General features: G+C 44.8%; 1 long non-coding RNA gene across 1 annotated transcript in view; it reads left to right on the top strand.

Moving 5' to 3' along the window:
• The first annotated feature begins 70,709 nt into the window (after nucleotides 1-70,709).
• LOC144820002 (uncharacterized) overlaps nucleotides 70,710-72,089 on the top strand; it is a 19,911-nt gene continuing 18,531 nt past the window's right edge. Inside the window, exon 1 of the long non-coding RNA XR_013607664.1 lies at nucleotides 70,710-70,865. This is a non-coding gene — a long non-coding RNA (uncharacterized LOC144820002). The remainder of the gene's footprint in view (nucleotides 70,866-72,089) is intronic.

Genomic DNA, 72,089 nt, shown 5'->3' with positions numbered 1-72,089 from the left:
TTTTTGATTTCTGATCTTGTATGGGTTTTTTAAACACAATCATTTTGATTGTGTTTTTTTTTCCCCGCTGTTACATGATGAATACCTTCAAGTCACTGTTTTTAGTGAATTTTGATACATTCTGAGAACAGCAAAAATAAACCATTTAACATGTATAATTAATTCTGTAATGTTTCCATTTATGATGTATATGTAGAACTGTGTAGAAGGCATGGAGAAGGTGAGGCTTCTGTAAGTGTCAAAGTTGTTGCATGCAGTGCTGCACTTCTGCGTATTCTTTGATATGCTAGACTACATCTGCACAATGAGATACCTAAGCAAAGGAAACAGAAGTGATGTGATTGTGAAATGAGCAAAATAAATTGCATGTATTTCAATTACATCACCTGTGTTTCCTATCATTACGAATCACATTGTGCAGATCAAGTTTAGGTCTGTCCAGGGAAACATAGGAGGTTTGGACTTTGTTGAAGATTGCAGTGGACATGACTCACTTCATTGGTAGACCTTCACATGTATTATGTCTTCTATTCTCTTCAACAACTCGAAATTTCATCTGCAACCCTGAGTAGGCCTCACCTGAAACAAAACTCTGGATAGTAGACATCTTATTGGCATCCTGAAGCAATTATTTTAAATTTTAGTGTCTTGCGACACTTTTCTGAGACAACAGCAATGCAAAAGATGCACCATGTTTTAAGATAGGCCTCACTTCATCTGCATCAAGATAGTGTTAGTTTAAAATGTATATCTTTAGGACTGTGTAGCTTCTGTAAGTGTCAAAGTTATTGAAAAACTGTTTGTCCTTCAATCTTTGCCCTTGTCTTTTGTAATTTTTCTATACATGTTTTTATATTTTTCAAATGTTTGTTCTCTCTTTCACAGATTGAAAGTATAAAAATAAAAAGTGAGGAATTTAACGACAATTATAAGGTAAGTATTTTGTACTCTTTTCGTTACATTTCTATCACATTGAACTACTATTACTTCCACTGCTTCATTTCTTTAATCCTCAGTTTCCTGCCTTTGCTACTTCCCTCATTCCTTTCTCTATTACCTACTTACTCAACTCCTTCCACTTTTTTTCTCAGTCCCTCTCTTCTCATAGTTCCTCACTCTTGTTCACTCACTCCGTCTCTATTACTCTTAGTGTCTTTGACTGATCACTGTATCACTATTTGTTCATAATGCTTTCTCTGTGTAGTTGAAGCACACTAAGGGGCATATTATGAATGCAGCCAATAAAATTATTGCTCTTTTTATTGGCAGAAAACTGGTGCAAAAGCGGCTTTAGCGGCAGTTTTCTGCCGCAAAAGCAGCTTTAGCGACACATTTCTGCCTATAAAAGCTGCAAAACTTTTATTGCCTATGTTGATAATATGCCCCTATGTTATTTACATTAGGGCTATATTGTCCAGTATAACAATCAAAATTGCTCTCCAAAGACACCAGGCAAAGCAGACGCTCCCTCAAACAGATCACCAAGCGCAATTTACCCTACTTACAATCTAGCCTGTTCTCTGTCGAGACTTTAGCAATCTTTAGAGCACAAGATAAGATTTTTTTACATGGAAGAGCCATACGTATTGCAATTCTACTTAAGAAACAAGCATTGGCATAGTCAATAGGTCTCGCCTTTGGGACCTTATACGTGTTTAGCCATGCAACAGTTGATGTTGCTGCACCAAGGATATTATGCTGCATAACTAAAGACTTAGAAGGTCCAAAAGTCGATACCTATTGGCTATGCCAATGCTTGTTTTTCTTTCACTTCGTTATCTATTTTGTTTTTCACAATTATACCATCTTCTGTCTGTTCTTTGGTAAATAGATCTATTAAATAGTATCTCTTCTTTACTCCCTATAGCTGTCTTTCTTGAAACATCACTCTCTGTTTACTTTCCTTATACTTACTCTTTTTTTTTAAAAAGTTTTTTTTTTGGTTAGCTCCCGGTACGCGTACCGGGAAGCTAAACCGGAAGCGAACCAAAAGAAATAGAGCTTGCCAGAGTGCTAAACATTCTAGCAATTTTTTTGGAAAGGGAAGGTAGTTCTGAAAAGAACTTTTTTTTTATATTTTTGTTGTTTTATATTTTTTTTGTATTTTTTGAACATTTTTTGTTTTTTTTGTATTTTTTGAACGATTTTATATTTTTTTTGGTTTTTTTGGGGGGGGGGGGACAACAAAAAACAGGCGTTGAAAAGGGCTCAACAGGAGCAAAAAAAAATTACTGGGGGCGGTTAGGGCAATTATGATTGTCATAAGCCAGGTTGATGGCATTAATACTCATGTTACCACATGATATCAACGCACCACAGTGCATACAAGTATGTTTCATGTGCCCAAAATTCTCTTGGATGTTTGGCACAGTTTCCCGTGCCTCTGCTGGTGTCAATGATATTGACGATGTTGACCTGGCCACAGGAGTTGCTGTTGGGTTTTGTTCCATATCCCGTATTTCCGCCCGGCTGTAATTAAGTGGATGCTTCCTGGTCATGTGCCGATGCATGGTATAGTTCCCATAGCTATACTTTTTATCAGTCCCTCTTGATAATTTCTCTTTGCAGATGAGGCAGGTGACATACCTCGCATTCACTTTCTTTTGCCCTGGAGGGATTGAATAAAACTGCCAGATGAAACTGGCTTTCCTATGGGAAACCCGGGGCACCTCTTCCAAGAACTGTGGTTCTTCTCTCTCCTCTTCCTCTAGTTCTTCCTCTTCCTCCTCTGTGTTGGTGATCACCTGGGGAGGTGGTCCTCTCTTCCCATGAGGAGGTGGAGGTGGTGGTGGGGGTGCACCAGCTGAAGCAAGTACTGAAGTCATTTCTCAAGTATTAATAAAGGTCTTCCTCTCACAATGATGAAAGTCAGAGTGAGGAAAGAAGGAGGGGTTTTCATCATTTGGAAAAAACAATACTTCTCAACCAATGAAAAGTGTTATTTTTAGGTCACCTGACCTAGCCTTCCATAATTATGAAACTAAAAGTGAAATGAACCAATGAAAAGCTTTATTAACAAGTCACATGACTCTAACTTTCATGTTACGCGCTGCGGAACGCTCCCCGGTTAGCTTCCGGTTCGCTGCGCTTCGCGCCTCGGTCCGCGCCCGGGGACACTTCCGGGTGCGCTAACGCAGTACGTCACAAGACGCATTTCGCGGCAACGCGATACGTCGCGCTTTCGCGCCGCGGATCGCTTCCGGGGAGTTGCGTTTCGCGCCTCGGTCCGCGCCCCGGGGCACTTCCGGGTGCGCTAACGCAGTACGTCATAAGACGCATTACGCGGCAACGCGATACCGTCACTATGTTGATTTGTTACCGGTTCGCGGACCGGATCGCGGAATCGAATTGAGCTAACGGGAAGCTTCCCGGTTCGCGGACCGGGAGCGAAACAAAAAAAAATTAAAAAAAAATTATTAAGAAACATATAAAATATATTTTTGGATTTAAAGAAGAATACATTTTACTTCTGTAGATATTAGCTTTTAAAAAACCAATGAAATTCACTGAAAAAACCATAGGTTATAGACCATATATAGTTAGGAATTAGCATTTACAAAACCTTGAAAATTCACTGAAAAAACCATAGGTTATAGACCATATATAGTTAGGAATTAGCATTTAAAAAACCTTATTTTACTCACACAAAACCATTGAAATTCCATATATAGTTAGTTGCACTAACTATATATCGCGCACCCGCAATCCACTGCTGATCATGTCACATATTACATCATTCATGACATGGTCAGTGACATCACTGATGACATCACTGATGACATCTCAAATGACATCACTGATGACATCACTGATGACATCTCAAATGACATCACTGATGACTACATCCAGTGACTGTATAATTCTGTAAAGTTAAAATATGTCTTACATATTGAAGAATGAGTGGATGTATAAGTGTCTTGATGAAGGATTTAGTAGGGGCATGGCTGACTGTATGAGTGACTGATTAAATGTGTCTCACTGAGTGCATGGGTTAGTGACTAAACTGTCTTAATTTGTGCATCATTATGTCTGTTGGTGTGTAAGCTGCTGCATGTGTTGATCATTAGCTATATGATTAACTGTATGGGTTATTGATTGGTTGCCAAAGCATTTGTATGGGAGACTGAGTGTGTGTGTGGGTGGCTGGGAGGTGTATGACTCTCTGCATAGATGTGTGAGCAGTTGATTGACTAGATGTATGGGTTCAAAAGTGCATGTGGAAACAGCTGTATGGGCGGTTGACTGTGTGCATGAGTGTATTGGTGAGTGAATGGATATCTCAGTGCTACATGTCAAAGTAAGTACATATGTAAAACACAGTACATGTGAAAGTTGACATATATAAATAACTGTGCATAAGAGCCAGTGAATGTGTGAGTGGCTGTATGGATCATTGTGAACTTGTATACAGGATTGTATAAGTGAGTAAATATGTTTTAGTATATGTTTGAATAAGTAAGGTGTGTATAACTGTATAGTTGAGGAAATGGAGGTGTGATTGATTCTTTGCATGACTGACTAAGTGTCTGAGTAACTCCATGGATGAGTGACAGTCTATGAGTGTCTGTTTACACTGAGTGTATCTAAGGTTATATTAGAGTCTGAAGAGGTTCATCGTATTATCACATGAATGATGTCATCAGTGATGTGATCAGTAATGTCAAATGAGATGTCATCAGTGATGTCATCAGTGATGTCATTTGAGATGTCATCAGTGATGTCATTTGAGATGTCATCAGTGATGTCATCAGTGATGTCATTTGAGATGTCATCAGTGATGTCATCAGTGATGTCACTGACCATGTCATGAATGATGTAATATGTGACATGATCAGCAGTGGATTGCGGGTGCGCGATATATAGTTAGTGCAACTAACTATATATGGAATTTCAATGGTTTTGTGTGAGTAAAATAAGGTTTTTTAAATGCTAATTCCTAACTATATATGGTCTATAACCTATGGTTTTTTCAGTGAATATATATATATATAACATTTCTATGGCAAAATGAAACCCCTTATTTTGTTCCTTTTCAAATTAAATGTATTAAGTGTTACCACTTTATTCCAATCAAGATGACTTCAGGTGTGCCATACTTTTGTTATAAGTAAGACTGTTAGCGTTCTAGTTGTTCTTTAAAACACTCTGGGACATTCTGTCACTGGGCTATAGTTGGGCTACATCTGGCTGATATTTGGGCTACATTTGTTTTTTTTTGTCTCTGGCGGCCATCTTTGGGCTACATTGGGCTTCATTGGGCTTCATTGGGCTACATTGGGCTACATTTGGGCTCCAACATATATATAGCCCAATGTAGCCCAATATATATTTTTCAAAGTTAATTTTTGTAAAAACCACTGGAGCATATATCTTGAGACATAGCAAAGGCACATCGGGCTACCAGTCCCTACAATTTTGCCAAGTTTCGTGGAAATCCATTCAGCCGTTCGAGCTAAAAGTGAGTCCAACCGCCCTATGGAAAACTCAATGTTAAAAACACGTTTTGGGACCCCCCTTTTTTCTCGGCCCCCGCTTGACGAAACACCCCCAAATTTTCAGGGGCTGCTCAGAAACAAAATGTTCCATTTTCCAGAAAATTTCAGCCAATTCCGTCCTCAAACGCCAAAGTTATTCAACATAGAATTTTCAAAAATCCCATAGGAAAAAAATCCTAACTATATATACCTACTGGCGACCGCCAGTAGGTAATATATACATATATATATATATATGTATTCATAAAAAGGCAGATTGGAAGGTGCGCACTTATGAAGTTAAGCAGATGCATTACCAAGGTAACTTCTAAGAGAAGGAAAAGGTTAGCAGTAATCCAAAAGAGAAGATCAAAGGCTGCTTCCTGGGTACAGTGACAGGGACATGAGTATGATCAGTTTATACACCTATTTTACGGGCAATCACACCACATAGGGGTCCCTGTCTATAAAAGGGGCATCATTCAAGGAACCGTTTTTACCAGCTGTAAGTAATATGTTCATTACCTGGGTGTATACTCATCACGTGAATAAACAGAATAAATAAATAAGGACCGGTGTGCGGGTGGCAAGTACAACAAAACTGTTCAATCCGGACCTTTATGGCTCACAAAAAATAGGCGGGTGAAGATGAAGGGCGGAGCCTGCCAGGAGCATGGGTGAAGTAGATGATGCTATTTAAGTAATATATGTTGTATTGCACCCCCACAAGCGGTATCTGACTATGTCCCAATTTTGTTTTTGATTTCATGTATGACCCATGGGGAGAGGTGACTGTGCTGTAAGACTCTGAAAAGGACACAAGCGTGCCATGACATAATAGCAAAGACAGAGCGGAGCACATCATGGCATTTGTAGGAAGATTACCGTCAGAGCTTACTAGACGTCAGACTCCCAGAGATACGGCTAGAGGTGGTTATCCTAGCGCTCGAGTGGAGCGATGGCATGGGCGGGTCCACAGAAAGAGCAGCAGGAGGGGCAAAGGGAAGACACAGGGTAGGGGGAGCCGCAGGAAGATGGAAGCCTCCCTGGCGGTGAGGCGGAAACAAAAGGTGTATTGGTTTGGTTACGGAAACCCACCGACAGTGCAGTGTGTAGAAGGAGGGCCACTCACTCTGGGATGCCAAACGGCTGGGTGAGAGCGCCTGACAGAAAATCGGGGTAGCAAACGGAGACGGCACTCGCAGCCTAGCCCCCGCCAGACAGCAGGGCACAGGAAAGACTAGCAAGGTAGCGAGTTGGGACCTTCCTCCGGGGAAAGGCTACCCCCCACATGTAAAAGGTTTGGAAAACAACAAAGAACAATCTATGAGCTTTCAGGGTGATTTACGAATCCGATTCTAGGATATGCAAATGAGCAAAAGACTAACCAGTGATTTATGATCAGCTGATGATTTATGGCTGATGATGTATGATGCCCATGCAGAATGATTTATGACAGCAAAATGATGACAGATTTGTGACAGAATGATTTATGACATCCCGATGATTTACGACCACAATTTATGGCTGCTGATTTATGATGATCAGGCAGTGGGATTTATGACAACAAATAATAGCCGATTGGCGGATGATTTATGATGCTCATGCAGAATGATTTATGACAACAAAATGATAACAGATTTGTGACAGAATGATTTATGATACCCGATGATTTATGACGCCTGATTTTTGATGTCCAAATGACACTGAGAGATACCCAATTGTCATAATGTATGATCATGATTTATGACCCTGGCTCCAAGAAGGTGTCAAGTGGAGTTGTACAAATATGACGTATGCAATGAGTAATAAAACTGCGGCCAACAACCACCACAAAAACAATGAAGGTTGGCTGTGTGTAGTAATAAAGATACATAAGTATGGTACGGTTCTGGTAATGGGCGCAGTGCAGCTGGTATTGTTTTTATAGTCGAGGCTTCTTTTTTTTATCGTTAAAAAGTGAAATAGAAATTCTGAGATTGACCTTATTAGTTCTAGGTACGAATTAACAACATTCATTGTTGTAGTGTCCTCCTGGACACGTTCTAGTGTTTAGCCTTGTGCTGTAACCACACTTAACACCCACCCATCATAGGCGTCACCAGTCAGGTGACCGGTTCGCAGGGGGTGTCGAATTTAAAAATAAAATTAAAAAAACGTACCGGGTCCCATGCCGCCTCCGCTCCTGGCCGGGTCCTGCGTTTTCCTGCTGCTTTTCCTGCTCTCCTGCCTCCGGCAAGAACAGTAAGAAGGCCACCTCTCTCCCCTCCCCTAAGCCAATCACAACCCTGAATGGCAGCGTTGTGTTTGGTGAGGATGGCGCCCCGCCGGGCGCCTATGGGGAAACCATTTTTTCCATGTAGGCTGCATTCAGCCTACATAAGGAAAATCCAGAGTGCGCATGACTGGTTTGGCTGGCCCCAGAGGGCCGACCAAACAGTCAGGGCCCACAGCATTGGGCAAGTCACTCCTCCCTGACTCGCAACCAGACCCACCCCCAACCAGACATATCCTTCTGCTTTCTTACAATGCGAGAAGCAGAAACATAAAATGGTATTTTAAATATAATTTTATGTTTCTACTTCTGGCACTGCAAGAAAGCAGTGGGGTGACGCTCCTCTGCCCTAATGGAGGATACGCCCCTGCAGGTGACCTAGATAATAAAAGGGGCCGGGAACACGTAGCCTGGGCCAGTTCCAGTACCATAGTCACTGTGCATGTGTGCCTTATATGCAAGTATGTATGTGGTCCTTCTGCCCACTACTTTACAATGGCGACGAGTGGGCCTATCCCCGCATGTGTGCTGGCAGGTACTTTGCTGTTCTTCAAAATGGGACATGTAGCCCATATACAGGGCACCCCCTACAACTGCTGCCAGGACAACAGTGATCAAGGCTGGGTAGGACGAGGTAAAGGCCATCAAGTATGTCCACCAGTTAGGCCCCTGCCTCTACAGCAACTGCCTGCCATGAACCAAAATGCCGACTGGCATGGAAAGAAGTGAGTGCCAAGAAAAGGGGGTGGGAGTAAAGCAACACCACCTAAGCACATAGTAAGCGCTATACACATGCTGCTTTACTGCCAGAGCCCCTGGGACTTTGCTGTACACAGCGGCTCCCATGGAGGGTGAGAGGGGCCCTGCTGGGTCTGAACGTACTGTGCAGCAGCATGGAGCAGTTGCCATGGTCACTGTAGTTGGGGAGGAAGTACAAAGCATTTCCAGCAGGGGCGAGAACACTGCCACCCACTTTTGAGCCTAGCGCGGGACCGGTAAAGAAAGGTTGAGGCTTGAGAGAGCAGAGTATCGCTGAGTTAACTTGCTGCCGTCCGCCACATCACGAGTGTAAAACTCCCAGCACCCAGCAAACACATGGCAAAAAGGAGACTGCCCAGTAATACTTAAGGCTCATCTGGAAAGGAATCCCAGGGATGCGTCGGGAGGCTGCACTTGCCCTACATGACCCCCGCATCTGCAGAGTGTAGCTTGCACCACACCCGCAGCACCAGGAAAGCTGCTGTCACCTCTAGGCTGGCATGGTCCACATTGAAAGTGGCAAAACACAGTGGAATCGGCCAGGTGAACAGCAGATGACAGACAAGCCACCCTGCCACCCAGCATGTTTAAGAAGTAGCTTGCAGTGCCCCCACCTACCTCCACAGAATGCCCGCAGGTATCCTCTCCTCATTGCATGCCAGAGTTGCACAACCTGCAGTTCCAGGAAAGACTGCCTATACCTGTAAACAGAAACATTGCACTGCCACCTGATGGCCATTGGTGGTACTGCAACCAAACCAACTAATCACACTACAAAGAAACAATCTGCAGTGCCAGACAGACTGCCATGATTAGGCCGAGCCCTGCAGCAGCGCGCAAGCATTGCTCTGGGGTTGATCTGTGGTAGTAGAGTACGGGGTAGAAGCCACGCCCACTCCCCTGCCCATATTTTTCATTGGCCTATGCTTGTTCATTCCAAAATGCTGCCTTCCGATTGGTTTATATAATAGGCTTGTTAGTCCCTCCTTATGACGGCCATGTCGTCATTTGTATCCTTCCAAGGCTACTGGTCCCTTTACTTCGAGTGTTGCACAGCACTATTTTCTTCCCGTACCTTCTACCCCCTTCCGCAGTTCGTGCCTTCTCAACCCCTGCACTTCCGTTGTTCGTGCCTTCTTGCCCCCCGCCCGCACTCCTGTTTGCAATGTAAATGTAAATTGATACTTGTATAGCGCACTACTCACCCGCAAGGGTCTCAAGGCGCTTGTACGAATACCGCTGTGGAACCCATCCTGGCTTTCCCTGTGAGGTGTCCACTCCTGGGCACCCCCAAGGTGGAGGCCAGGCATCCTTAGCGTTGTGGGGGCCGTTGTGGAGATCAAGCAAGCTATTGCCCAAAGTTACAGAGTGGGACTCCATGATTGGAATAGGCACCAAGGCGAGAATTATCAGGTCCGTGCAATTTTTTAGCCCAAGACCCGCCGAGGCGGGAATTGAACCCTGGTCCCGGGCTAGACCTCTGCATCAGGGTCTGCCGCTCTAACCATTGAGCCACACGTCTCCACTGCAATGCAATAGGTCCCGCGTAAATGCATGTCCTATTGCATTGCAAATGCTTGTTCTCCTTTCCCCTTCCTGATCTCTTTTTCTGTTCTTTTTTTCCATATAGCTTCAACATAAAGAGTCAAGCATATTTCAGATGATCCCTAAAGCATGGGAAGGAGAACCCCAGGTCTGTTCAATTGTTCCCGGCTTGGCCGCTTACCTCTAGGGTGGCTGCTGTCATGCCAAAGATAGAGAAAGCTCACCTTGCCACTGGATTCATCTAGCCTGACTGATGATGGCAGATTAGTCAGAACCGGTACCAGGATGCTTGTTTCCGGCTTTGGAAAGACATGGCTTGGCAGTTCGGGCTGGACTGTTCCCATCAGGCACAGGGTGAGACTGATTTGCATATGGCCATGTCTGAACTGGGGTGGTGTAGTGAGCTAAAGAATGGTGATGGATTAAAACCAGATCAGTTGACTGGGGGTGAGTTTTTGATTTGCTCAAACGCTCCGTTCATCATCCCATTTGGTATCGCTTTGTTCGCCCTAAGTTGGCAGGGTATGCCCAGACGTGGGTCCCTTGCTCACTTTGCCACTGGATTCAAGCTAGCCTGGCTGATGCTGGCTGATTAGCCAGAAACTGGTCCCAGGATGCTTGTTTCCAGTCCAGGGAAGACACGGCTTGGCAGTTTGGGCTGAACTGTACCCATGAGGCACAGGATCAGACTGATTTGCACAAGGCCATGTCTCAACTGAGGTGGCGGATTTAGCTAAAGAATGATGATGAATTAAATCCAGATCAGTTAACTGGGGTTGTGTGTGCTTGCATTGTTCAACAATCCGTCCATCATCCCCTTTTGTTTTGCTTTGTTCGCCCTAAGTTGGCAGGCTATTCCCAGACGTGGGTCGCTTTCTCACTTTGCCACTGGATTCAAGCTAGCCTGGCTGATGACGGCTGATTAGCCAAAAAACGGTTCCAGGATGCTTGTTTCCGGTCCAGGGAAGACACAGCTTGGCAGTTCGGGCTGGAGTGTTCCCATGAGGCACAGGGTCAGACTGATTTGCATATGTCTGAACTGGGGTAGCGGAGTGAGCTAAAGAATGATGATGGATTAAACCCAGATCAGTTGACTGGGGTGGTTGCTTGCATTGTTCAACACTCCGTTCATCATCCCATTTGGTTTTCTTCGTTAAATTGGCTTGTGAAAATTATAATGTTCAAGAAAGTATTTCAACCCATAAAAAATTCTGTATTTATATTTCAATTTATGAAGCTGTTACAAACATAAAGCTGAAGGTTGCTGATACATTTGCATTAGGTCATTCTCTTGAAGATGCCGTTCATTTGATTGGGAGCCATAGCTGACCAGACTTACCACCCATTTCTGTCAGTGCGCAGTACCTCCAGTCTAGTCTAGGCGTCGCTGCCAGACACTTTCACTCCCTCCCTCTAACACTCACAATCTGTTTCTCTCAGGCGAGCAGCAGCCGCTGCTGCCTCGCAAATCCCGGGCTCTTTTTATGTGTGTGCAGAGCAGCCGGTGTGTGATCGAATGTGGTAAGTGCGCCCGTAGAGGTGGCTGCGGTGTCTTTGCAGTACATACACATATACACCTCCCTTGGATGTCTCCCAAAAGAACCCTTAAAAATCAAATAAACCAGCCAAAGTTGGTAAGAGGCATGGAGTGGGGCGCGGGGCAGCCGGGTCCTTGTTTCTGTTGGCCCTGCTGAAGATCCCAGACCACCCAGTTCAGCCCACCAATGACCCTGCTATCACCTCCCTCTTTAAATCCCAACATTTCTTTGCAAAGAGACCACTCTCCGGCCCCTTCTGTCCCAAAGACGACTATGGGGACTCGGGTTCCTGAACACGGAGAGAGGGGAGAAAAATTTTTAAAAAAGGGGGAAAAATCTATATATTTTTTTTAAAACCCAAAAAAACAAAAAGTATGTCAAACCCGAAAGGGAAACCTCAATAGGACCATCGGAGGAAAAGGCAAGCTTTCCTGGACGATGTGAGGCATTTCCAGCACAGCAGAGGGTGAGAAGACCCATTTAGCCTTAAACCTATTAAGCAGGGGGAGTGGTGGAGGGGTAGCTTTGCCAGGGGCCCAGTATCTCCGACCTTGTCTGCCGGCTCTCTCTAACGCCATCTCTTTGTGCACAGGTCCCAGTTTCAAAAGCTGCCGGCTGTGGTGGGCAGGTAGCTGGACCTGCATGCTCGCTACACCTGGGTCACTACCCTGGGAGGCTTCTCTAAGGTTAGTGGGTTGCCGTGCAGGCAAACTTCATTCTCCTTCTGTCAAACACTTTTTGGATTTTCCTCGCTGCTGCTCTGGACTGCGTCCAGGTAGAGTGGGGCGAATGAGGAATAAGGACCTTTGTGGAAAGAGGCCTGAGGTGTCGCAGGGCCTGCCAATATAGCTCCATGTACTATTCAAAATCAGTTTCATTTGAGTTTACTGGCTAGGCAATTGTCATTGTTTTCATACTGTTTCATAGGTAGCTAAATAGCTTGAGGAGTGTATAGCTGAGAAGGCCTTGATTCGGCTATGTCAGGTGAGAGGGGATTGGGTAGCTCAGAGATGGCCAGTGTGTTCATAAGTATACAAATGTACAATCTATTCTGTACTCACGGGTGCTATCATTACCTGCCTGTATGCGTAATGTGTGGAAGGGAATGCATTGATGTGGATATGGTTGAGTGAAGGGGTTGGGTGGAAAAAGAATTTAAGGTGACAAGCACCTGCCTGTATTTTGACAGATGGAGCTGTTGCCACTGGTTACATGTGTTGGTATTGGTAGCCTAAGAAGTATGTAGCATTTAAGACCTTCGTAAAAATTGTGGGTTGTAGAGAAAAGCATATTTGCATAAGCATGTTCCTCTTTGATACCACTATTTTAGTGCTTGGTTATATATTACTGACAGAATGTATTCTTGCTAGGCAGTGAATTGCAGTCCTAGCATGTGTTTTGGAATTGCTACCATTAGTACTGTGCTGTAAGGGAAGGCCTTCATTGGCATCAGGAGGGAGCTGCAAAAATCACTTGTTCAGCCGTACAACTCTTATAAATATCTTGGTTGTGTACTTCTAGAATGGTCTAGTCTGGGTGAGGAAGACTCTCACCAAATACTTGTGATCCAGCGCCCCTATAGAAAATATGTCATAACAACGCTACCCAACTCCACAATACTCACCATTAATCATAAAACACTCACAAGGCCCATAAACTAATGGGACATATTTTTGGGCAACTGAATCATGTGACCTAATTAATAAAACCTATTCACAAAATATATATACATTTATATACAACTGCAGTATAATGAATTCACCATGGTTTTTGTAAAACTTTGCATTTAATTAAGTCACTTAGGAAAATGGATCTGCTGATGGTAACAAGACCATGAAATAACAAGACCAGCTTGTCTTAGCGCGGGGATGCCTCCGGGTCACCAGGCGCTTTATAAATCGCTAAATAAATATAAATAAATAAATAAATTTTCAAAAAATCTTATTTATTAACTATTTATTCAAGGAAAGTGCATTTTATTAGAGGAATAGCAAAATAGACTGACGGTTTCAAGCAAAATCAATTAGCATGTTTAGTGAAGAATAAACAGTTTTCCATCACCTAAGCCCTATTTTCCCTGTCTAAAACTCACTTCACCTAAAAGAATATAAGGTAAAAAGTCATTTAACCCTATTGATCCTTACGTGCTCCAAAGAGTCCGACAGCACGTCAAGCGGGAAGACGAAGAGAGCAGGAGCCCCCTCCCTCCCATGGGGACAGTTTTTATACCCTTTTCCCTAACTAATCTCACTAAATGTATTCTTTCTTTCCTGCCATCCAAAGTTCTCATTGGTTGACAGACGTCAACCCATATGGTGTCATCATCTTTTCGAAGCCTGGTTCAAACTTTTCTCTTAGAATCTATTGTCTCTTATTCACAAGTCACGCAGCTTCCTCCAAAATGAAACATTTGTAAATGACAGTCCGTGACTTCCTTAGCTTGGCAATCTCTGCCGATTTCCAAGAGCACGAATAATACATTTTTCAATAGAACTTGCATTTTTAAAACGTGATAAAACTTTCCACGCAGGGCTCTTGCTCTTTTCTGGACAGGACTCGACAACACCATGTTTGAATCGTGCTAGGCCTCAAGCCTCTTTCTTCTTAACTAATGTTCAAACAAACACAAAAGAATAATTAATGCAAGAATTAGAAATCGTTCTGTTACCCACCCACCTTTGCTAATTATTAACCCATTAATAAATGTTACCTAGCCAAAGCATTTTAGCAACAAACATAATTGTGCCACACAAAGACGAAAAGACAAAACATGAGCACACAGAAATAAGCACATGCCATTAATGGAAGGGTATACTCAGATGTGAGTCCCTTGCTCATTGCACCATCAGGATTCAAGCAAGCCGGGCCGACGAGGCTGAAATGCCAGTCCCCGGTAGCTTGTTTCCTTCCCAGTATAAGAATTGGCTTGGTAGTTTGGTTTGCCCTGTTCCCATCATGCACTGGGACAGGAACAGACTAATTTGCATATAGCCAAGTTCTGAGCTGGGATGGTGCAGTGAGCTAAAAAACGGTGATGGATCAAGCCCTGATCTTTGGACTGGGTAAGAGTGGTCTGCTTAATTCAGGCACTCTGTTCATCACCACCCCCTTTTCTGAATCATTTTGTCCACCATAAGCGTGGAAGGGTATACTCAGATGTGAGTCCCTTGCTCATTGCACCATCAGGATTCAAGCAAGCCGGGCCGACGAGGCTGAAATGCCAGAAACCGGTCCCCGGTAGCTTGTTTCCTTCCCAGTATAAGTATTGGCTTGGTAGTTTGGTTTGCCCTGTTCCCATCATGCACTGGGACAGGAACAGACTAATTTGCATATAGCCAAGTTCTGAGCTGGGATGGTGCAGTGAGCTAAAAAACGGTGATGGATCAAGCCCTGATCTTTGGACTGGGTAAGAGTGGTCTGCTTAATTCAGGCACTCTGTTCATCACCACCCCCTTTTCTGAATCATTTTGTCCACCATAAGCGTGGAAGGGTATACTCAGATGTGAGTCCCTTGCTCATTGCACCATCAGGATTCAAGCAAGCCGGGCCGACGAGGCTGAAATGCCAGAAACCGGTCCCCGGTAGCTTGTTTCCTTCCCAGTATAAGAATTGGCTTGGTAGTTTGGTTTGCCCTGTTCCCATCATGCACTGGGACAGGAACAGACTAATTTGCATATAGCCAAGTTCTGAGCTGGGATGGTGCAGTGAGCTAAAAAACGGTGATGGATCAAGCCCTGATCTTTGGACTGGGTAAGAGTGGTCTGCTTAATTCAGGCACTCTGTTCATCACCACCCCCTTTTCTGAATCATTTTGTCCACCATAAGCGTGGAAGGGTATACTCAGATGTGAGTCCCTTGCTCATTGCACCATCAGGATTCAAGCAAGCCGGGCCGACGAGGCTGAAATGCCAGAAACCGGTCCCCGGTAGCTTGTTTCCTTCCCAGTATAAGAATTGGCTTGGTAGTTTGGTTTGCCCTGTTCCCATCATGCACTGGGACAGGAACAGACTAATTTGCATATAGCCAAGTTCTGAGCTGGGATGGTGCAGTGAGCTAAAAAACGGTGATGGATCAAGCCCTGATCTTTGGACTGGGTAAGAGTGGTCTGCTTAATTCAGGCACTCTGTTCATCACCACCCCCTTTTCTGGATCATTTTGTCCACCATAAGCGTGGAAGGGTATACTCAGATGTGAGTCCCTTGCTCATTGCACCATCAGGATTCAAGCAAGCCGGGCCGACGAGGCTGAAATGCCAGTCCCCGGTAGCTTGTTTCCTTCCCAGTATAAGAATTGGCTTGGTAGTTTGGTTTGCCCTGTTCCCATCATGCACTGGGACAGGAACAGACTAATTTGCATATAGCCAAGTTCTGAGCTGGGATGGTGCAGTGAGCTAAAAAACGGTGATGGATCAAGCCCTGATCTTTGGACTGGGTAAGAGTGGTCTGCTTAATTCAGGCACTCTGTTCATCACCACCCCCTTTTCTGAATCATTTTGTCCACCATAAGCGTGGAAGGGTATACTCAGATGTGAGTCCCTTGCTCATTGCACCATCAGGATTCAAGCAAGCCGGGCCGACGAGGCTGAAATGCCAGAAACCGGTCCCCGGTAGCTTGTTTCCTTCCCAGTATAAGAATTGGCTTGGTAGTTTGGTTTGCCCTGTTCCCATCATGCACTGGGACAGGAACAGACTAATTTGCATATAGCCAAGTTCTGAGCTGGGATGGTGCAGTGAGCTAAAAAACGGTGATGGATCAAGCCCTGATCTTTGGACTGGGTAAGAGTGGTCTGCTTAATTCAGGCACTCTGTTCATCACCACCCCCTTTTCTGAATCATTTTGTCCACCATAAGCGTGGAAGGGTATACTCAGATGTGAGTCCCTTGCTCATTGCACCATCAGGATTCAAGCAAGCCGGGCCGACGAGGCTGAAATGCCAGAAACCGGTCCCCGGTAGCTTGTTTCCTTCCCAGTATAAGAATTGGCTTGGTAGTTTGGTTTGCCCTATTCCCATCATGCACTGGGACAGGAACAGACTAATTTGCATATAGCCAAGTTCTGAGCTGGGATGGTGCAGTGAGCTAAAAAACGGTGATGGATCAAGCCCTGATCTTTGGACTGGGTAAGAGTGGTCTGCTTAATTCAGGCACTCTGTTCATCACCACCCCCTTTTCTGAATCATTTTGTCCACCATAAGCGTGGAAGGGTATACTCAGATGTGAGTCCCTTGCTCATTGCACCATCAGGATTCAAGCAAGCCGGGCCGACGAGGCTGAAATGCCAGAAACCGGTCCCCGGTAGCTTGTTTCCTTCCCAGTATAAGAATTGGCTTGGTAGTTTGGTTTGCCCTGTTCCCATCATGCACTGGGACAGGAACAGACTAATTTGCATATAGCCAAGTTCTGAGCTGGGATGGTGCAGTGAGCTAAAAAACGGTGATGGATCAAGCCCTGATCTTTGGACTGGGTAAGAGTGGTCTGCTTAATTCAGGCACTCTGTTCATCACCACCCCCTTTTCTGAATCATTTTGTCCACCATAAGCGTGGAAGGGTATACTCAGATGTGAGTCCCTTGCTCATTGCACCATCAGGATTCAAGCAAGCCGGGCCGACGAGGCTGAAATGCCAGAAACCGGTCCCCGGTAGCTTGTTTCCTTCCCAGTATAAGAATTGGCTTGGTAGTTTGGTTTGCCCTGTTCCCATCATGCACTGGGACAGGAACAGACTAATTTGCATATAGCCAAGTTCTGAGCTGGGATGGTGCAGTGAGCTAAAAAACGGTGATGGATCAAGCCCTGATCTTTGGACTGGGTAAGAGTGGTCTGCTTAATTCAGGCACTCTGTTCATCACCACCCCCTTTTCTGAATCATTAATAAAACAGCCGCATTTAATTCTGACATAACAAAAGACAAAATTAGTTTATTATTTTTCATGAACAAGCATTTGCAACATAAAGCACATATATGAGCACACATATTAATCCCTTATGTCATGTTTTTCAATTTAATCTAGGTTGATTAATAATATTCACTCCACGCATATTAATACAGTTATTTTTATTATGGAAGTTTAACTTTGCGAGTCAAAATAAATTTATTTTAAAATCTCTCTCCATCACTTGCTTGTGTAGTTGTCTTAATATGTGCCTTCTGTCAGTGTTTTATGTGTTCTAATTGCTAGCCTGAGTAACACGAATGGAAGGCTTTTTTCTGCTGAAGCAAAAGGCTTGAGGAGAAGAGTATATTTATGTGTTTCTTGTATTTATATTTGTTTCATATACACATTAACCAGTTCCTTGATGTCTCGATACACTTAATTCCTACTTTCTTTTTGATTTTATTGTACTACTGTCAGTCCTTACATGTTCTGGTATTGCTACCCTGAGTAATGCATAGTGGAGCGTCACAATGGGAATGGCTGGGAACCTGCTATAGAGATGGCCATGTTTATATCAGCATAGCCCTTATTTAAATGGTTTATCCATTAAATTGTTGACTGGATGCTCTTCCTATAAATTGTTCTAACTGCCCTTAACTATATTAATGATGCTACCAGTATAGATGTTGAGGCACGTGGTGCCAAGATTGGAACATGCACTGCTGTATTTAATTTTACTTGCTATCTACGGTTGGCAGTCAGAAGTGGGATTGCTGCTGGTATTTTCATGCCATTTGGACATAGCACGTAATGTTTAGCAAGAAAGTGCCTTGTAGGTGCGAAGTCGTTGTAAATAACTTAGCTTCATTGTTTCCTCTTTTAGGTTCATTTTTGTGACACATCCATATTTTAGGTTTATTCATTAAGTGCCCAGAGATCAGTTTATATGAATCCCACAAGTAAAGGTGGTGTTGGCCAAGGAGGGCGCAGGGGGGGCATACTTACTGTGTCCAGACTTACATTTCTTAAACCTTGTACGTCTTTTACTGTTGGTGGTGAACTGATGTTGTTGATACTTTGTTTTTGTTGTGATCATGGCTACTCTTAAGCAGACAAGGCCTTATAGCCATGGAGAGTGAATACAATAATACACTTCCCATGTATGTTTATTTTGCTACACTGCCTAATACCTTTCTGTCTGTTCACTTTATGCTTCATGCACTAATACACCAGTGTAGTGCTAATGCTTTCAAGAAACACAATAATAATATTGTTTGGAACAGAGAAAACAGCGTATCATGAGCACAGACGTCCTTAATCTATTTGCATCGTATTCCGTATTTGCCCGTCGGGGTGCTGCCAATATTTGATTCTAGGCTTTGCCGTCTTGTGTAATGAAGGCATTGGAAGGGGGTTGGTAAAGTTTTGGTAAAACCATATTTGTTAGTATTTTCCTATGCGTATGGTCTTTGTCTTCATATCCCTTCATGTGTGAAAATAGTTTTGTGACCTCCAGTAGTCGAAAAAGGCCCTCTAAGGGAACGGGACATGATGGGAATCACTAACTGCTTTTGTGTGTTTCTTGTTATACATCTACTACTGCGGTGGTGCCTTGGTACACTGCAACCTGCATCCACTTCTGTAGATACTCTTTTAAGAATGGAGGCTGGCTGTGAAGAAGATTGTATTTAGAGGTGCTATGCACCGCTGAGCTTTATTTTGATGTAGTACGATAAACTGGCGGTTAAACTGTGTGTAATTTGCAATAATCGATGGAGTTTCTTGCTTTGAAATGTGCCTGGGGGGCAGACGGGGCGATACATGAGAAGTCTGTTTAGAAACGAGTGCTGTGGATGTTTATTTTGACATTGACAAATGCATTTATGTATTTCTGTGAATTGCAGCATTTGCTCAAAATCTACCGGCACAGGTGGGAGTGGCAAAAATTAAGGAAATATTACACCAAATTTAAGTAGCATTTTCAGAAAATATAATTTGTGTATAAGGCTACATAGATGCAATGGGTAAATATTGTATGTTGCCATTTTGATGTAAGATAAGGGTGGAAGGAGACATGGAATGTGATGGGTTTATTGTTTTACATTTGCCTTACTAGTGTAGTGAGGGCTTGGCCTTGTTGTGCACATTGCTATGTAAGCATGGGCGTATTAGAAGTTTAAACACCATTTTACCTTTTTGCTGCTTTTGCACACAACCCTACATATAACTGTTGTTGTGAGTTAGGCTGCGAGAAATGCTTCACTTGAGAATAGCTTGTTTTCAGCATCCCTAGATTTACATCGCGACTCTAGTCTGCACACTGAGTGCTAAAGCCTCCAAGGTTATCATAACAAGGTAGCTGTTGTTCAGGCTGATCAGCTCACGTTTTAGCCATAACATACATGCAGCTGCAGCCAACGTGATTCTGGCGCCTTTAATATTGCGCTGTAAGCAGGATTTCAGGCACTTGGAAAAATCCTGTTTTTTCAGAGAGACAGAGAGCTCTTGCAGATCCTGATGTGATTCACACCTGCTGATTTTGGAGGTACGGGGTCCCTCAAACAAGCCTAAGAGACCTTCTATATTTTAGAAAACATAGTTCCTAGGTAGGGAGGGTGATATACTACGCGCTTTAAGACCTTTTTTCACCATCATTGAAATAAGATTTCTCCTTTTGTGTTTTATGGAATTGTAACAATGCTGATCATATTATTTCTAATCATATGTCTGCTTATGTTAGCAAAGATACTGCATCTTAGAGCACGTCGTTAAAATAAATATTTTAACCTTTCCCGTGTCTCTTTTTTACTCCTGTTGTGGACTGTTATGAGAGTTAATGAAAGAGTGTTCTTGCTTCCCACCATTCGTGAGTATAACCTAAGTCACATGTTCTGGGTTGTCTAATCATTGGTTCCTTTGCTATAGGACGAAGAGCTAATGTGACACTGATGCTAGCTGGTTAGGGTTTCTAGGCACTAAGGGGAGTTTTTGGTACACCACAATTCACTGAGGTCCTGGGTCTCTGTGCACAGTTCTGTGTAGGAGCAGGATCCCTGCGACACCAGATTGCGCATATTGATGTGAATGTTCATTTTAAAAATAATTGCTGAAGAAGTTATTTGCTTACCTCGTTGGGCAGGGTGGCGTGCTAAAAGCAACGTGGAATATCACTGTGAGGGTGATGTGTAATTATACTGTTTGTATCTGACTAACTATACCTTGGGTAATTGCCCGGTGTGGTGCTAAGTATTAACTGTGCACTATATACCTCTGTGTCAGCGAGTGCCAGCCAGTCAGGGAGGGCCCTGCTCCCCCCCACCTGCTCTAACAGCAACAATTGCTGCCTCCCTTTTCTTGGCTTGCAGTTTAAGTATAACTAAAAATTTAGCGGGCATGGTAAACTTCGATAACCGGGCCAAATAGGGGGTGACGGCACCGGACCTTATGAGCAGAGCTCCCTGTCATACTCATTGCTGGGAATCTTCTGCCTCATTTATCCGGTGACTGTTTTTGGAATATTGATGTACCTTTAATGTAAACACCACCCGTTTGTGTTCATGGTGGCTCTGGGTGTAGTAAATGAATGTAGCTGGCATTTTTAAACACCATCATAGGAATGTTTGTCTAGGAATAATCGGCTTCCTAGGCTCACTTGCACATGATCACGCTGCCAGCGCCTCCCACTCACCCTATGCCTTGAATGCGCACAGTTTGTTTACAGCGTATATACTATCTGATCTCAGTCCCCATAAGGCTGCGTGTGCTACTTGGAGAAGAATCAGTGGGTAGAGATAGTGGAAGAATTTCACTTTCCAAGAAGTTGTTCCAACAGACATATTCTAGAAAGTGGTGTAACATTACTCTCTTATTGTTCAATCGATCCATCATGGCCGCGTGCCACAAATGTGATATGAAGTGCCTCAGTTGAGTATGAACAATTTGATAAGTGTGTGTCATACACATGTATGCAAGTGCCTGGGCAGTGAATGGTAAAGAACGAATGGCGTTTCAGAACTTGGTGGAGTAATCTGCCGCAAAGCTGTAATATGATTTTAGTAATGTAACTTTTTAGCAGAATTCATTAACATACACTTTTTATTTGGAAATGTTCCAGAGAGCTGTGTGGGGGTAATACTTTATTGCTGATTTTGTAAAAGAATGATTCAACCGAACAGGGTATAACTTTGTAATGGCTCTTATACAGTATTCTGAAAATCTTTATCAAGTTGGTTTTACCTGAACTGCATGAATAGGCTGGTAATTGTAATATTATTCCAGCATCAAAATCAGGGTTCTGTAAAAACCATTGTATAGCCGATATTGTTGTGTTGCATTGTTTGTATAACATGCTCTCATATGCAAGGAATCCATTTATACATTTTTTTCATTATTTTGTTAGAGGAAATTCCCACAATTCTTTTGTGACCTTTTAAAAAGAAAGTCACACAAAGCTGTTAATGTGTTGTATTTGAATTTCTAGTTAAAGGTTAGGTTAGATGATGGTAATATCTAAGTTCATTTTATGGACTCTAGTGGACTGTACACAGTGGGCCCGATTCGCAGAACTAACTTAAGACAAAATCCTAAACTTACTACCATTTTGGTATTCACAGAAGGCACTTACTCATGTTGGTATTCCCAGAAGGCACTTACTCATTTCGGTATTCACAGAAGATAGGAGTCCTAACTTTAGGACTCCTAAATGCCTTCTGTGAATACCGAAAGTCTTAAAGTTAGGATGTTTCTCAATTTAGTAGTAGTAAAGTTAGGACTCCTAACTTTAGGACTCCTATATGCCTTCTGTGAATACCGAAAGTCTTAAAATTATGATTTTTCTCAATTTAGTAGTAGTAAAGTTAGGACTCCTAACTTTCGGACTCCTAAATGCCTTCTGTGAATACCGAAAGTCTTAAAATTAGGATTTTTCTCAACTTTACTACTATTAAACTGAGAAAAATCCTAACTTTAAGACTTTCGGTATTCACAGAAGGTATTTAGGAGTCCTAAAGTTAGGAGTCCTAACTTTACTACTACTAAATTGAGAAAAATCCTAATTTTAAGACTTTCGGTATTCACAGAAGGCATTTAGGACTCCTAAAGTTAGGAGTCCTAACTTTACTACTACTAAGCTGAGAAAAATCCTAACTTTAAGACTTTCGGTATTCACAGAAGGCATTTAGGAGTCCTAAAGTTAGGACTCCTAACTTCTGTGAATACCAAAATGAGTAAGTGCCTTCTGTGAATACCAAAATGAGTAAGTACCTTCTGTGAATACCAAAATGGTAGTAAGTTTAGGATTTTGTCTTAAGTTAGTTCTGTGAATCTGGCCCATTATTTCTAATACTTACTCTTCAGTATATGTACAAATGAGTTGCAGCATTATTTGATTTAGCAACATACTGCTGCCATTACATTTGGGAGTATTTATGTATAACTTTTGTTTGTCTGAGGCAGGCCTTGTCTTAATTTACATAAGGAAAGGGTGATGCAAATGCAGTTTGATAAGCACTATTAAAAAAATTTGAGGGTCTTTAAAAGTCATAAAAAGCGAGCATTTTAAAAGACAGATAATCCTATGACTGAATCAGTCAAGGATTTAACGTACCTGTATATCTTATTTAAAAGACCAATGTGGCAAACCCTTGATAAGATATGTATGTGGTTGTCCATCCTAGCATCAAAATAAAGGGAACTTACCCCCAGATGCATCAAGCATACATTTTGCGATTCCTTATTTACGAAAAATAAGGAATCGCAAATAAGGAATCACAAAATGCAATGCATCAAGAAATTGCTAAAAAAATTGCGATTTCTTAAAATTCCTTAATTGCGTGTCGCAATTAAGGAATACCTCCCCAATCATTCCTATGGGCCTATAGGCCCATAGGAATGAATGGGAAGACAATCTCAATTTGCGAATCGCAAATAGCGATTCGCAAATTGAGATTGTGATTTCACGGGTGCAGGGGTGTCCAAAGGACACCCTGTTGCACCCCTGCAATTGATCTGTGCACATATGTTGCGCACACACATGCCCTTAGGGCATGTGTGTGAGCACAACATGAAACTTTGAAAAATGCACTTTAGTGCATTTTTAAAAGTTTTTGCAAATTACCATGAAGTTGTACTTCATGGTAATTTGCGTGCCCTATTAGCAAAATCGCTATTTTTTAAACTTTAATGCATTGCATTTAAGGAAACTCTCAATTTGAGATTCCTTAAATGCAAGTAATGGCAATTTAGCGAATTCTCAATTTGTGATTTTTGCATTTGGGATGATGCATCCGAAATGCAAAAATACCGGTCGCAAAGGGGCAGATTCTGCGAATCTGCCCCTTTGCAAGCGGATTTTTGTTTGATGCATCTGGGCCCAAGCTCCCAAGTATTGGGGCAGGGTTGGTGGGGGATGTTTGCACCGCTATTAGTGATGCCAGCTGTTGAACTTGTGGATATCGAACGCTTTATAATATAGGCATGATGACTTAATTTGACAGTGGTTAACTGTTCAGTCACCTTATTATAAGCAGTACGAGTTACTTGAGAATGGTAAATATTTATATATAAACCAGGTTCTTGGTAACCGCAACATGATCTTGAGAGCATGGTCTCCTGGATAATCATTGGAAGTTGGTCGATAGTACAATATTAAACATATATTTTGTTTAATGCCAACATATTTGATTTGCTGTTCAGTTTTTAATTACTGTTCTGAATATACAAAGTGGTTAATCATAGTTTAACATTGTGATCAAAAATGTGTACAGTTCGATATGATTTAAGCTGTTTGTTTATTTCTGCCTAGATCCAGAGACACTGAGGGTTGGTTGTCAACCCTCTAAGTGTGTGCTGCAAGTGACTGGAAGGGTGATTGAGTATGGCTAATTTTGTTTTCTTATTGGAGCACAATGCCATCCTAGACTGAGAGGAGTGCTCTTGTCAGTACCATGTTTGAGTTGGAAGACCTGTTCCAAAGGCTCAATGATTTGTCTCCATCATTTGTGGCATTTGGAAGAGTGCCACTTTTTGCATAATCTGAGATCAAGGTGACTAGATAAAAATGGTTTTGTATTGTTGGCATAGATTGTTTGAAATTGCTGCTAACTTTTTATGTTGTAAAGGAGGTGTTTGTAGCATTTGCTACAGAAGCATTTAGAAGTCAATACTGTGCTTGGCTACTATTGATGTAGTATTGACATCTGGCTCCAGAGAAATACATTCATTTTGGAAACTCAGATTGTTTAGCGGTGGTACTCTGCAAGTGAAGAGAGGTAATGCTATTGGATTTTAAGAAACATATAGTTACCTCATGTCTATTGGAAGTAGGTATTGTGCAGGGATTTTATGGGAATTTTTAAGGGCTTCTTCAATTTTAGGTGAACTAGGTGTTTTGCTTCAGATAATTGGACCATATGAGTGTTACTTGAAGCCATTTAATTACTGCCTTGCAGTGGGACATTTCCAGTTGTCTTGGTGAGCAAATCATTGAGGGTCACATTGGCAAGGAAGCAGGTGGTGGTGCTGGGCATGCTCAAATTTGTTTTGTTGGTGATATTGCTGTTATCTTGGATCAGAATGGAGGCTTAAGATGTTGGTACCTTGTTTTGGGCCTAAGTTTATCTATGGTAAAAAGGACAAGAGGATGCTGGGCTCTAGTAATGGGACGGTGTAAAGATGTGGTCCAATATATGTCAATGTTGTACCAGTTTTAAGCAGTGATTTTGGAAAAAAGTATTTTCAAAGCTTCCTTACGTTCTAGTCGTTCTTGAACACATCCATCATTAGGTTGAGCCTAGCGGCAGTGTGCATGCGCTGCTCGCTCTGCAAGGCATGCGATAGTCGAGTATGCTGTGGAAGCCTCCGCTTCCCTCCGCCCATATTTTTGATTGGCTGGTGTCATTGTCCTTGGTAAATGCTGTCTTCCGATTGATAATGAGGCTTGTTAGTCCCTCCTTGCTGCAACCCTGTTGCCATTTGTTACCTCCCATGAGGACCAGATCTGTTACTTGTGGCGTTACACGGTCTCCTTCAAAAGTCGGTAAGCACAATTTTTTTTTTATTTGCAGCGTGGTCCGCTTTCACTTTAGCAGCCTTGCTTGTTTGTTTAATTAATTTGCCACGCGGGCCGAAAGGGAGATTTTCTACTCACTAATCTAACAAGCATTTGCAATGCACTAGGTCTCACATTTACACGAGTTAGAGCTATTGACATTGCAAATAACAATGCCTTTTATTTTAGTTTTTAAAACATAACTAAAAGGCAATGTCATTTACACTGCCAATGGTTTAAACTCACTCGCATAAAAGCAAGACCTATTGCATTTCAAATGCTTGTTTTTAACTGGTGAACAGAGGAGCATCCTGGCTGGGAGAGGAGCACAAAACTCGCGAGGCCAGCCCCATTTGAAGTCAAGTGGACTACAGATAAGCCCCAGCCAAAAAAAGTACAGCCAAGCTAGTGAAGTTGGAGGCAGTCAAAGCCCAAAATCGATGACGAGGAAAAGGCAGAGCAGCCAGAGCAAAAGATTGTTCGAAGTGAACACCACACGCCCCTTGTGGACTCCCTAGCGGGCTGGAGGGGAGGGACTGTAAACCCCTGCTGAAAGGGCACCAGGAAGCCCAGAGCAGCCCCAGTCAATAGAAACATCAAGTAGCCAAGCTAGGTCCAGTGAAGGCAACAGGAGAGGGAGCAGTCAAGCCCCATAAAGTCGCAAGGAGAATGTGTGCTGGGTGCACTGTCCCCCAGTGGCTGTTTGCACCACCGCAAGTGAGAAACTGTGCCACCAGCCCTCCATGGTGAATGGACATGCCAAGCATCATAAGAGGGTACCCACAAAGCGGACTGAGCACACAAGCTAAGAGGTGTGCAGAAGGCTGCACATGAGAGCCTGACAGCATGGGCATGAGCCAGAGAGTGAGAGATACAGGAATTTGTAAATGTAAATGTACAGGAATTTATATAGCGCAAATCACCGAGCGGTTTCTAAGCGCTTGCTTAGGGAACCCGTCCTGGTATTCCCCTGTGAGATAACCCCGGCAGGGTAACCGCAAGGTGAAAGCCAGGCATCCCGCTGAGAGGGGCCGTTGTGGAGATTAAGCAAGCTATTGCCCAGAGTCGCAGAGTGTGAACCCGTGAATCGAGTAGGCACCGGTTCGAGAATTGTCGAGTCCATGGACATTTTAGGACTCAAGACCCCGCCGAGCCGGGAATTGAACACTGGTCCCGGGCTGACCTCTGCTTCCAGGTCTGCCTCCTCTAACCAGTGAGCCACACTTCTCCACTCGAGGCGCAAGCACAATGCCCTCAAGCAAAGAAGGTTACCTGCCATCCTGGTAGAGGAGCACCATGAAAATCCCCAGTGAGGGGATGGGGCCTGCGAGAGGTCCACAAGGAGTAGAAGCAAGTCCTACTGACAGGACAGATCTGTGATTGGTATGCAGCAAAAAAAAGACACAGTCCTAAGAGCCACTCATGACCAGCGAGATGTCCATGTGGCATGAACATGAGACACGTTGAATGGCGCCACATCAGAGTGAAGAAACTGGTTGGAAGAAGAGAAGAGTGTGGCAGGATGCCACATCACGAAGGAGGAGAGAGAGAGAGAGATAGTGTCATATTAACAACATTGATATTCATAATAACAATATTATTTACCTGAAAAAACGATATATTGACAACTATATTTCTGCATCACAAAATATTGATATCTCAATATTGTTTATTCAATATTTCTGTCTCCCAATATTTAAAACTAGATATTTTATCCAAGTAATCAGTGAGGGGACATGAACTACTGGCAGTTTTAGCACTACCTCTTTAAACTATCAGATGCCATAAGGGCTTCTCCTGTTCATTCTCAGGACATTTCCAGACAAGCAGGCTCTAGTCACAGTAAGAGAGATGGACACATTCTGACCCTATCAGGTGGAAAGAAAGATTTCTGAATGGGGAACGAGGTAGGTGCTGAAAACAGGCTTGTCCACTGGCAGCTGGTAGGTGCAATCTTGAATTTGTGTAAGTGAGTTATTTTAAAGTAAGGCAAAGTGAAACAGTGCTAAAGCAGGTAGTGGAGCTGCAAGAATATAGAACTGGGTAGTAGAAGTTCCATAATCACTGGCTAGTACACAGGATAAATCTATCACTTCCACCACTCCCTACTCCGAGCATTAATGGTGCTGGAAGATTCAACATAAAGATGAAGGCCTGCTGGAAGAACGCTGGGTATATCATGTGAGTCCCTGTAGCATTGTAGAGTAACCTGTTTTTCTGATCCTACAGAACAGAGGCACATTTAGGAATACTGCTAGTTCTAATACGAATCAGGGCTGGAGACACTATGTAATTAAGTGTCCCCCAAGCATGCGGCACATTGGATACCGGATCACGAACAGAGGCACCTGTGTTGACTAAACAGACCACAGGTGCGGTGCATCTTGGTTCTCACGCGAAATGGAACACTGTTAAAAACTCCCCTGGCCTTCCATTCTGACTTCGGTGGGAGGAAGGAATGGACGCGCGTAGGTGTACGGCGAAGGATGCACCTTGAGGCAGTAAGAGTATGAATAAGAGAAGGGAGTGTCTCCCTGACTATCGCTGAACGTGAGTCAGTGTGTGATGGTCTAACTTATGCTTTATTTGAATTTTTTTTACTTTAAAATATTACTTTTCCCAGAGTGTGATTACAAGGGTCCCTAAAACCTTCTTCCATGGGGCATAGAAGACCCTACGTTGGGGTAAGGTTGTGAGCTGGTCTCACAATTCAGTAAAGAAATGCTTTTACAATTACCTCACGTTTGCAGTGTCACATCACACTAGCATGCAGTGCTGCATATGCATTATGTATAACGTTACTTTTATCCTCCTTTTAATTAAGTCACGTTAATTTTTATTTATTTTCAGGCAGCAGCGGCTCGTCGAGGGAGTGCCGTGGTGGGGCGGGTAGGGGCAGGGTGGGGGGTAGTAAACTACAGCATACGGCCGAATGAAGGTAAGTAAAGAAATAGAACGAATTACATGGCACACGCTGCATCAACATTTGGCATTGCAGCATGCGCAATGTAATTAATTGTATTTATTAATTTATTTACTTACCTCAGTTCAGCCGTATGCCATAGTTTACTACCCCCACCCTGCTCCTCCCTCGCCCCGCCCCACAGCCCCGCAGCACTTCCTCGTGGAGCCACTACTGTTTACAGGTATCTATGAACCAAGTTTTAGTTTAGAGGTAGACACAGGTCACCCTAACAACAAGGCAACTCTTAGTGAACCATTGCATCACCAGGAGCCCGTTAGTTCGTCCTGAAGAATGCTGCAGACTCTGTAGAGCCATGGGCAGAAACATGTTGACAACGGTAACAGTGGTGATGGGGTAAAGGTTCCCCTAATCCCCACATTCTCAATTTATAAAACTAAGTACTGGGTCAGATGAATAAATGTAATCTAGGATGCTACATTGGTTTTTAAACTTACTATTCACCTAGGCCCCACCCTGTCTTCAGGTGTAGGCCTGCTTTTCATTAAAGCAGGTTTTTGGAGAGTGAGGGCTGTACTATCATGAATCACCTAGTGGTGTGTGAGGTCAGCCTGTTACATTTTTTGATATACCCAGCACTCCTATTAAGTAGTGCTACGAGGGACACTGTAACGGAACTTTATATGATTCTCGAGTAGCTAAATGGTGTGTACACAGTAGTTTGGAGGCAAGCTCACCCTAGAGACCCCATAGCCTCTAGGTCTCTCCCCTGGATATATCTGGGGGCATGTGTTGAGACATCTTGGAAGTAGACCTCTGGTTCCTGCTGGAACAAGAGGAGTCATACGAGAACTAAAGGACTCTTAACTACAGTTGACAAGCAGGGTCTAGAACTACGATTTAAGTGTGCAGTGGTTGGCCTCTTGTTTTCCTACTTCAGGGTCACAAAAAGGAGAAGGCCTCCTGATCCCAAGATGATGTAGCTGATGACTGAGCTCTGGATCCTGCAGCATACCTTGCTGCAGAGAGAACTGGTGCCTCAACGTCAGCCCATGGAGTTATGGGTGGCTACAGGACTGACCAGGAGGAACATTCCCAAAACGCAAAGTTGTTACTTTCTTAGGACTTAGGGGGTGATTACGCCAGCTCTCCACTGGTGCGTCTGTGCCAAAGCCAGGCAAAGATCTCCCGTCTGAGTTTTTCTCATGCAGGCAGATGGTCTTTTTGCCGATCCCATGGTGGTACCAGAAAAGCAATCACTGCCATGGGAACAACAAAAATGTTCTGGCATGGCCGGTGACGTACATGCCGTGCTGTGAACACAACTTGTCCAGATCCCCCTCTTCACTTCCTTAACAGCTCTCTTTCCCAGGGGGTTGTAGCCAATTCACTGAAAACAGGTGTCATTGTTCCCATCTTAAAGAAGCCCGGCGCAGACCCTTCAGTCCCTGCCAATTATCGCCCCATCTCCCTCCTACCATTTTTGGCTAAGGTGCTCGAACGCCATGTTACCAAGTCTTTGAGCACGTTTGTGGAGGAGTATGGGGTTCTGGCTCCCCGCCAGGCCGGCTTCCGCCCCGCACACTCTACGGAGTCCGTAGTACTTTCGGTCCTTGACAACCTCAGGGAGGGAATGGATACCAACCAGGCCCAGGCGCTGGTCCTCCTCGATCTCTCAGCCGCCTTTGACACGGTTGACCATACCATCTTACTCTCTCTAGTCGGGGCGGCGGGGATCGGGGGTACCGCCCTGGTATGGTTGTCCTCCTTCCTGAGGGACCGCACCCAGGCTGTTCGCCTGGGTGATTTCTCTGCCGACTTCCGGAAAGTTCAGTGCGGGGTCCCCCAAGGTTCCTCCCTTTCACCTCTTTTGTTTAACCTCTACATCGCCCCCCTCATTTTTTCGTTGCAGCAAATGGAGGTCAGCGTGTATAATTATGCGGATGACCTCCAACTTGTTTTCAATCTGTCTTCTTCCTCTGCTTCTATTTCAAACTTTCAGTCTATTATGATTTTTATCCGGGACTGGATGAACTACAACCACCTGAAACTTAACCCGGATAAGACCGAATTGGTGCTGACGGGTGGTTGCTCCAGTCCCTGGTCCCCTCTTTTTTGGCCCCCTTCCCTAGGTTCTCCCCCGGTCCCCTCTACCTCAGTTAAAACTTTAGGTATCAAACTTAATTCCCAGCTCACTCTTCACTCCCAGGTTAGTTCTGTGGTGTCCTCTTCTTTTCTGTCACTACGCACCATCCGCAAGGTATCCCGTTTTTTTTTCATTTGATGCCTTGAAATTGATCATCTTGGCGATGGTTATTTCCCGCCTGGATTATGGCAACGCCCTTTATGCTGGCATTCCTGCATATTGTTTAAAGCGCTTGCAGCTGATCCAGAACCAGGCGGCACGGTTGGTGTTCAATCTCCCAAAATCCCACCACGTAACACCCCTTCTCAAATCCCTACACTGGCTCCCTGTCCGGGAACGCGTCCAGTTTAAGCTTGCTTCTATCACCTTTCAAGCACGACTTGGCGCGGCTCCGGCCTTCATCACATCTGAGATCATTCCCTATGTTCCAACTAGGGAACTATGATCATCTACCCATTCCCTGCTGTCAGTCTCCCGTTTCCGAAGGAAGAAATGGGGAGGATCGAAGTTCGCGACCCTTGCTCCAGTTCTGTGGAATTCCTTGCCTCTAGAGCTTAGATCTCTAACTCTTTACCCTCAATTCCGGAAGAAACTCAAAGCCCATCTATTTTCTAAAGCTTTCAACTAGGTCACATGTAGCTTTCGTTCTCTCCTTATTCTCTGTCACTCCTCCTCTGGGGATTTGTCTGTTACAGCGCCATGAAACCGCTGGTGAAAGTGCGCTTTTATAAATATTTTAAACTCAAACGCAAACAGGGAGTGCAAGCAGACATTGAGGCACTTGTTATGCCCCTCTGTATGCATTCCAGTGGCAGGTGGCAGGGGAACCCACCACAAAAAGTCAGGCGGTGGGAGGAACTCATAATATGCTCAGCATGACTGCATCAGTCCCAGAAGCATGTTACATTGGGTCTCTGCCACACCACCACCAGGGAATGGCAGTTCCCTGGCACAGGTGGTGGTCCACTACCGATACGAATTTGAAAGTCTTAATACAGCAGACGGTGGACCACCACTACTGTGCAACCATGAGTGCAGCAGTCGGAAGACCGCTGCACACTCAATCAGCCTATTAGGCATTGTTCCACTTCTGAAGGAAGGACTGGGTTAAGGTGCTGAGACTTGCCAAGAAGGTGGCATCCAAGGCGGGAGAAGAATCAAAGTTCTACCCTCATGGAGCTTTTTGACAAAGTGTTGGTTTAGTGGGCCTACACGATGAAGTTATCAATTCTTGTGGAGCCCTACTCAGCTATGGCTTCCAACTTTCTGTCCGTGATGAAATTGACTTCCAAAAAGTGCCCAAGCCCAAAGATAACATGTTGGACTGAGGGGAGGCAGCAAATCTATCCAAAAAATGAAGCACCTTTAGCGGGCATGAAATCCAGATTTATTCTGCTATGAGTTCTGGGCACCAACACCAATGGCTTCAGTGGGATCTCAATGATGACATATATTTTTAAGAACTATCACTTGCCACAGCTTTGGACGTTGTCTTGCGGAAGATTAAGAGTCCCATTTCAGAGATTAAATAAGAAGGTAAAATCCGGATGACCCACTTGGTGTATCAGAGTTCCAATCCTTCACAATAGCCTCACATTATGTACAGTTCCCAGACAACTCCAAACAATGACCCCCCGATTAGTGCTTCATGTTTTCTTTGTGCTTTAGCCTTATAACTTTGAAAAATAACTTGTTTGGTTACCTTTAACCAAGTGTGATGATCCGGTATCTTTTTGTTCATTACCTTTTTCTCTATTTTTCAAAACAACTTTAGAAAATGTATTGTTTTGTGTTCTTTACTTTAAAGTTGTTGTTCCTATTTGAAGCTAACACAGTTCTCTGGGCCTTGGCTGCTGATCATCCCATGGCTATCAGTTTTGAGCAGATATTCTTTCAGGGCCATATTTTCATTCCTAGGTTTGATCTACCAGCACATAGAATCTTGAAGGTTCTTCGTTATTCACTTTCTGGGCAGATCGGATTCTTTTTGCCTCCCAATACTTGGAGTTGCATGGGAACAGATGTACTTCAAATACAATATTTCATACTTCAGAACCTGAAGACCCTGGTTTTTAAATTCTAACTTGCACAATTGTTCAAGTACCATACACCTGGGCAAAGAACTATGGAGAACTGTGTTTTTGTTCCGCCAGAACTAATTATGTCACCAGTGGCTCAAACCTCAGCCAGTTTCTAGTTGGGTCTTAGTATGACCACAGAAAGTGTTACCCTAGTCCAGTTTCTCTGGAGGTGAGGAAGTAGTGTAGATGTGTAGATGCTGAGCTATTGGGTAGTTTCAAGAGCACAGGCACACGGTTCTGTGTCCAAGAAAGGAGTCAGATGTTGTTTAGAATTACTTCTATGAAAACATCAAAACAGCATTGGGCTCCTTCTTTGGGCACTGGAACATAGTTTGTGCAGACAGTAAGGACTCCAACGTTCTTGGATTTGTTCATAGCTCAAGAAACAATCCAAGCAGAAGAACGCGTTGGACATTGAGAGGTTAAAAATATGAAGTTGTAGTATGATTCCTTGCAGCCCAGAATGATTTGCGCTTCCAAAAGGCAGGTGCCCTAAACTGGTATTTGGCTTTCAGTTGCTTTCCAAATTTGTGAAATGCATAGCACCAGCTTTATTGTTTGTGGTCACCGTTAACGCATAGCAATGTGTATGTCTGGTACCCTCTGGCTTAGGAGACCTAGTGGAACACATATGAGGGTCAAGTCTTTGCTAGAATATATTTCTGTGTGAGTGAAGCTGGAGGAAATTAAAATTATGAAAAGAAATGTTACTATTCAGGACCAACTAGGTGTGGCTTACATCCCTAGATTTCTCAGATGGTACACATTATGACACAATATAGTTTTTATACTATCCATGTACTTAGGGCCACCAGAATTATGCAGCAGTAGAGAAATAAGTTTAATGGCAGGATTGAAAAAATTATGTGTAAAGGAAAAGTAATGTATGCAACATAATGTTATAAACAGAAACAAAATTCAATTTTTTTTGTGTCTTTAGACTGCAATATGATTTTGATGAAGGATCTGTAACAATACAGAGCCACGAATGTTCCATAAAAATATATAGTTTGTATGGGTGGACAGAGAACATCCTGATGCTGATTTTTTTTAAAAAGCTCCTGTGCTTGATTATTTTGTCACTGGATACTAGGAGGTTGGGAGACCCATTTCAAAATAGCTTTGTTAAGACAGGAGAACAGTAAAAAACCAAAGGTCCCCTTCTTCAGCATCTTTTCTGCATTTTGAAGGCGACGAAGGAGCTGGAGTGATAGTGCAGCTCTAATCTAAGCAATATCCGTCCTTGAATTTCTATTTTTTATTTAAAGAAATAGGGAGGTTCAAGTTTTTATTATAAATTTTGAATTTTATAAGGGGTCCACAGAACACATAAAAATCAGTTAGTGCACTTCAATACCATGTTTTGATCTTTAAAAAAAATACACATTTTTTAACCAGTTCATTAATTGTACTGAAAAAAATAACTGTCGAGCTTCGCTAATAGAACGTGCATTCGATTTTATTTAAAGGAGCTTTAAAATCAATGACGGGGAAAGTGCTGTCCAGAACATAAAAAACTTACATGATTTAAATATTGGATAACGTTATCGCCTAAACCATAAAGTATTTTCTCAATATGTAAATTTTGCCAAGCATCCAAACAGTTTAATGCTAATTTATTCATTCTTAATAGAAGGAACACGCACTGAATTCCGTGATCTGGATTCAAGTTAAAATATGTTTGTGGTCGCTTGAGGATATAGGATGCAACAATTAACATTTTTGGGCAAAAGCCAATATCTAACCCAGCACTAATGCTGCCTGCCAGGTTTTTTAGAAAACTTTTTTAATTACAGCATAGACATACTCTCTAAAATATCCTATTGCATCTGAAATATCTTTAATGCATAAGAAAAGTTTCAGATAAAACGTATTTTTTATTTTTCTTGTTAAAGATTCAATATGTATTAAATTCCTTAAGGGGTTCTCTTCATTATTATTAATGAAATGGTAACCACAACAAAGTACTGCAGCTAATGCCTCCACAAAGGCATCAAGAAGACCAAGTTCCAACTGAATGGGCTGGGTAGCTGCAAGTGTGTTCAAATTTTACAGTTTACAGAGAATTTAGCTCTTGATTGCATCCTTAAAGTCCACTTTTTCCACTTCAGTTGTTTCCGTGGCATATAATAGAGTTGGGGAACTTTTAAAAATGTAATCCAATAGTATATGGGCAACATGTAGGGAAGTATGGAATGTGCTTAGATAGCCCTCTTTTTATCCTTCACATTAGCTCCTCTTTGTATTTTTGCTACTCTTAAAAATCCAGAATGCCAATGTCGCAACACCCTTCTCTGTTGTCGGTCATTGATGTGGGAGAGCAATCAAGCTGTGAACAACTACAGGGTCCCAAATCTACATGCAAATTAAAGAGGCACGTTTGTATTATAACAATATTAACATTCACTCAAAATGGCCTTCTTCCCTGCAAACCAACGTTCTGTTTATAAGCTCAAAATGTTGCATGATTATTGGCAAATCACTATGTCACCATTTATTTTACTGTGTAACTTAAATGTGAAATGTAGGGTCGAACTTGACAGTATACTTTTAATTGAAGTTGATCCAAATCTTCCTTAAATTCAGTGGGCCTCATTTATGAAGTCGTGCGTGAGTTTTGCGCTTCCGATGCGTCACTTTTTGTGACGGATCGGCGGCGTAAAACTTGCCTCCTGATGCGCACTATTTACAAAGTGACGCATCTAAGCAGATGCGTCACTTTGTAAACCCCTGCGCTACATTATACCTGCGTCAGGTATAATGTATGCAGAGGGGGCGTTCCCCCGCAAAAAGCCTCGTAATAGTGACGCAGTGAAATCTATGAGATTTCACTGCGTCACTTTTAGGATGCTGTTGCGTCAAAATCTTGCGCCTGCCTCACAGCAGGCGTAAGACTGACGCAAGCCCTTTCACATGGGGCTTTCCCTATGTGAAAGGACGCATTGCTGGAGTTGCGTCACTTTTGTGACACACCCCAGCAATGCGTGACTTTTGCGCTTACAGATACGTCAGAAATACTGACGTATCTGTAACTCCTTCCGACATGATGCGTCATATTATAAATATGACGCATCACTCATGTCGCAGGGAGAGCGCAGTGAAAAGTGACGCATCGCTGTTTTCACGCAGCGATGCGTCACTTTTCATAAATGAGGCCCATTGTTTGTAATCTGGGTGCAATCAAACCTCATGCGTACAATTTTGTTGCAGATCTAGCTCCAAGTTTGAAGTGTTTACTGTAAAGCCCTCATAACCCTACCATATATTTAAAGCACTGCAAAATGTGTAAATAACCCTAATTTAACTACACACACACATACACATGCATGCCCACACTCTTAAGAACACACATCGCACACAAGCAGACTCTCTGTCAATTTCTCTCTTTGCAGTATACACAGAAGGCTACAACAATATATGACTTACATTGGGAATCTGGAGCATCAAAGGTTACATATAGATAGTTGCAGCAGAAATCAACCTGCAGATATATTTCATTGCGTTAGCTGCCTGGTATTACAGGTGACACACAGGCAACTCTTTAAATAATCTAAGGCTTAATGGGCATAAACAAGGAATTATTAAAGCAGCATGGCCTCATAGTACAGATAATAAATAAAAGTGGCCCGGTGAAGCAGTGGTGTGTTGGATCTCAGGGTTTCATTAGAAGGATTAGAGTGCAATCTACAGGAATGTTACAATTTCTCAGTGTGTCCATACCAAAACACTAGCTCATTAATAACTTCAAAAACATTGTGTTCTGAGGAGGTCAAATGAGACATAGGGAAAATAACTACAAACCTTGCTACTCACAGCGAGAATGATCTTCAAGACTCAATAGGAACCAACACGTAGTCACAGGAGTAAGTGACTCTGTTCTGGGATCAAAAGCAACACGAAGCAAGTAAGTGAGCTTGCAGAGGGCTGAGTGGCTGTAGTGCATCTCCTGCACACCTTGCGTCTCTTGTAGCTGCGGGCAAAGCATGGTTGAAGCCTCTAAAGTGATGCCAGTGACCAGTTTGCAGCCTTTTCAGCACACAACAGCAGATTTGCCGGACCCTGAGAGCCTTGAGAGGAGGGCCCTTTGAGGGGGAACAGTGGCACAGTTGTGCAGTGGCACCGGGCTGAGTGATGCATGCCTTGGCAGGCCTTGCTGGGCGCAATAGCAGAGGCACAGTGAAGAGAGGTGCGTTGCATGGATGGAACAAGTCAGCAGGTCAGCTGTGCATCCTTGCCTGTGAGGTGAGGAGTGGATGGATGATGGTGCTGCTGGCTCCTGGAAGGCTAGAGAGTAGTTGTGTGATTGCATGCTTGTAAGGGCTTAGGCCGCAAGCCCCCTGATTGGCGCAGAGGTGGGCGGCGTTAGGCTGGTGTGACCTGTGCCTCTGGGATTGCAACTGACACAAACTTTTTTCGCACTCTTTTTGTCTTTGCTCTCCTTTAATAGCCTGCTGTTCGGGAAAGGTTGGGTGCTGTAAGAAAAGACTTCAACCTTGAGTTAATTTGTGTGCTAGCTTTATATACCAACTCAGCTCTAACTGCATTGTAAAAACTGTTGGAACTAACAGTGGGTGCCCATATATGCCATACATGCCCGCAACCATGTGATTTGTCAAGTCTCTGCAGTCTTGGACCAACTGAAACTTTTAGGACCTTTGAGCTAGATAATATTGACTGTGCACCCTAAATCCGCAGAATATTTCAATGCATGCAATTGTGTCCTGAAGTTGGATAGTTGTCATCTTTCCTGGTGGCTCCTTGTCTAGTAAGAAGGTGTAGTTAAGGGGAGAGAGCAATGACTATAAGTATCCCCATAGGTACCCTTTCACAGGGTGGAGTCCGGGTTCACCCTGAGGTACCATGGAGGCAGCCCATTTGGGTTGAGGTGTGGTTTGTGGTACTCAGTGAGCTTTCTGTTCTCTTCCTCCCCCGCCATGGCTTCTCAGCCTCCTTTTAGTGGGGTTTGTCTCTGGGCCCTAAAACATCGCTGTATAACATCAAGAAGGAGTTTTTCAATCTCTGACCTTTGAAAATGTAAATCACAAAGAATCAGGGCGAGTCAGGTTAATATAATAAAAAGAAAGGAGAAGGAAGAAAGTATGACAGAAAGTTTGATAAAAAAGATATGTCAACCACCATTTATGATCTGGCAGGAAACACTTTGATTACACCAGTATCCATCTCTGCCTCTCATTCCTCATTTATCTCCCTCGTGTCCCTCCCACCATCAACCAAAGTGGTCCAAGGTCACGAACATTTTAAAATTAAATTAAGCAAGCCAAGTGGAAATAAGGTGTCTTTGATGACTCTTCAACAACCAGATTGGATCCTGGGCAGTGAAATCACTGATGTATCAAATTAAGAGCAGGGTATTACTCCCTAAAATTCACATTGTACAAGTGTTCCCACTTCTGTCCAGGTCCATGCAACTGCTGCTGACCACTTGAATGGCAGCACTTCATTTTTGGTGGTTGCTTTCAGTCAAGTCCCACGACTAGCCCTGACAATAATATTACCTATGCCTGTAAGGAACATAAGGGGATTAGCTCAATACTTCAGAGCTAGTTTGACCAGCTAGAATATTGCAATAATGCTACAGGAAGTTTTGCCTGTCAATTAGCTCCTTCTACATCACTAAGTTCAATTAAGTTAAATTTGTTTATCACTGCACCTTCAACTATCAGCCAATCCAGGGGCATGACCAACAATTTTCTTGTAGACGAGAACCCACCACTCTTAAAATCTGTTCTCTAGGAAAGTCTGATCTCATGTCCTTATCAGACGAATACAACTCATCAAACAAATCTTCCAGCAGTCAGCCTGGAGGAAAGTTCTCACAAAATGCGAGTATCAATCTATGGAGCGCTTTGCTTAATAGCCTGGAGGCAGCCTCTGCATCTCTGATGTACCATTCTGATAAAATTAATATGCAGGTTGATATTTTTACTACCCTGGCTACTCACGTAGTGGGAATAGATGATAAACTGGCAGCCTTGAATAATCTTGGAAGAGTCCAGTCTGATCCAGCAGTTGCATACTATGCCTGTCCTTGCTTTAGTATGATCTATTCTCTTGCTATCTTGCAAGGATACCTCAAACATTGAATGCAATTCTGAAACACGTGTCATTGTCAATACAGCAGTCAGTTCCTGCTTCAGGCTAACAGGACGAGTTGATGCTCAGCCAGGCTTTATTTTGTCCAGAATCTTCTCTGATAGATCATGGCTTGTGGGAGCGCCCTCTCCCTTTGCCAGCTCCAATGCCATTAAGGCACCACAGGCAACATCACTTAAACATATTTCTTCTCTTGAAACTCCATCTGTTAGTGTTGACAATAAGAAAGAGGGCAATTTAGGGGTTCTATCCTCTGAGCTTCAAGAAGGCAATATTCACTCGCAATCTAACTCTGAGCACTGTGGGAATCCTCGATTTAACATAGATTCCTGCTGCAAATGTAACACTGATTTTAAGATGTCTAGTCTTACTATTCAAAGGACTGAGCAGCTAGAACAGACAGCTGCTTGCCTTCGTGGCCACCTCTAGTGCTGGTGTGGGAGAAACAATAATGATATATTTTCCCTGCACCAAAGAGGGCTTTTTTAGACTAGCTGCTTTGCACAGCCACCAGGATTTTTTTCAATAGAAGCAAAGAGTACTTCAGCCACAGAATACAAGTGAGACTTGTTAGCAATTGGGAGGTTTGGTGCTTCGTTGTAGGTCACACAGGGGTAAATGTAAAGTCTGGTTATGACTCTGATAATTAGGTTGGTTTTGTTGTCTGTAATTTGTAAATATTTAGGGACTGATTACATGTTTGGCAGTTCTGGAGCGGGCCGCAAAGACACCGCCCCATACCAGGACCGCCAAACAGGGCCGCCGCCCGTTCGCCAGATTGCAGTTAAATCATGGTCTGGAGGGTGGCAGTGTGGAGGTCCCACAGCAGTGCCTTTCAAAGGCTCCTTCGAGAGCCTTAGACAGGCAGTGCAATGAAACCATCACAGCGCATTCCAACACAGCATGGACTATAAATTCCATGACATGCTGGAACTGGGGGTACATGCACACGGGGTTGGTGCAGGCAGGGCCCCCTCCCCCCTGCCTGCACCAACATGCATGGGGTTATGGGGGTCCTGTATGGCCCTATTTGTTCCAAGTCCACCAGCAGTTGCATGGAGTAAGAACCTCCATGCAACTGCTGGAGGTCAGTAACCTTGTAATATGCATGGCGCTGCCGCAGCAGCTCCGCCAGCATATTATAAGATCCATAATCATATCACCACCACCAGGGAGCGCAGGTCCCTGGGTGATCCAGCTGTCCAACGGCTGTCCGACTGCCAAAGTTGTAATAGGGTGGTCGGACCGCCAGTGCGGTGGTGGCTGGACCACCGCGCCACCATGAGTTTGGCGGTCCATGGGCCGACAAACTCATAATTGGGCCCTATGTATCAAGCTTGTCTGCTTGCAGGGCACGCAAGATATCAGTATGCGCGTTCAGTCACTGTTTGAAGGAAAACATGGGCAAAATCAGGTCATTCAAGGGCTTCACTCTGTCAGCGTAGCGAGGCAAGTAAGTATGTCTAAAGTTAAGAAATCCCGGTGTGTCAGGAGGCTGTAAGGTAGAGCGCTTCTGAAGGAAATCTGCCGCTAGACTCTTGCCCTCATTGGCTAATTCAAATCCCAAGAAGATCACCATTCAGGTAGGCAAACTTTGACCATTTAAATTTCATTTTGTAACCATTTGATATTAATATTGTCACTACTTTGTCTACCCTGGTTAGGTCTAGATTCATATCATCATCAGAAGATAGATATCATCAATGCATGACAATAACTTGGGTATCTGGCTTTAAGATCTCCATGATTTATGCTTAGAAATAATCAAGGGAGTCAAATGCAAAGACAACAATATGGTTGGCTCCAAACTCAGGTGACTTGGGGGCATATTACCAACAACTAGCGATAATTTTTGTCTCTAACTTGTTTAGAGACAAAACTTATCGCCGCACATCGGCGATTTTTATCGCAGATAAACCTTGCTATTAGCAAGGTTTATCGCAAATGCGATAAAAAACGGCCGCAATGCATGAATATCGCTGAAAAGTCAGCGATATTCATGCATTATCGAGCAAATGCTCTTAGCCATGTTATCCACCTCCCATTGGATAACATGGTGAAGAACTGCTCAGGGCAGGTGTTAGCTTTTGGAGATATTCGCGCTTAGCGCGAATATCTCCAAAAGTTGGTAATAGGAGATAGCGATGTTAGTGACTGTTTCCAGTCGCTAACATCTTGGCACGCCCACTTTGCATGTCATTAGTGATAAATATCACTGACATGCAAAGTGGGGCCCAAGATGGTCGCTATCTCCTATTAGCTGTCACTAACTGGTGTTAGCGACAGCTTGGTAATAGGGAGATAATTTTATCTCCGCTTTCTTGGCTTTTAAAGCCAAAAAAGCGGAGATAAACCCCCTTGATAATATACCCCTTGGTGAGCAAAAAAACTATGGATTGGGATGCATCCTCAGTGATTGCCAATGGCTGAGATTAATACAGGCCTTCCCTCCATCACCTTGTTGTTTTAACATCAAAAATAATCCAGGACTATTCTTATGGCCCATGGGCAAACATTAGTATAACTATAGCACTCTGTCGAAACAGAAGGCGGTTAGATACTTTCAGGTGCTATGTTTTGACTAAAGAATGCATTGGAAATATCCAGTGTCGTTTTGTATTTTTCTGCACCAAGTTTGTCATTAATCCCCTCTCTGTTCTTTTACCTTCCGTGTCCTGAAAAGAACGTAAAGAGCAGCTATCAGAATACTGATACCATTCAGGCTTTTTAATTTTCTCATGCTATCTTAAGCTGTAACCATTAGGACTGGGAGGAGATCGTGGAGTTCCACTCCGCGGAATTCCGTGAAGTTACCAAAAAACTCTGCAAGATTCCATGGACTCCCAAAAACAGGTGGAGTACAGAAGTTCCAAGTTGTTTCTCTAAGTTATTGGTAATGTAAGTCAAGCTGCAGCATGAGGAAGGTGGTGTGAGTACTAAACGGATACAAATATAGCAGTAGTGTATGCTGGCTATCCCTGTGACATTACATTTCAATCATTCATTATTCCCAATTTCTAGTCATTGCCACCTTATTTACTTTAATATAGCCTTAACTACTAAACCCTGCATTCCAGAAAGTGTGATATAAGTATTCCACAGGTGAGACTCTCCTGTAACATCAGCTCATCAGCATTCAGGGTGAGCAAAATACAAACCCCTAGTCCCATAATTGAAACAGATCTATCCAGTCTGAAACGGAGCTTGCAACCTGAGGTGGTTACTATTCCCTAGCCCTGGTGTGAGCTATACTGACTCCATCGATCTCAGATAATGCTCTCAAAAGAGCGCTCCTAGTAGCGGTCCGTCATATATCTGAGGTGTCCCAGCTTCAGGCAGCCCAATAGAGTGGTCTTTTGGTCATTCTCAGAGATAAACCACTCTCTGCAACCGAAAACACCCTAGTCAACTTGAAACCAAGATGTCCCCCATAGTCTGCTCTTCCTACACTTCTCCCAAGCAGTACATGTCCAGCGCAAGAGACCCTCGCTGCCCAGCTATTCTGTCATGAGATGCCCACAGTGGGAGAGCTCCTCCGCTTACAAGGCAGTCCAAAAATGCCAGCGTGGTTTGACCCATTGATGCAACTGCTACATGCATTTAAATGCACAAATTAGTGCCTTTTTAAATTAGTAATTACCCAGTTTTGTTTCAGATCATCTTGCAGTTTACCTTTTAAACAGGGGCATAAATAGCCATGGTGCAGTGGTGATAGAGGGAGTCCCCGAGAAGCATTGCCCTGTTTTGTTACCTAAAGACCTGTAAAAAGGCAATTTTTCTTGGAACAATACAGCAAAAAATCAAAAATAGAAAATGGTAAGAACCTCTTTTGGCAGCTGAGGGGAATTTAATATGCCCCAACCTTGTAGTGGCAGGCAAACAACTATGAGGGTTGCAGAACAAAACACACAAGTGGGGTGGTTCGACGGACTGACTGTGCAGAGAGAAACCCCCAACGAGGGTGGGCTACCTAAGAAAATGCACAGTGGTGGAAAATCTTGGGATAAAAATAGACAAGGAGCCACTGGAAGCACCTTGGGTGAGCGGGGCTCAGGTATTAGGATGGTATCATGATTACCACCTCCTTCGCAACTCTTCCCACACTGCACCTCTTCAGCCACTCATAGTTCCTGCAGAACATCTGTGCTTTTCAGACAGCTGCAACTTCTCTTTTCCACAACATGAAGTCAGTGATTAGGGCAAGAGAAACAGAGCACTGGGCTAGATGGCACAGCCAGTGCTTTGTCTGGGCCGGTGGAATTCCAATTATTACACTACACCAGCACTTGTTTTAGCTCAACATGCTCTGACCCACAGCCAAAAAAAAGACATGGGGGTGAAAAAGAACAAACACATAGTTTGCATACCCGTTTGGGATCCTGTTTGTGCTTAGATTCAGCAGACACATTGCTCCGGATTTTTTTAGGTTTTACCAATGGAGTTTTGTTTATAATTTCCTGTCTAGCTTGAGCTATGCTTGCTTCAGCTCCCAAAAACGAGAACATTTGAGAAAGTAAAATAAACATTTACATGAGCAATGCTGTTCAACGTGTTTGAGGTTTTTAAAATGTTATTATTATCCTCTCCTGCCCTCTAGGGGTCAGACTTGGAAAATAACACTTAGGGGCTCATTACTATAGCGGTGAATCCGTCACCATCAGCCTGCCGGTGGCGGATTCACCACCAAATAGCAGCCATTCTCCGCCTACCATATTATGATGGCAGGCGGTTTGCAGGCGGATGGGAATTCCGTCCGCCACGGGTCTCCCACAGGCAATCATTCCGATTGCCTGGCAGACCCGGAAAGCATACCCAGAATGGAGGCGGTGCCTTGCAGGCACTGTCCACCATATTAGGATGCTTCACTCCACCAGCGGTGGATGGCGGTTCAACCCCCATTCACAGGCTGGCAGAGATTTACTTGTATTGGGGGAGGCGTGGGTGCACTGAGGGTACGTAGCCTCCTTCATTTCCCTGTACCATGTGGCGGGCACAGCATGGTACCTGCAACGTAGTGCAGGGAAATGGAAGACCTTCATGTTTACCATTGCGGCGGGTTCTGCAGCCTGTAGCACCCACCGCAATGGTAAACATGCCCAATGAGACCACCAGCATGGTGGTCGCATTGTAATTCCATGGTCGGGACCGCCGCCATATAGGAGGCCGGTCCCAATTCCTATGACGATGGCGGACGGACTCAAGTCTGTCCGCCATTGTAATGAGCCCCTTAGTCTCATCAATTGAACTTGAATAATGAATATTCATTGGTTAGAGGTGGGTGGTGCTGGTAAACTCCATTTCGCTGGTGATTGGTGGAGTCTTTAAAAACTCCGCGCTTCACACAAAGCATGGAGTGCAAAAACTCCACAAACTTCACCACCAGAGCGGAGTTTACCACCCAGGCTTCATATCCACCCCTGCTAGACACTCAAGATGCAGGTGGTCCAGTCCATGTTTTGTCTTTGTCTTTCTGTTTCAGCTTCCCTTCAGTTGCAGATGTCTCTTCAACTGAACCCTTGGTGTAATTTTTAGTTTTAAAATTTGGCTTAATGGGTCGCGTACCCAAGGTATCTCTACCTACAGAGGTATAAAGGTCTGCGATTATTTTTGGCAGTTCCCATTCACGATTTAGAATTGGAACTGCTCACAATCTCTGACGTATAGCCAGAACTGAAGCATAGCCAGAACTGAAGCATCTTCCTTAATATTACATAGGATAATAGAGGATACTGTAGATAAGTTACCTATTCATTTAATTTCTAAGTCCAGAGCTGATGCAGCTCCATGCTCATTTTGTGTCTGTCTAACTACATCAGGGAGGACTGCCATTGAAGAAGTCCCTGCATACTGGTTTAAATGCATGCAAAGAAGCTTCCCACGTGTTGCACTCTTCTACAGAAGGCAGCATTCCAAGAGGCAGACGTATATTCACTACTCTAAGCTTTTTTTGGGGGGTAGTGTACAAATACATTGCTTCTAACTGATAGGTCATACAAGCAATTCAGAAAGTCTTTTCATCTGTCTTTCGGGAAATTGCTTAAAACCTGGCTCTTCCAAATCACTGTCCAGTAAAGGTGTCATCCTAGTCCACATCCACAAACAGCGCTGGGATGCCGCAGGGTAGCTATGCGCTCTATAATTGTTTAATTAATTAATTCATTCATTCATTCATCATGCTTCCTGAGTGCTTCACCCATGATAGCGTTAAGATCCTGTGGACAAACTTTGTATTTGTGCAAGAGCCGCAGTCCCTACTGTAACCGTAGGTCAGGTTCTCAATGTACATTGTACAAACTGTAAAGTGTGCCTGTATATGGTGACTGCGTAATTTAACACACCTACCACCTCAGCATGTATTAGGCTGTCTGGGAAAGGAAAGTGAAAGTAGCCAGCCAAGACTGGCCACATAGCCCCGTCATTTCTCGCAAACCCCAAACATACATTTCTGTGCATATGAGGCACTTGACTCCCAAACCATTAATGGTGTTGCTGGTAAGTTAAAGGGATTTCCATCGCTTGGTAGGCCCTATAGCTGTGAATACAGCCAAGAGAATTTACCATGTTTGGACATGTCAATCTATGCTTCTCAAGGTCTACTACAAACCAAACTCTATAAAAAACCAATAGACAAAAACTCTTTGTTATCCTATTCAAGTTATCACCCCAAGTCCCTGAGAGACAATCTGCCAGTTAGCCAGTTCCTATGTCGGAGACGCAATTGCACAGATGTGGAAAAATACAAAAACCATGCTAAAACTTGATTAAAAAGTCAGTGAAAAAAGCTAGGAATAACAATCTTGAAGCTCTACCAGAAGTGCAGCCTCAGAAGGAACCAACAGATTGATATGCGTAAGCACTTTTAGTAGCAGGTCAAGATTGGTCCAGAAATCCATTATTAAGAACTGAAAATTTTGAATGAAGGATCATGCTCTTTGCCAAAACTATGTTTTCTTTTAAATGTAGTGCTAACTTAAGAGATAAGTTTGTACATACAAGACCTTGGACCAAGACAACCACAAATCAAAACACTCTTTTGGACCTCCAGCCTGTGAAAGGCCATTTTCCATGTGGTACATGTAGTGTTTGTGCCCAAACTTCAGACAAAACACACATCAATATAGGTACAAATCGACCATGGGAGCTGCAGCAGCATAAAAATTGCAACTCTGATTGTTTGATTTACTTGATCACCTGCCCATGTGGGTTGAGGTGTGTAGGTATGACTACTAGGAAGTTCAAAACCTGTATTTTGGAACATAAAAGCACCATCCATTACAAAAAAATGATTACCAAACTCGCCACACATTTCCAAGACATGGGGCATGATGCCAATAAACTTACATGGACAGTTTTAGTTAAACCAACCATCTCCCATCCTGTTGCAAATATGTCACAATATCAATTCAGAAAGGAGCAGCGTTAGGTTTTCAGAAAACACAGAAATAGCTCAGCTGAGATTCCATTGTTTAGTCTATCTCGTCTGTAATCAGGAAATATCATTTGTTTCTAACATTAAGAAACTCCATCCCATACCAGAGAATTTCACCTGATTTCATCAAGGCTACACCTCAGACTAATGGTAATGTTAATTTTATGGGGTATTTATATAGCACGCGGCTACTCCGACGAGTGTCCCGGCGCTGACGCAACAAAAAACCCCCAAAGAGAAAAACATGAGGAAAGACTGCTCTGGAAAACTGCGATTATTGATGGAACAACCAGGTTTTTAATTGGCGCCTCTAATTAAGAAGCTCCTGCTCTTGTCTGATTCTAAGAGGAAGGGAGTTCCATATTTTACTGACTACCACCTGAAAGGATCTACCACCCTTTCTGACCAAAGAAAATGTTGGTATCACCAGCAGATGTTGTTTAGATGATCTCAACGTCCTCGCCAGAAAATAAGGTATGATCCTCTTTCGAATGTACTGTGCCCCACTATTATGTAGGGCCTTAAAGGCCAACACAAGGGCCTTGAAGAGTATCCTGTTTTTCATTGGAAGCCAGTGGAGAGTTTTCAAATGGCTCGTCATCCTGGTTCTGGGTCCTACCAGCATAATAGCTCTAGCGGCTGCATGTTGGACCACCTGCATATGGCTTAGCAGGTAATTAGGGATTCCCAAATACAGAACATTTGCGTAGTCCAGTCTAAATAAAATAAGGGTTTGGACCACGGTTTGCCTATGGGACTGAGGAAGCAGAGGTAGGAAATGTCTCATCATCTTCAGTGGTCCCAAACACGTACCTACCACAGATTGTGCCTGCGCTTTCATGGACCGTGATGAGTCCAACCTGACTCCCAGGTTTTTGACAGTAGTGACTGGGCATGCAGGAGGTGCCTGAGTCTGGGGCCACCAATTCCGCCATTTATCTTCAGGGGTGGGTCCAAAAAACATTATTTCTGTTTTAGCTGAATTACAGGATAATTGGTTCTGGTGCAACCAATCATATACCTTAGTCAGGCATAAAAGGATTGCATGCTCATTTAGCTGCTCATCTTTCTCAGCTTTTATAATTTTTGCTCCATATTCCTCCTCCAGGGGTGCCAAAGGGGCCATATAGATATTAAAACGAGTAGGACTCAATACTGATCCCGCTATACGCGTGAATCGCATTTTCAGAATCACAGATACCGATGTAGGTAAAATATCGCAAAAAAATTGCGATTACCAAAAATTCGCAGAATGACATAGCGATTACTCAAATTGCGATTCTTTGATTGCATAATCGCTATTAAGGAATTGCAATTCAGGGAATCAGTAATTCAGGTGCAGAATGATGACATCACAACAAGGAATTGTGACTGCCCATGCTACACCTGATTGCCAGCAGCTGTGTGAGAGCCAGAAGCAGGGTGAGAGCCTGTGAGGAAGGTTGGAGGTTTCCTTATACAGATCTTGATAAAATCTTTTAAAAACATCAAGGATTTCAGCTGGTTTATTAAAGATTTTATCCCCCTCTTTAATTTCAGTAATAGTATTCTTAGATGTAGCCTGCCTTATACGTAAAGCCAATTCCCTACCTGCCTTTTCCCCGGTTTCATACACCCTTGCTCTTTGAGTTTGATATTCTGCCGCCGCTTTCTTGGCCAATTGCCTCTGTATTTCGGCCTTTAAGCTATTCAACCGGTCCAAACTCTGCATACCCGAATTCCCCTTACACACGTCCCTCCTATGTTGTTCCTCTGCTGCTGCTAATTTTCCCAGCAAGCGTTTCCTCTCTTCCTTCACTTCTTTCCACTTACGGGCATTGTAGCTGATTGTCTCCCCCCTAAAACCTGCTTTGAAACTATCCCAGACAGCAATACGGGAGGCACTATATCTATTTTCATCAAAGACAGACTGAGACCAATTCTTTACGTGCGCTATATAGTTGCTATCAGCTAATAACTTTCTATCAAACGTCCAAGGTCTGGCTTTTTTTGTTTGTTTATTGATGGCGATTGATAAGACTAGGGGGTTGTGGTCTGATATTAACCTCGGTAGCATTTCTATCTCTACATTAGGGAGATAGGTAGACGATACCAAAAAATAATCCAGCTTTGTGTGCTTATTGTGTGGATGTGAGAAATACGTATGCCCTGGATCATCTTTTTTTAAGCATCCCCATACATCCCTCAGCCCATGAGACTGGATTATGGAAGACACTGATCTAAATACCCGGGGTTTACGACCTGTGTAGGGGATATTGCTAACAAAGTTTGCTGAGATATTAAAATCGCCCGATAATACTATCGGGGCTGGCCAGTTAGTTAATTCCCTCTCTATATGATCCATCACCCCCGGGTCATCCAGATTAGAACCGTATATCGAGCAAATAGTTATGCCTAAATTTAGTTCACATATTGCCCATCTTCCAAATACGTCGGCCTTACAACTCCCCCCCCCCCCCTAAACCGGTCCTGCCAATGATTGCTACCCCTTTTATCATTGATGTCTGTGAAGAACAGGACAGAATTTCAAACCCCCTTAGATTAAGCCAATGCCTCTTTTTCCAAGGTAGGTGGGTTTCCTGTAGGCATACAATATCAGCACCTATTATTTTGATGTACTCTTCTAATCTGCCCCTCTTTTTCCAATTGTTCAAACCCCCTATATTCAAGCTTACCACCCTAAGCTTAGACATTGCCCTGTGAAAAGTTTAACCACCATACTAACCAGTCAGGTACCCTCCTAAGCATATCATAGATGTTCTGGTTTCCTTCAAGCTTTTTGATTGCATTAATGTACATATTCATTGCATGAACTTTCTTTTCTTTTGCTTTCCCCCCCCCCCTGCCCCCCCTCCCACCCCAAGCGAACCCCCCCCCCCCGAACCCCTCCCAGAACCCCACCCTTGTGGAGCGCGCAGACTGGGTCTGTGCGTGTGACGGATACAGTCAAGCGGTGGTGGACTCACTGCACACATTTGATAAACCCTACCTCTTAGACAAACCTTGTACCAACATAATATCACCCCCAAGAAAAAAACACACAAATCAAAAACAAAACAAAACAAAACAGAACAAAACTAACAGCAGAATTCCTGCATTGCCCTTAATAGCCAATACTTTGCCTCTCTTGAATTTCATCATTTTTTTTTTTAAACAGAACATAGAAAGGCTAAAATTAAGAAGGGACTATGACGACTGCCTTATGGACTGAGTCTGATTCTATACTGAGTCCAGAAAATCTCTGGCTTTAATTTCAGAGGAAAAATATAGTGTCTTGCCAAGATGAACTATCTTTAACTGAGCCGGATTAATGAGATACACCTGTATTCTTTTGTCTTGAAATGGCTTGATTAGCTGTCTTAATCTCCAACGCCTTTCGACGGTGGTATGGCACAAATCAGGCCTTACAAAAAACGAGCCCCCCTCAAAGGCTCTTTTAGCATCCGGTCTTGCCTTCTCTGCGATGGATTGTCTCAGCAGAAAGTTCCCTATATAAATCAAAATTGCTCTGGGCTTATCTTCAGGTCTAGCATTCTGTCTTATTTTGAACGGTGTCCGATGAGCCCTCTGGATTTCGGTAGTCCAGTTCCACCCGGCAATATCTGGAAAGGCTCTCTCGAAATTTTTTACGATAAAGGCTTTAACATCTTGCCCTTCACACCCTTCCGGTATTCCAAGGACTCTAAGGTTATTCCTTCTTGACCTATTCTATAGGTCTTCCAGCTTCCACTGGACATCCTGTGCTTGTGCTCCGAGGGATTCCACTCTGGAGGTGGCAGCCGCTGCCTCTGCTTCAGTGGCAACTATCCTTTCCTCCAGGTTTGAGACCCTATCTCCTACAGTCACGCAAGCCTTTGAGAGTTTTCTGATCACTCCTTTCATTTTTCTCATTGCTGCTTGAGCCTTGAGATTATCTGATCTTGTCTCTTCCCGATGTGCTGTGACCCCTTGATGAATTGATTCCATCATTGTCATCATCTGCGCCAATGAGACTTGTGTGGTCTCCTGGCTCTGTACCACTCTCAACCCCAGGTTTGATTCCTCTTGTAGTGAAGCTGTCGGAGAATGGTCCCATGTTAATGCTGCTTGATTTTTTTGAGCTGCAGCTTTGATAGCTGTTGATGGTAGGCCTGATTCTAGGTCACTCTCTGTTTCTGGGTTGCTGGCATCAATATCCGAGCTTTGTTGATCATCGTCCTCTGACCAATCCGCCTCTTCTGCTACAGAGAAGAAACTTTCGCTAGGGGTCTTTTCCTTCTCCTTCTCCTTTTCTTTCTCAATCATACCCCTCAGATTAGCGTTCGTTATTGATCTCCCTTGTTCTTCTGGAGTCACAATAACAACAACAGAATCTTCCGTGGGGTCACCTGGGGCCGAGAGGACAGAGCCTTCTGTACATCTGCCTGCGGGCTCCCCTCCTTGGTCACCCTGATCCCTTTCTGAATTGATATTTGCAGTGGAAGAGCCGACTGCCTCATCTTCCGGGGAAGCAGTCTCCTTTTCATTGACCACCGTGAGGGGTTGAACCTCCTTATCAGTATTGCTCTCAGCGATCGTCATCTCTATAGTTGAAAACACTGTCACACCCTGTACACCGTTTATGACCAGGTTCTCCCCTCCAGACTCCCCTCCAGACTCAGGGATTGTCTGTATTTGAGGCTGTGGGGGTAGTTGTAAACCAAGCTCCAGCTGTAACTCCGGAGCTGACTCCTCAGCCTCTTCCGAGATCAATAGGGGGATGGCAGCTGCTGCTGAGGCGATAGCTGTTTTAGGTTTCTTATCCTTGCGGTTCATCATTTCGACAACGCTTATGGCTGCTATCGCAGTGGCTGAGGCGGCGGCTTGCCTAGTCCTGACAGATGGTAGCCTTCTCTCTTTAGGGGTCCCCTGCCCCTGCCCCTGCACCTGCCCCTGCGTATGTACCTTTGCCCGACCCCCGGGCTCGGCTTCAGGCAGCGCTGCTGTTCTATTTACACAGTCCAAAGTAACACTCTCAGTGTCTGCAGGCTCGCTAATTACACCAGTGTTCTCGGCCGCATTCTTTCTCTTTGTAGGCGGCTTACCTCCGGTATTGGTTTTCGGCGCCATCCGTGGGGGAGACTGCCGCTTCTCCCTGTTCTGCCTACTGTCTCTACAACCCCGGAGGAGTACTCTCCTCCCTTCTATTACTCCGCTGTCTCGACCTCGGCCAGACTCCGTCCGAGTTGCTGCACTGCTCCGCCCCCTGACTCCGTGAGCACCGCGAACACCGCGGGCTCCGTGAGCACCAGTGCAGAGTCTATCAGCCAACCCGATCCTAAATAGTAGCGTGGCGGCCGCCTTCCAAACTCCGACAGGGAGTATCTTGTAATACGGGGCACTCAAAGGCATCCGGACCGCCGTGTAATCCCTGATTTTTTTCCGACAGTTGTTCGTTTTCCCTTACATTGCTTTTCTTCAGCTTTATCACCTTTTATCACACGCTCGTGAGTCAGTCATGAATCAGTACATTTGGCTCACTTAGCTCATCAAGATCAGATCCGCGATGATACCAGCTTTAAGATAATTTTCCCAGTTAGTCGAGGGGTCTGTGATGAGGTGCTCCGTGTCCACACCGCTTGCACTGCTTCTCAGCCACTGCTCACGGCCGCCATCTTGCTCCCTCTCTTTCCATCATACCTCTTACTGCTTGAATTATATGACTTTCTGTTCCTGAACACAAACTTGTTCTGTGATGGGGGTGACAGTGCGACATGGGTCCCATCTACGCAGCCAAAGACGTGTGGAAATTGGACTATTTGGTAGAATTCTTGCTTGGATTGATCTAGTGCCTGCTGTGTGCTGGGAAATTGGATGTGGTGATGCAGCCTCTGAACTATTGCATCAAGGAAAGCGTGGAAGAAGCGCGAAAGTTCACTCTGAGAGACCCCTCCTGGAAACTCCCTGATGCCTGGAGGTGCAGTGAGCACAGAACCTGAACATGGGTGGGAATGGTGTGTGCCCTTGTGTGGGGTGTTCAAGTATGGGTGTCAGCTCCTCTATCAAATCCAGGATGCTGTGTGGGTGCAGCCTGTAGTGCACATGGATGTCCTCCTGGGTTCGCTGGAAGAGGGTGATGCTTGCTCTGTAGATCTTTCCTCGCGTCTCCTTCTCTGGGCAGCATCTCTGATATGCAGCCTCCTGGCTATCACATACAGGCCAGCCATGCTGGGAAGTCCTAGTGGCATTGTGGACCTGTTTAAATAGGTAGCACTGGGTTACCACCTGCTCAAAGTTGGTGGTAATTGAGAAGTGCAAAATTGCGTTTTTCATAAAATCGCTATTTGCTATTTTTTGCTACATCGCAATATTATTCGCAGAATCGTTGGTACGCAAAAATGGTAATCGCTAAATGAGCGATTCCCATTTTTGTGCTGCGGAAACCTTTCCTACATCGGAACAGTCTGTTTTGCGATTGCATACAACCTGATTTTTTGCGAAACGCAGTGTTTGCGATCACAAAACAGGTTCCTACATATGGCCCTTTTTCTGCTGTTTTTGACTTTATGCCTACCATTCTTTTCTTCAGTCGTGACCCTGCTTCCACATCTGAGACTTTTTTCTGAAGGCATGCACTTTTGGATAGGGAGGTTCACTACTTCTCCCGCCATCAGGTGTTTTATTCTGCTCTGGTTCGGTCACGCAATACTGCTGTCTTGTTCTCTATCTTTCTGTTTGCCTATTGATTGGTGTGGTGATTTTACTACCATTTTCAAATGGTCTCTGTACGTTACTTTACATACTTTTAGATCCACTCACTGCTACCCTTTATAACATGACTTTATAACCTGACGCTTTAGTCTAACAGCACTTATCAAGACACAAGCTATACCAGTATATCTGTGTAGCAACAACACACGTTCAGGTGTGTACAGCAGCAGTAGTTGTTATGTGTGTTTTAGATTCATATGTGTATGCTGTGTATTCTATGACTGTGCACCACAGTCACACTTCTATCATCAAATTTGTTTCCACACAGCAATTGGATGCCACCTCGAGTTTTCGTGTCAAGGTTTAAGGTGTCATAAGCTTGCCCGACAATGCGGGTAGGTTGCATCCAAAAGTAATCACTTTATGGATAGATATGCTCTGTGGTCTTCTGTTAGACCTAGGGAGGAACATTTTATGAAAGAGGTCTGTGTTCTAAGAGTGCGTGTTTGACAAGATATTTGTGTTTACAAATCTAATATTTTGTCTCTTTTTCAGGGAGCATGTCATCCAGTGAAAGTTACGGTTGAGGGGCACACCAATACAATTACTGGTTGTATATATCTTTCATTTTATGAGTTTAGTATGAGTGAATATTTCACTTTAATTTTCAGATTAGTCCTGAAGAAAGCCGCTACACCTCTATGGAGTGTGAAAGGCTGAAACATGTCGACCACCACAGTTCCATGAAAGTTTGAATCTCTCCGTCATAGTCCTACTTTTTAATCCTGACCTCTGGATGCCCCATTAAAACTTGTTTGGCCTATCTTAGAGTTAGTTTTAGCTCACTTACACTCTATTTCCTCCTTTGTCCCCTTGTTTCCACATCCCACTCATCTACAAGTTTTAGGATACTTCTTTTTCATACAATACAATAAAAATAAAACATCCCTGAGCTCAACCCTCTCAGTTAGGGGTTTGTCGCCCACACTATGACAAGGTTTGTAGTGCGAGGAGACTTCCCAATGATGAAGCATGCCACCCATGGGTGGGTGAGGGAAACCGTCCTGAAAAAGGGACATTCCTAACTCTCTTTGATATCTAGACCCATGGGCTTTTTTTTGTGTTTTCTAGTTGTGTTAGAGAGTCCCCTGCTAGTCTCCAAACCTACTCAGGCCCGACCTTTTTGTATTGAGGCCCTACAGCATACCTGCTTATCTACCTCTGTGTACTTGTGAAAATGCCCTGAAGCAGCATCAATAGTCTTAAACTTAACCCATTACTAAAATGTCTCAAAGGCATATGCTGAATGTGCAGCTTTTACAAAAGTAACTTCCCCCCTCATCAAAGATTCCTCCAGCTGTGAGATGTTGAGTGACTGCTTCCCTACAATTGACCCCCATCACAATAGGTACTGCCATAATGAATGGATTCAACTGAAAATTGGAATCAAATAATTTGAAAACCCAGAGATTAAGGAATAACCTTTTATGAGTAGACTTTGATAAACCTATGGAAATAAACACTCCCTTATCTGCAGTAGGTGGTAACCATGACTACTATGGACATCTCCATATGACGTAATAAAGGTTAATGTGTGTGAATAGTGAAAAACAACTATTCAAAGTGTAACCATAACCTACAGGCCCTACATTTGGTGTGAACTGTTGCATAAGTTACAATTCTGGTGTAACTCTACAAGGTGAGATTTGCCACCCAAGGTCGACACAAGCGGCTTTAGTTCAAAGGGCCTGCAATTAAAGTGAAAGATAGGCTAGTGTAGCCCCTTGGCACACTATTAATGTGTAATTGACATGGAAGTATTGCTTTTGGGTCACAATCCCATAAATGGATGAGGGCCACTATGGTAACAGTAACAAACCTCTTTCGTTATTCACATTATCACATGCATACTGCACAAAGAAGAATAAAACACTTTTAAGTAAAAGTATTTATTACTAAAGGAACAATCTGTTTCTCCGTGCATCTTAAACAGCTACACAGTATATTATAAAGAAGTAATGGTATTAATAATGAGAATAAATTGAACATCTATAACATTGTTAAAATAACAACTACGGTCTAACACCCTAATGTCTACTTCTATGCACTACACTAAGAGAGCATTGAAAGTAGAGCAACTTGCAGTCTAGAGTTTCTTAGGGAGAAGAGATGCACTGCATACCTTGTTGACAGCAAAGACTATCTTTATCAGTGGAGGTGTGAAGATAGTATGAAGTAAGCTGGTAGTAGGTCAGACTGTCTCTGGAAGAATCTTGGGCTATATTCTGGGTGACAGACCTCTCCTGACAAGTAGACAAGTGGTAACCCTTATATACTAAATCTTGCCAGAAGCTGGAATTTTTTACATAGTTCAGGAATGTCTAAAATAGATTATGGTACAAAAGGGGGTGGTGATGGACGGAGCATCTGAACCAATCAAACGCTCACACCCAGTCCAAAGATCTGGGTTTGATCCATCACCGTTCTTTAGCCCACTCTGCCACCCCAGATCAGACATGGCTATATGCAAATCAGTCTGACCCTGTGCCTCATGGGAACAGTCCAGCCCGAACTGCCAAGCCATGCCTTCCCTGGACTGGAAACAAGCTTCCGAGGACCGGTTTCTGGCATTACAGCCGTCTTCAGTCCGGCTTGCTTGAATCCAGTGGCAAAGTGAGCAAGGGACTCATGTCTGAGCATACCCTGCCACACTTATGGCGGCCAAAGCGGTACAAAAGGGGGTGGTAATGGACGGAGCATCTGAACCAATCAAACACTCACACCCAGTCAAAAGATCTGGGTTTGATCGATCCCCGTTCTTTAGCCCACTCTGCCACCCCAGTTCAGACATGGCTATATGCAAATCAGTCTGACCCTGTGCCTCATGGGAACAGTCCAGCCAACTTGCCAAGCCATGCCTTGCCTGGACCGGAAACAAGCTTCGGAGGACCGGTTTCTGGCATTACAGCCGTCTTCAGCCCGGCTTGCTTGAATCCAGTGGCAAAGTGAGCAAGGGACTCACTTCTGAGCATACCCTGCCACACTTATGGCGGCCAAAGCGGTACAAAAGGGGGTGGTGATGGACGGAGCATCTGAACCAATCAAACACTCACACCCAGTCAAAAGATCTGGGTTTGATCCATCACCGTTCTTTAGCCTACTCTGCCACCCCAGTTCAGACATGGCTATATGCAAATCAGTCTGACCCTGTGCCTCATGGGAACAGTCCAGCCCGAACTGCCAAGCCATGCCTTCCCTGGACCGGAAACAAGCTTCAGAGGACCGGTTTCTGGCATTACAGCCGTCTTCAGCCCGGCTTGCTTGAATCCAGTGGCAAAGTGAGCAAGGGACTGACGTCTGAGCATACCCTGCCACACTTATGGCGGCAAAAGCGGTACAAAAGCGGGTGGTGATGGACGACGCATCTGAACCAATCAAACACTCACACCCAGTCAAAAGATCTGCGTTTGATCCATCACCGTTCTTTAGCCCACTCTGCCACCCCAGTTCAGACATGGCTATATGCAAATCAGTCTGACCCTGTGCCTCATTGGAACAGTCCAGCCCAAACTGCCAAGCCATGCCTTCCCTGGACCGGAAACAAGCTTCCGAGGACCGGTTTCTGGCATTACAGCCGTATTCAGCCCGGCTTGCTTGAATCCAGTGGCAAAGTGAGCAAGGGACTGACGTCTGAGCATACCCAGCCACACTTATGGTGGCCAAAGTGGTACAAAAGGGGGTGGTAATGGACGGAGCATCTGAACCAATCAAACACTCACACCCAGTCAAAAGATCTGGGTTTGATCCATCACCGTTCTTTAGCCCACTCTGCCACCCCAGTTCAGACATGGCTATATGCAAATCAGTCTGACCCTGTGCCTCATGGGAACAGTCCAGCCCGAACTGCCAAGCCATGCCTTCCCTGGACCGGAAACAAGCTTCCGAGGACCGGTTTCTGGCATTACAGCCGTATTCAGCCCGGCTTGCTTGAATCCAGTGGCAAAGTGAGCAAGGGACTCACGTCTGAGCATACCCTGCCACACTTATGGCGGCCAAAGCGGTATAAAAGGGGGTGGTGATGGACGGAGCATCTGAACCAATCAAACACTCACACCCAGTCAAAAGATCTGGGTTTGATCCATCACCGCTCTTTAGCCCACTCTGCCACCCCAGTTCAGACATGGCTATATGCAAATCAGTCTGACCCTGTGCCTCATGGAAAGTCCAGCCCGAACTGCCAAGCCATGCCTTCCCTGGACCGGAAGCAAGCTTCCGAGGACCGGTTTCTGGCATTACAGCCGTCTTCAGCCCGGCTTGCTTGAATCTAGTGGCAAAGTGAGCAAGGGACTCACGTCTGAGCATACCCTGCCACACTTATGGCGGCCAAAGCGGTACAAAAGGGGGTGGTGATGGACGGAGCATCTGAACCAATCAAACACTCATACCCAGTCAAAAGATCTGGGTTTGATCCATCACCGTTCTTTAGCCCACTCTGCCACCCCAGTTCAGACATGGCTATATGCAAATCAGTCTGACCCTGTGCCTCATGGGAACAGTCCAGCCCGAACTGCCAAGCTATGCCTTCTCTGGACCGGAAACAAGCTTCCGAGGACCGGTTTCTGGCATTACAGCCTTCTTCAGCCCGGCTTGCTTGAATCCAGTGGCAAAGTGAGCAAGGGACTCACATCTGAGCATACCCTGCCACACCTATGGCGGCCAAAGCGGTACAAAAGGGGGTGGTGATGACAGAGCATCTGAACCAATCAAACACTCACACCCAGTCAACAGATCTGGGTTTGATCCATCACCGTTCTTTAGCCCACTCTGCCACCCCAGTTCAGACATGGCTATATGAAAATCAGTCTGACCCTGTGCCTCATGGGAGCAGTCCAGCCCGAACTGCCAAGCCATGCATAGATTATGGGCATCAAGGTGTTCTTCCCAAATGATTCCTTGTGAACATGAAAGGTAAATTAACGACTACACTATTTTGTTTTATGTCTGTCTGTGTTCTTATTCAACCTTGACATGGTGTAACCCTGGGCGTAGTAGTGTTGCCTACTTCGCCATTTGCAAAGTAGGCGTAGCAGGCAACACTACTCCCACTCCGTGGGCGTAGCGAAGTTGCCCTCCACCCGCCTCCCTCCCGCCTTCCCTAAATACTTAATAACCTTTTTAAAAAGAATAAAAACCACTTACCTTGTCGGCTGCGTCCCCGGGGCTCCCTCTTGTAATCGCGCCGCCGTCTCGGAAACTAATGCGCATGCGCGGCCGCCCGCGCATGTGCATTTCTCACGAGAAATGCGCATGCGCGGGTGGTCGCGCATGCGCATTAGTATCCAAGATGGCGGCGCGATTACGAGAGGGAGCCCCGGAGACACAGCGGACAAGGTAAGAGGTTTTTATTCTTTTTAAAAAGGTTATTTAAGTATTTAGGGAGGGCGGGAGGGAGGCGGGTAGTATTTAGGGAGGGCGGGAGGGAGGCGGGTGGCGCGTAGTGGGGCTACGCGAAGTGCGTAGGTGGACGTAGTTTCTTGCCCACTTCGCGTAGCTTCGCGTAGCCCCACTACGCCTACTACGCCCAGGGTTAACATGGTGAAGAGTAGACATTCGACCCAGATGAATGTTGCATTAAATGTTGTGTCTATGATATTAATGAAAGGATTTGATGCTTTTATAGTTCTAAGGTCTGGTGACATCTGAGTCTAAGGGCAGACTTGACAATGAGTCTGCATAAATCAGGGAAGATGGTGACTCCCATGGTTTGAAAGTGAGAAAAAACTTTCAATAGCCAGGATACAGTCAGGTCCCACATAAATGGAGTTGGACCATAAAACTTTTACCTCAAGACATTTAGCAATTTAGTAGGGCCTTCAAATATGTTCTAAGGTAGGAAATAACAGGCCAGACAAAGACGCAGGAGAGGACGATGAAAAGGGGGATGAATTGAACATGTTTTACTCTGTGTGAAGGTTTTAGCATCATAGTGCCTTCGAACAAGAATAAAGATGTCCATGAACATTTAATGGTAACTCAACAGGTGTACTGATGTTTTTGATCACTGTTGGAAAATCAGGCACTTAATGTTCGGCCACATTTGAAACATACAAATAAATATAAAAATGTCACTGGACTTAAATGAAGTTGCTCAAAACAATACTGCAAAGCTAGCTGGAAGTACATACATCAGTATATGCAAATTGCTCTCAGCTCCTCAGAGGGTCAAGTTCTTAAAAAGGTGCAAATTCTATTAGTGTCTATTTTAATTATATCACATGAGTCCAAATAACCAAATAAAATTAGGTGTAAAAATTGTGCTAAAAGCCACTGTTCAATGTTACAATTGAGATGTTAAAGCACTCTTTTGGGCGAATGTTGTAATGCAAATATGATGATAATCATAGGACTTGGTCTTTTGTAAGTTTTAGTGAAGAATGTGTAAATGCAGATTCCTATTCTATTTCCTCAATGACTACATTGTTTTCGTTGTCAAACATCAACATGTATTTTCCTCTGTACAATATGCATCTCCATCGTTGGGTTTTTACCAATGTAGGATTTACAAGCTGGGCCCTATGTCTATGGACAGTGCACAATGCAGGCAACCATTTCCATCTGAGCACACATTCCTCATCCATTCTGTGAAAATTTTGAGTGTATACCCAGATATTCTATTACTTGCACATGTAAATTGTACTTTGAATGTGCTAAATTGACAGCAAGAGTGACGCAGGTGAAAGTAACTACCAACTCATGCAACATGTTTCACAAAAACGAATCACATCCATGATCCCTTCGTGCTCTGCATCTTGGTCAATGGTTGTTACGGGGCGTCTACCCATTGTCAGGGCCTGGCGTCTCTGCTCAATTAATCAGACACCCACACTGCTTGACTGGTATGGGCAGAAGGGCCTCAAGTGACCCTTGCCCATTTATACATTGTGTGTAAGCCCTTCCGGGCCAAGCTCCAGGTCCGGCCCTCGCGGGACTCAGAACATTACATCCCTTTACAAGTTGGTGTTCAAAAAGAAACTACAGAAAATTAACAAATAAAGTCTGAACTTTTGACTGGGAGTTGGGTTCAGTCTTAGATTGTATATCAGCTGACTGGACCGCTGGATTGTATGCTGACTGTGGGGTGATGGTGGGATCATGTTCTTGTCTGTGTCAGTGACTGCAGTTAATGGTCGGAGGGAGTTTGCTGAGTTTCGATCTCCGGTGTGGAAGGATGGTGTTTCTCTGGCTGATGCCTCCCCGCCTTCCGTGTTTCCAAGATCAACTTCTTCCTGGTCTGATTGTTGGACTTTCCTGAAGCAGGAGATATTACTGGTGAATATTTCCGTGCCACGTTGGGCAGTGATGGCAGTTCCATTCACCCTTAGGACAGTCCAGGGCCCTAGTTCATAAGCTGCTCTGAACTTCCCTCCAGTGTGTTTGTTCTGAATCAGAACTGATCTCCCTGGCACGATAATTTGGGTTTTGGCTCTTCGCCATTGGCTGGCTCACCATTGTTCACTGTGCATTGAGCTTGAGTGCCAGCCAGTTCATATGGCTCCGGGGACCAGGTATCAGCCACAGGGATAGTGTCCATCCGGTGTCCGGCAAGCATTGAGACCAGGGTGACAGTGAAGGGTCTTGCGGTACTCTCACAGGAATCACTGTTTCAGGATCTGCTTGTTCTGCCACTGCAATCCTTAGGATCTTATTCAATGTGCTCTTGAAGTGCTCAGCTTTGCCATTGGCCTGTGGCCATTGTGCAGTGATTTGATGATGGTGAACTCCAAGTAATGTGAGAAAGTTCTTGAATTCTCCCCCTTGAAAGGCAGCCTGTTTTCTGTGTTGAGTTTGTGTGGCAAACCGAAAAGTACAAATATTCTTTCTAGAATGAGTTGTTCTACTATTTGGAAATTGGAGAAGCTGTCTATTATTATGGTGGTCACTCTTCCATCAGGGAAGCTTCCGAAGTCAAGGCTTACCTGCAACAACAAGGTTGGGGCCGGTGCTTCGGTTATTACAGGGACAAGTGATTCCTAGCTGCTAGTGAGTTTGCAAGGTCAACAGTTTCTCCCAGGGGAGTCCATGGCTGCCTCTAGCCCGGGGTACCACACCTTCTCTCTCATGCGTGACTTCATATGCACTGTCCCCTGGTGTCCTTCATGGGCAAGAACTGTCACTCTCTCTTGGAGGCTCACCGGAATCACAATTCGGGATCCTCTCAGCACCAAGCTCTCTGCTGCTGCGTTTAGCTCATCTCATACTTTCCATGGCTTCCCCAGGCGTTCTCTGTCCTGCCCATTCCATTTGTTGGCATCGGGCAGGAAGTCCTCCCAGAAACCTTTCTGCAGGGAAGTCCATTAATTTGGCTAGAACAGGGTCACTTTTGATCTCTTCGATGGTGAGGGCACAGGGGCATATCCATTGGGAAACCATATCGACATACTCTTCTGTCTTTATTTCATGATTACTGCCTTCTCCCAGCGGATAAGATGGGAGTCGTGAGAGGAAGTCCACAGGGTTTGTCCCCCGGGTCGATACAAGAGTTCCATCTGGTAGTGTTGTAATTGTATCGCCCAATGTTTGATCCTCGGGGGGTTTGTGGAGCAGTACCCTTAAATAAGGGGATCAGTGGTTGGTGGTCGGTCACGACTCTGAACTTCGAAAATGTTGTGAACTTTTCCAGTTAACTAAAGGATTACCTTGTGAAGGAACATCTTGTTTCAAGTAAACAGTGGGCACATCCTAGGGACTGGTCACACCAGCCCCACACAGCTTAAAAATGGTTTGGGGTGCCACATTTCTAGAATGTCCGCCCTTGTGCTGGGCATTCTTCTTGGGGGTGTTCTTCCTACCTGCAGTATCCACACTGCGACCCTGGTGCATTCTTTGCTGGCCATTTTCCTCTGTTTCCTTTGCACGGTGTGCGGAGTGCATCCACTCATTCTGTTTTGAAGGTTACAGACTTTTCTGGTTGTTGGGTGATGGCCATGTCCATCTCTGTCATGTGACATTGCCATGATTGAAAAGAATGTCTTCTACCTAAGTTTTGGGCTGGAGGAGGAAGAGGGTCCAAAGGGTCTTGTTGGGGCACCCTTGTATAGCTTGGGCCCTCACCTCTTTGGTCCGATCGTCAGCTGTGCACTTTCTGGCTTGCTCCCTCAGTCGTGCATGGAACGCATACATTGACTCTCCTTCCCTCTGGCGTGCTTGGCAGCATTTGCATCTCTCGTAATCGGGATTCAGCTGAGGGTCGAAGTGTGCATTTAGGGCCCTAACTGAGGCATTGTAGTCGCTTGAGGGACCGGTGTTTGGTAGATGTGCAATTGTTTGTATATTTCCTCCCCTGCAAAATGTAGTAGTAGGGACCTTGTGATGGTATTGTCTGTCTCCCGCGTCGAGGTGAAGTAGTTATCTAGGCGGCTAATCCACACTTTCCACCTGGGAGACACAGTGGGTGGGTCTATCAGTTCGCTGAACGAGGCTAGAGCGTTGATTCGGGTGTGCTGCCTTGTGGGTTGGATGTGTTGGTGGTCTGCCTGCTGACCCAACTGTGGCTGTTGTTGCAAGCCTGCTTGTGGTGCTGCATCTGTCATGATGGCTGGCGCTCATACTTCTTTATACCACTCTTTTGCTATTGACTTTATTAGCACTCTTATACTTTCTCTTTCCACTTTTGTTTTTTAGTGTCATGGTATGCCTTAATGTGGGGCCTGTGGTGGCTCGGTGGGCAGTCCAGTGACACATGGCAATGGGGCACTACAGTGTTTCTGTCGCAGGTGCGACTGTGTACCAGTGAGCTGAGAAAAACAGTTGATGCACCACGAATATGCAGGAGCGCATGTCCAGGAGGCACTCAGGTGGGGCCACTGTGTTCATCTGATGCTCTCTGACTGCACCCTGCAAGGGGTGAAGCGTGCTTGTGCGCGTGGCTGGGAGGCAGCTTAGGGAGGGTCGCTGTACCTACATAATGCACTCCAGCCGCGTTCTCGTGCCTCACAGATTCCGACATCTCAGCACTCGGCGCTTAATTCTCGACCTTGCTGGCCATCGTGAAGGCGCCTCCAGGCTCCGCAGCAGTGATGAGTTGTTCTGGCAGCTCGTTAGAGGTAAGAGCACCGGCTCACATTGTGCTTGCTACAGGACTCTGGACTGCTGATCCGCTGTTGCAGGGGTCACTTTGTTCGCCCTAAGTTGGCAGGGTATGTCCAGACGTGGGTCCCTTGCTCACTTTGCCACTGGATTCAAGATAGCCTGGCTGATGAGGGTTATGAACCCGAAACAGGTCCCAGGATGCTTGTTTCCGGTCCAGGGAAGATATGGCTTGGCAGTTCGGGCTGGAATGTTCCCATGAGGCACACGGTCAGACTGATTTGCATATGGCCATGTCTGAACTGGGGTGGTGGAGTGAGCTAAAGAATGGTGATGGATTAAAACCCAAATCAGTTGACTGGGGGTGAGTTTTTGATTTGCTCAACGTTCCGTCCATCATCCCATTTGGTATCGCTTTGTTCACTCTAAGTTGGCAGGATATGCCCAGACGTGCGTCCCTTGCTCACTTTGCCACTGGATTCAAGATAGCCTAACTGATGAGGGTTATGAACCCGAAACCGGTCCCAGGATGATTGTTTTCTGTCCAGGGAAGACATGGCTTGGCATTCGGGCTGGACTGTTCCCATGAGGCACAGGGTCAGACTGATTTGCATATGGCCATGTCTGAACTGGGGTGGTGGAGTGAGCTAAATAATGGTGATGGATTAAATCCAGATCAGTTGACTGGGGGTGAGTGTTTGTTTGCTCAAACGCTCCACCCATCATCCCCTTTTGTATCGCGTTGCAGGGATTACGACAGGGTGAATGGGGTTTTGACTGGCAACTACCCTCGTGGCCAGTGTTATTGGGTGCCCCCCCAGCGTCAGGGCCTGGAATCACTGCTCAATTAATCAGACACCCACCCTGCTTGAATGGCATGGGCGGAAGGGCCTTGAGTGACCTTGCTCGTTTATTTAATCCCTCTGGCCATGCCTGGCCAGAGAGTAATACATTGTGTGTAAACTCTTCCGGGCCAAGTTCCGGGTCCCGCCTCGCGGGATTAGGATCTTTACAAGTGGTATCATCCACTGCTGCGTTCATGATGGCTGCTCAATGGCGAGCACACTACATTCCATTCAGTGCTGCATCACTGCAGAAATGGATTTTGTTTCTGCTTACTTTATTTGCAGCAGAGCCTAGTCCTGGTTTAGGCTAAATAAGGACTTATTTAGTGTGTCTTCCAATACAGCAGACTTCTGTACTATCAGAGAATAAAGATGTTTATGGCCAAACTGTGTGATGCAAGAAGTGAGCATCGGTTTACTTGACTGCAGTTTCGATAGCTAACCACCATTGGGTACATGCATCAAAATTAGAAAAAGCGATTCCTTATTTGCGAAAAATAAGGAATCGCAAATAAAAACTCGCTAACCGGAATGCATGTAGAGAATCGAAAAAAAATTGCGATTCGCAAACATTTGCTAAAACGAGACCCAGGACATAATTGCGACTCGCCAACCCAGGAAACCGCAAAATGCGACGTTGCTAATATCGATTTCGGTATTAGCAAACTCGCTATTAACGAACTCACAAAAAGCGGGTCGCACCGGAAGCAGGCTGATGACATCACAACCAGGAAGTCATCCAGTCCATGCTTCATTTAATGCCCTGAGGAGCTTAGAGGAGGAGGCAGAATACTGAAGATGAGCTGAGAAATCTCACACTCGGTATCCAGCTACTGTTCCCAGACCCAGGATGGACAAAACCGATGCAGGGAAGAGTGCCACGCCCAGAAAAAGGAAGCTGAAGTTCTCTGAAAGGGAACTTGAACACCTGATCGAGGGGGTCAGCAGTAGACATGATAAGCTATTTGGCAAATTGTCCCTGAAGGGGCCAGAGGCTGTAAAGCAAAGATTATGGCTGTGCATAAAGGAAAAAGTGAATGCTGTGGGAGTCACACAACGCAGCATTGATGAATTGAAGAAAAGGTGGTACGACCTGTGGAAACATGCCAAGGAGCGCATAGCCAAAAGGGTGAAGGAAGCAGCTGGCACAGGAGGGGGTCCATCGAATGCACCCACAAACACAGCCGAGTAGGACCTTGTTGAGGGGACAATCGAGCCTGAGGCAGTCGTCGGAGTGACACAATTGGACACATCCAGTGCAGCAAGAACACCACAAGGTAAGATGCATGCAAGCGCTACTCCTCTGCGTACTGTATATTCGTGCACATACCCCCAGGCAAATCACAGTGTACAGGTAAAACCCGATGCCACATTTCCCCTCATACACACAATGCATCATGGGAGTTGTAGTCATGTCAGACAAGTGGACATTCAAATGCAGCAATAGTTAATTAAACATACCAACAGCGCATGCCAGCCAGTGTGTTTAAATCAGTGAATCAATATGCAGATCACAAAGCTGGCCAAGAACATAAGCATAATTGCAGACAGTGTGAACAAGCTAACAACAGTCGTTGCTGAGGGGAATCGGCAGATAAACTTGAGCCTACAGGAGCTCACCCATGCGGTGCTTGCAGGAACAACACACTAAGCGGAGAAGGCATCACCAGAGCCTGATCCGCATGTCAGCAAATACAAGGGCCATCAACAAGCTTGGAACACCACCGCGCTATTGTCACGGTGCTCCGTGTCAATGCAGATTGATCTTGGCCATTTCTGTGGGGATGTTGCCAGGTCTTTAGGACAAGTGACCACTGCTGTGGAACATATCCAGTCAGAGACTGTGAGTGCCATCAACTTGGAAGGGGAGGAGGGGAGTGAGGAGGCCTCGAGCCGGAGTAGCCTATTGGGCCAGTGACCACTAACAGGAGGCGCAGTTCATGCAGCTCCACGTCCAGGGGTTCACGTCAGAGTGCTGTTGTCGAGGCAGGAGACAGGAGGCTGGGGGTATGTGGCAAGAGGTGCTAGCCAGGCATATAGTCCTTTTTGGCCATGGTGGTGTAACCATGGTCAATTTCAACGTAGTGATTGCCCTCCAGTGCTGAGTACAATTTTATTTTGAATTTATAGACCAATGCAATCACCTTCCAAATTTTCAAGACAAACCTCTTCAGTTTGACATGTGCTCATGTTAATTAAACATTTACGTTCAACATTTGGTTGTAATGGCTCATGATTACCTACCTCAGAAATGATGTGTGTGATGTGTGCACATCTCATTTGACCTTTTGCAGTGTTTGCCACATGCGCCTCTCGGTGTTGTGCGGGTTGTTGGTCGTAACCATCAGAGTCACTGTTGTCCATCTCAATGGGTATGCCCTTTCTGGTGGCAATGTTGTGCAGCATGGCGCATACAGCCCCAATCCTGCAGCAGGTCCCGGGGCTGTTTTGCAACGCTCCACCAGTTTTATGAAGGATGCAGAAATGACTTTTGAGTAGGACTGGGCGGTAAATTCCGTTCCGCTCGCAGAATTGGTGGAATTTGGGTCATTTCGTGTTCTGCGGAGAACGTGAAATTGCCCAAAATTCTGCCTTCCGCGACTTCGCGAAATTTTTTGCTTGATCGCATTCTCAAAATGCGTGTTTGTGAGATATTTCCCCCGATCAGACAAATAGCAATTGCGAACAGGAAAAAAGCATCGCGAAAAAGCAATTCCGCGTGTTCGTGGAATTTCTGCGTGTTCGCGGAGATTTTTTACCGTTTTGCTGAGATTTGCGGAACTTGATTACGCAGATTCTGCCCACCCCTACTTTTGAGTATGCCGAATTTCCGTTCTACCACATTCCGTGTGCTTATGTGTGCCGCGTTGTACCTCTATTCCTGAGGTTTGGCTGGGTTGAGGTATGGTGTCAAGATATATTCACGCAAGGCATATGTGCTGTCACCTACAGGGTGGAAAGCACAGGGTTAGCCACAGTAATTGCCCTTGCAAAATTAGGGAATTGGAAAAACGCCCATTAGCGACCGCCAAACACCACTTTCCACCATGATGACAAGGATCCACACCCACATCTCCTTCCCCACAACCCTACAGGAGTTGAATCAGACAAAACTGAAGTTCTACTAGGTGGCCCAATTTCCCCTTGTCATCGGATGCATAGACTGCACACATGTCCCCATCTGTCCACCAGCAGCCAACGAGTACATCTTCTGGAACAGGAAGTCGTACCACTCCATCAATGTGCAGGTTGTGTGCAATGCAAGGCATATGATAACGGACATTGTGGCACAATTTCCAGGGAGCACCCATGACTAGTATATATTCTGCCACAGTGGCATCCACAGGCGTCTGCTCGGGGGTGAATTTGGCTAAGGACACCTACTTGGTACATACATATACCTAGTTGCATTATGCTTGATGCATGTGCCAGTATGTCTTTAAAATATGGATTCATGAAAAACATTTACATGAATAAAGAGAGGATTTAACTGGTAATACGTGCATGAAGCTTGTGGTATAATGATGTCCCCCAAGCGAATCAGAATGTGACCATTATAAATCCTCCAATATGTCTTTGTATTTTGAGGAATTTAAAAACCAAAACAATTAGTGTCTGTGTGTTTTTAATTTTTACATTTTACTTTTTTATCAAGAGCATTCTATTTAATAAACATGACCTTAGAGTCAATTAGGACATATGACTAAAACAGTTTTCATACATAAGATAACATTTTGGCCCAGGGAGTGATACCAGTGAAAAAACTAAATGTACAAAAGCTTTGTGCAACATATAAACATCCCAAATGAAATGTTAATAACATACACAAAGGAACAAATCATGTGAAACAATCAATAGTCAACCAGTCCTAAATTTTAAACCAGAGCGACGTTTCTTAGCACTCTTGGTGTATGCTTAGTGTTCCAAAGACATCAAATATGGTAATGAAAGAAAGAATGCTTTTCAAAGAAAATTCTTAGTCGTCCTCCATATTGGTGTAGATTGAACATGGAGACCCCAATGGACAGCAGTCTACACGTTTCGAACCCTAGCTATTTTGGCTTCTCCTCAGGATCGGGGCTAGGTGGGTTCTAAATTTAAAAAAAGAAAAAGGGGGTGTATTTATTTTCATCATATTTCAAGTAAGTAGATCACCCTCCATATTTCAAAGGTTTACTTCTTAGGGGCCGATTCCGATCTTGCTTGGAAGGGCTCTGAAAGTGATCCTGCCTGAAAAAGTACAAGCTGTATGCTTGTTCTCCACCCGACTCGTACAGCTGTAATAGGAGCAAGTACGATGCAAGAAATGCAAAATCACTGACCAAATTGTTTCCGGGTCCGAATCGCTCCGTACATCTCGTCCGTAAGCAGACCGTCTCATGCAATGGAGGCGATTTCCGACCGAGCCAGTACGATGCACGCATCGGACAGCTGGATCGAGCCCAAGTTTCCAGCTCGCAAAACATCTGGGAAGGTGCCATTAGGGGTCTGCGTCGGACTCCCCATCACCTGCAGCCACACAACTCAGACATAAGGGGAGACCCAAGGGTCTCTCCTACACAGGCATGTACGGTGTGGATGCACCGCCACATACCCACTGTAGGGGGTGCCCTTGTTCGAGAAGTACCCATTCAGTCAATGGGAGCCCATGTACGCGTTGTTCGACCGTCTCCCATTGACTTCTATGGTAGTCTGACCGAACCAAGTCTGGCAGCATGCGGCCGCATCGTACTCGCTCGTTCGGACTGCAGAAGTCCGGCTCGGTCAGAAAACACTCCGGTTCCAGCTCGGTCAGAGAGCTTTCCGACCCAGATCCGAATTGGCCCCTTAGTTCCAAAGCTTGGAACAGCATGCCCAATAAACTGAGGGCCATTAAACAAGAGGGGCAGTTCAGAAAACAGTTAAAAACATGGATTTATGGGCTATCCGTGGAATGCTGCCAAAAGATTATTTAGGTTTATGTCACCCATCCGACCGGTTGTTGTCAGCGCCAGGAGACTCCGTTAGGAGTGACAGTTGCGCCTTATACATTTTCCTTTCTTTTCATTCATTTCATATTAATTGTTGCCTTTGGCACTCATGTGTAAGTTTTCTGAGGTGGTGCCTCTGCACACTGAGTCTGTATTTTTTATATATAGAAGGTTCCGTTTTCTTTGAAGAGCTGTGGAGAACAGACATTGGACTTTGTGAATCTTGAGTTCTATCATACTCTTTGATTGCTTCTAAAATTATCGCAACATGGTCTCTCCGCTTCTATTAAGACGTTTACCTGGATACTGAAGATACTGGTGTCCTTCGCGCGAGAACCTTTTGAAAAAAGAGGATAAAGGGCTTTGTTGTCATGGCACATTAAAAGTTTTTGCTGGGGCGTGTTTTTTCATTTGGAAATCTTTCTTAGATTTTCAAATGGGGCTTTAAACATAACCCACTATTGCCGATTGCACACGCTGTTCAGGTTGCTTCTTTTTATGAAAAAAATGAAAGCTGGTTTAGGGCTGCAGCACACGTCTTTAAGCGTTTTTTTTATAGCCGGTGTTCTATAATCCACTGTCCCCCATGTGGCAGTGTCCCCTCATCGTTGTGCGCATGCGCACTAATGGTGCGCATGCGCATTTTAATTTTCATGACGTCTCACTACCCCGCCCATCAGGGACTGTACCCCCTGTTTGTGCACACATTTACGCAAGTGTGGGTGGGGCCAGTTCTACGTTGCCATGTCGCGCGCGCGATCTCCTCCGCCGCTGTGATTAGTCAGCTCTGGCAGGCGCTGCGATGGCGCTTCCTACCAGAGGCAGCCTCGGCGGCAGAGGGGCAGCGCTGCGGGCGGACGCGGCTAAGGCGACCCTGCTTTGACCGGTGGCAGCAGCAGCATGTCCCGCTGCGGCTGACGGGGGAGCCCGGGGCTGCCTCCACCTCTCCCCCGCCCGGGAGCATGGAGCCCGCCGCCGCCGTGCCCCCGCTCAAGGAGGTGCGCTGGGATTCGGCCTCGCTGCCCCTGGACCAGCTCACCAGCCCACCAACAATCAGCTCCTACCGGCTGCTCCAGGTGGTGCGTCTGGACACCGATGAGTGCAGCGGCGCCGCGCCGGGAGGGGCCTGTGGGGAGCGGGGAGCCATGGTCCGACGCACCGGCTACGGTCACTGGCTGTGCAGGCGGCACCGGGCGCAGACAGCAGCTCTCCTGACTGACCTCAGCCTCCCCTTCAAAGGAATGGCTGCGGCATCAGCTCGGGAGATTTTAATTCACATAGTAGAATCCTCCTAAACCAGACTTCGATCCCTGAATCAATTTTAGACTCCTAAGTGTACCCAATCTAGAAGAGCTTGTGTGTGACGAGGAACAAGCATCCTTCCAGCCCCCCACTCCTTCACCTGACAAGACATGGCTGAATTACATCCACCATTGTTCAGACCAAAGACAACTATTTTCAGTTATTCTTACTGATCATATGTGAATCATTTACCTCCCTTTCTTCATAAAAAAGACTTTACCTCTGTGATACAACAGGCATAAACTTTTGCAAAGTACTTATTTATTAAGTCTAGGGCATTGGCTCTGTGAAGAGAAGCTATCTCTTGTGCCCAGCTGCATAACTATGATATTTTGAATGAATGACAGACTTCAGTTGGTCATGTTTTCATTAAAGCCTTAATCACAGTTAAAAAAAAAAAAAAAAACAACAACAACAAAAAGAGTAGAATCCTTTCTTAGGTATTACAACGTTCAACAGAAGTGCAGGTGACTTAAATACCAAGGGGCAGATTTAAAAGCCCCTTGCGCCACTTTTGCGTCACTTTTCCTATGTTATAAATGACGCAAAAGTGGCGCAAGGGGCTTGTAAATAAGCCCCCAAGTTTGGGGGGCGGTCAAGGTTGCGAATTTGCAACCGAGACACGACCAACTTTATTTCTCCTTGGACTCCAATTAGGAGTGATATTGTACTTGGGACAAGTTGAGGATGGTTGCTTGTCTAAAAAGAAGCCGATCTCTTGTTCAAAACGAAGACAGACTGGTGTGCAGTAGTTACCGTCCCACCGTTCTCCCTACCTCCTTGCTGTTGTGAGTACCAGTGTTCTGAATATGATGGGTCGCTGAGGAGTCCTGGTGCTGTAATTATGCCATACATCCCCACCGGACGCTTGTGTGGCATGGATCTCTACCTGGCATGCCCCTCAACTCTGCTTCATTTTCTGATGATTTGTTTGTTGGGCTACAAGAGAGGAGTAGAATTGGGGTTCTTGAATATTCATGTGTTATACCGCTTTGTTTGTCTATTTTGTATGTCAATTACACAAAGGCATTAATACAGAAAACATACAGAATCACGTCTCGGGCTTACAAATTGGAGCACATCCGCATTCAAATTAATAAACTACTGTGTTTTCGTGATTAAATAGAATACTCCAGGGCCCTCCCTTCCTCTCTATCGCCCTCCCTTCCTCTCTATCGCCCTCCCTTCCTCTCTATCGCCCTCCCTCCATCTATCTATCGCCCTCCCTCCATCGCCCTCCCTCTCTATCTATCACCCTCCCTCTCTCTCTATCGCCCTCCCTCCCTCCATCTATCGCCCTCCCTCTCTATCGCCCTCCCTCTTTATCTATCGCCCTCCCTCTCTCTCTCTATCGCCCTCCCTCTCTCTCTCTATCGCCCTCCCTCTCTCTCTCTATCGCCCTCCCTCTCTCTCTATCGCCCTCCCTCTCTCTCTCTATCGCCCTCCCTCTCTCTATCGCCTTCCCTCTCTCTCTCTATCGCCCTCCCCCTCTCTCTCTCTATCGCCCTCTCTCTCTCTATCGCCCTCCCTCTCTCTATCGCCCTCCCTCTCTCTCTCTATCGCCCTCCCTCTCTCTCTATCGCCCCCCCTCTCTCTCTCTCTCGCCCTCCCTCCCTCTCTCTCTCGCCCTCCCTCTCTCTCTCGCCCTCCCTCTCTCTCTCCCTCCCTCTCTCTCTATCGCCCTCTCTCTCTCTATCGCCCTCCTTCTCTCTATCGCCCTCCCTCTCTCTCTCTATCGCCCTCCCTCTCTCTCTCTATCGCCCTCCCTCTCTCTCTCTCTATCGCCCTCCCTCCCTCTCTCTCTATCGCCCTCCCTCTCTCTCTATCGCCCTCCCTCTCTCTCTCTATCGCCCTCTCTCTCTCTATCGCCCTCTCTCTCTATCGCCCTCCCTCCCTCTCTCTATCGCCCCTCCCTCTCTCTCTCTATCGCCCTCCCTCTCTCTATCGCCCTCCCTCTCTCTCTCTCTATCGCCCTCCCTCTCTCTCTCTATCGCCCTCCCTCTCTCTCTCTA

Source organism: Lissotriton helveticus, chromosome 2_1 (assembly GCF_964261635.1).
Source record: "Lissotriton helveticus chromosome 2_1, aLisHel1.1, whole genome shotgun sequence".
NCBI lineage: Eukaryota > Metazoa > Chordata > Amphibia > Caudata > Salamandridae > Lissotriton > Lissotriton helveticus.
Note: the sequence above shows the minus strand (reverse complement) of the source record. Positions and strands in the feature narration are given on the sequence as shown.